Raw genomic sequence first — 70,317 nt, 5'->3', positions numbered from 1 at the left:
CCTTCAGGTGTTCAGTTGCTGTGTGTGACTGATTAGGGCCTATTGGATAAGAGAGACTGTGTGTGTGTGTGTGTGTGTGTGTGTGTTTGGTGCTGGGCATCAAGCTGGGAGTACTGAACAACTCTACCTCTAAGCTACGGCTACAGCCTCAGCCTTTTCATTCTTGTGGGTTCCTAAGAAGGCCAGGGAAGAAATCATTTGCTTTTATTTCATTTTTTTTTTAAAGATTTACTAAAAATTTTTTGCTTATTTTATTTTATTTTATTTTATTTTATGTCTGTCTGTCTGAATGTATGTCTGTGTACCATGTGCATGAGGTTCTTGGGGTCCAAAAAGGACACTGGCTCCCCTAGAAGTAGAGTTTCAGGTGGCTTGTACTGCCTAATGTGGATGCTGAGACTCGAACCCTGACGCTCTGCAAAAGCAGCAAGTGCTGTTAACAGCTGAGCCAGCTTTTTAGCCCCTGGGACATCACCTTAGTGGGTATCTTTTTAAAATCACATTTCTTTGTTTGTGTGTGTGTGTGTGTGTGTGTGTGTGGTGTGCAGATGGAGAATCAAGGAAAACTTTCAGGTCAGATCTCCCCTTCCACCTTGTGGGTCTCAGGGCTCAAACTCAGGTCTTCAGTCTTGTCCACAAGTACCTTTATGTGCTGAGCCATCTTGCCAGCCCAGAATATCACTTACATGTAGTCATTTTTCCATGCTTTCCCCCAGCTGAAATGTCCATCCATTATGAAATCCCTGGTGCGTGACTGTATGCTACAGGAACAGGGCATTCTGAGGGGCACGGCTCTTAGTGACAATACTTAGGACTTATTAATGCTGCACCACCTCTTGACCTTCCTCCAGTCTTGAGGATGGTATCATCTAAAAAAAAAAAAAAAAAAAAAAAAAAAAAAAGACAGGAGCTTACTCTGTATTCAGGCTGGCCTAGAACTCACACCTCATACTTCAGCTCAAGCTGGCGTTTATATCTTCTTACCAGTCCTCCTGCCTCAGTCTCCCCTGTGCCGAGATTACCATGACACTTTCACTAACAGAATTACCACCCCCAGTTTAAGACGGAGCAACTGGACTGGGATCCAAGACAAAATATGGCAGGAGCTAGGATGGAAGGAAACACTGGCTGAGCCAGCCAGACCTGCTGAGTCCACCCCTCCGTAACTGCAAAACAGGTTTATACCAAAGCTTTTGACCCACTGGCTGCAGCTGTTGCATAAGCCAGGCTGTCATGAAGGTCTGATTTATGCGGCAAGACATCTTGTTGTCTTGCCTGTGGACACTCACTAAAACGGAAGTCGACCTTCTTTTTTTAAAATTTCCTGTCCCCACAGGTCACAGAAGTTCTATGAAGATCTAGCAGTTCTACTTTTTAATCTCTCGAGATCTGGCCCTTCTTTCCGTAGCTCCAACTCCCTCCTCGCCGTTCCCCTCCTACCCAGAAATCTACCTCCAGGCTCTGAGAGCTAGTGGTACAGGCCCACACATTTCCCCGCTCCTAACCGTCTCATTGTCTCACTAGATTGTAAGAAAGGCTCACGGGGCCCACAAGAGCCTCTTCTGTTCCAGGTTTTTCTCCAGCCTCACTGGGCCTCTGCTTGGAGTCAACAAGTCCTTTCTGTCTCTGTGTCTTTGGACTTTTAGATCCGCCTCCTGCCTCTGCCTCCCAAGTGCTGAGATTAAAGGCATGTGCCACCACTGCCTGGCTACTTCCTCTCCTTTCAATCTCCCTCTTCTTTTTTTTTCTTTTTCTTCTTTCACTCCCTCCCTCCCTCCCTCCCTCCCTTCCTTCCTCTCTCCCCTCCTTCCTTTTTTTTTTTCTTCCCTCCTTCCTTTTGAGACAAGGTTTCACAAAGTACTTCAGGCTGGCCTCGAACTTGCTCCTCCTACCTCTGATTCCTAAGTGTGTGTTCTCACAGATGACACCTTCCCCGGTGACTTTCCACACTCCATCTTCTGCGCAGTCTTCACCGAGCCTGCAGACAGATCCATCGGAGATGCCCCGAACAGAAGGCGTTGGTCACCGCACTTCCTGCACATGATGCTGGTGGGTCTGTTTCTCTCAGTAAACTGTGAGGTCTCACAGGCAAGGCAACTGTGTGACTCATCTCTCACCCCCGAGTGACAGCACAAGTCCTTACTCATAACCAGCACTCACTGCTCGCCAGGCAGACTAGCTGACATCCCCACCCTCCTCAGCTTCTGCTGTGGTTCCGAGGAATGACTGCAAGGGTCCCTTGGGCTCCTCAGCAGGGTCATGCTCCTGGGAGCTCACCCACTGGCAAAGGCGGATGGCCCTGGAGGTTGAGGGTGTGGGCAAAAGCGAGAGTTCTGCAGCTGTCCTGCTGAAAGCTTCTCTGTCTGTGGCTCGGACTCCAGCGTCCCTTGTGCCGCCCAGCACAGCCGGTTCCTTGTTTTTCATTCAACACTGGACTCCTTAAAGAATGCTCTCGAAGAAAACCATTCGTGGCTAACTCGGGGTGGGGGGTGGGGGCGGACTGGTGACGATGGTTTTTGTGTATAGTAAGAGTGTGCCCGGCTAAAAAAATGTGAGGGCTGTTAGCAACGCTGTTGGATGTAGCTAGCGTCTAGCTACGCAGTTAGATCCACCTCAAACTCATGGCCCTCCTGCCTCTGATCCCTAGTGTTAGGATTACATGTGTGAACCCCCATGTCTGGCTCCATGCGCTCTCCTGTACCTTGATGGTCACCAGCCTGATTGCCTCATGCCTTTAACCCCAGCAACCTGGGGGCTGAGGCAGGCAGATGTAGCCTGGCTGTCCTGGGATTCTCTAGGTAGACCAGGGTGGCCTTGAACTCTCGGTGATCCGCCTGCTTCTGCCTCCTAAGCACTGGGATGCTAGCTTTGTGCCACTCCACCTAGCTTCAGGATGACTATAAAGATATTACTAATGTCCTGAAAGGGAAAGTGACTGGCCGACCTGTAGCCACACACATTAAAAGAAAAGGCCTGTAGGATTAAAATCACTCCTCCAGGCCATGAGGCAGCAATCAGACTCATAATACATGGGGTTCTGCAGTTTTCTTTATTTGGAGATAGGGGTATAGTTAAGGAAGAGAGGATTTTGGACTGGCACTAATGTAGCCCAGGATGGCCTCAAATTTATCCTGTAGCCAAGGCCTGATCCTCCCACCTTTACGTCTCAAACGCTGGGATTCTAGATATATGTAAGCACTCCTGGCTTAGGGGTTTCTTAAAAGCAAAAACCAAAAAAACCCAACACACCCTGCTTAAAATAGGAACCCTTTTGTATCTTCTTTTCTTTCTTTTGTTTTTGTTTTTCCGAGACAGAGTTTCTCTGTGTAGCCTTAGCCATTCAGAGACTCTGTCAGGCTGGCCTCAAACTCAGAGATCCACCTGCCTCTGCCCCCTCTGCACCTCCAGTTCGAGGATTAAAGTATGCTACCACCGAGCAGCAAGAACCCTTTTTAAATGACCTGTGTCTGCAGAGGGACTTCAGTTATCTCTTGGAAAACTTGGTTGGATGACATGAAATATTGCTCTCTCAATGTCTTGATTTATTTTGAGATGGCGCCTAACTGTGTTGTTCAGGCAGCTTTGAACTCTGGATACTCAAATCTTAACCTCCTAAGTAGATGGGATTAAACGTTTCATAAATTTAGCATATACGGTCTCTCGATTTTATTTCACTCTAGAAATGATGTGTTCTAAGGGGATTTCCAGAACAACAAGTACTGCATCTGCCTGGTTTTTCAAAGAGTGAAGACTATACTGTTTCAGCCACCCACTTACCAACCTATGCTTCCCTTTCTGGCTCTCTACCACACGGCCTCCTACCTGATCAATCTTTGCTTCCTCTACCTGTGGCGACCAGGATTTACAGCCAAACAGATTTCCTCACGACACAAGACACAGAAGTGTCAGCAGCCATGGCTGAGATTTTAATTTAACTCCTACTGAGAATTCAATCCCTTCTTAGCTGGCATGGTGGTTCAGGTCTGTAACCACAGCGCTCCGTACTCAAGAGGTGGGGGCAAGAATATTGAATTAAGGAAGGTTTCACTCCATCCCCTAGAGATGGCTAAGTCCTTCAGGGTGCCATCTTGGGGAGTAGATAGGAGAAGGAGGTAATTAGGTTTTTGCTGTTGTTGTTGTTTTTCCCCCCACTGGCAGGACCGGCCATTGAACCTATAAGGTAGTCAAGCAATCCACCACAGAGCTGCAGCCAAACCAATAGGTAATTTTTTGTTTGGTTAGTTGTTTTTGAGACAAAAATCTTGGCTCATGCCAATCCTCCTGCCTCTGTCTTTGAAGTCCTTAGATTCACCTTAGATTCAGGTTATGCCATTATGTCTAGCTTGGGAAGGGAGTTGTTTTTGGTTTTGATAGGGGATATACGGTCTCATGAAGGCCAGGCTGGTCTTGAGTTTGCTGTGTTGTGGGAGAACGACCTTGAATTTCTGATCCTCTTGCTCCTGTCTCCTGCATGCTGGAATCACTGGTGTGCATGTACCACCACAGCGGGGTTTATTTGGTACTGGGGATCAAGCCCAAGGTCTTGTGCACGCTAGGCATGCTCTCTACAAGCTGAAGCACATCCCCAGGCCTTGTTTCTGCTTGTTTTGTTTTTAACGTGTTTGTGAATGTATGCCACATTTGTGTAGGTGCCTGTGTAGTCCAGAAGAGAATGTGGCATTCCCTGGAGGTCATTGGGAGCCACCTGTTACAGGTAGTGGGAACTGGAAGAGCGGGAAGAATCCTTTGCAGCTAAACCAATCCTCAATCCTTGTCTTTTGAGGCAGGTCTCATGTAGCCCAAGCTGGTTTTGAACTCACTACGAGGCCCAAAGTGACTTTGAACTCCTGACCTTCTCTCCCCTACCTCTTAAGTACTAAGCGCTGTGGTTGCAGACTTGTACCACCATGCCAGCTAAGAAGGGAGGTATTTGCTTTTTCTTTGGATGCAAAGTTCAAAGTTCAAGGTTTCACTTTATAGTTCAGTCTAGACTGAAATTTACTGTGTAGGCCAGGCTGTCGCAGAACTCATTATGTAATCCAGGTTGGCCTGGGACTCATAGTAATCTTCCTGTCTCAGCTTCCCTTGAGCTGGGATTACAGGCATGAGCTGTCTATCATGTCTGACAAGAACAGAGTTTTGGTATGTCAGATATGTACAATGTGTCCTAGAAGGGCAGTCTGCATTAGCTAGTTGAATTAAGTTATTTAAGATATTTACCCTGGGCATGGTGGTATACACTTGTAATCATAACATTTGGGAGACTGAGACAGGAGCATTAGAAGTTCAAGATCATTCATAAAAATATTATTATTATTATTATATATTAAGTTCAAGGTCAACCTGAGCTACATGAAACCTGTCCATCTATCTATCTATCTATCTATAATTTATTATCTTGGTTTTTGAGACAGGGTTTCTCTGTATTGCCTTGGCTGTCTTGGAATTCACTCTGTAGACCAGGCTGGCCTCTAACTCAGAGATCTGCCTGTTTCTGCCTCCTGAACACTGGAATAAAAGGCATGTACCATCACCAACCAGCAGAAACTGTCCTTTAAAAAAAAAGAAGGTTTTTTTTTTTCTATGTATATGTATTTGTGCCAGGTTGCTCATATATACTGTATGTGTGCAGGTGCCCGCAGAGGGCAACAGGCATCAGAATGGCAGCTGTGATGTACCTGATTTGGGCATCTTGGGAACTAAAACAGGTAGAAAGTGCTCTTAACCATTCAACTATCTCTCCAGCCCAAAACCTGACTTAAATCAAATAGACAAAAATGTTTTAGCTAGTTGTGGTGGAGCATGCCTTTAATCCCAGAATTTGAGAGGTAGGGGCAAGTTCAAGACCATCCTTGACTACACAATGAGTTCTAGGCCAGCTGGGGCTTCAGGAGATAGTGTCTCAAGTGAAAAACAAATAAACAAAACTGCTTGCTAGACTCCTGCCAGCTCCCCAGTATGAGGATAGTACATTGTACATGAGTCCCAACTGAGCCAGAACAGAAGTTAAGAGCATCTCAGTGACATAGACACCGTACCCATATGCGGATTCCAGAGTCCAGGTTCTGGCCAGGCATAATGGTGCATGCTTATAGTCCCAGCACTTGGGAGGATTTTGAGTTCAAGACCAGCCTGGGCAACACAGAGTTTTCCAGGCCAGCCTGGGCTATACAGAATTCCAAACGAGCCTTGGCTGCACAGAGGTCCAGGTAAGCCTGGGCTACATAATGAGATCCTGTCTCAAGAAAAAAGAAAAAGAAAAACAAAAACAAACAAACAAACAAAAAAACGGAAAGCCCACAAGATGGCTCAGCAGGTAAAGGCACTTGCCACCAAGCCTGACAGATGCCCCAGATCTGATCACTGGGACTCACAGGAAAAGGAAAAGAAACCAGCTCCTGAAAGTTGTCCTCTGACCCTCCCTTGTACATCATGGCAGGTGTGTGGGCCCCTGCGAATAAGTACATGTAATTAAAAATATGGGAGAGAAGAAAAGGAAGGGAGAAGGAAGAGAAGGAAGAAAGGCGAGGTGAAGCCCAAGCTCTATTTACTGCACCACATTTTTTTCTTGTGGTAGCTGCCCCTGTTCCTGTTCCCCAAGAAGAGAGATGCATAGCCCACACCGTTAAAGAGGAAGGCTGTGTGCTCTATGCCACGTATGCCATCCAGCATCTGTTTTGACAGAAAGCTTTTCAGAGAGAGAAAGTGTGCCTCGCACTAGCAGTTCCTAGCAGTCTTTGAGAATGGCTATTCTGCCTGGGTTTGTTTTAATTTCTCTCTTGATTATCAAGGACATTCTGACATTCAGACACGAGAGCATGGAGGGCTGTCCCAGCGAGATGACTCAGTGGGTAAGGGTTCTGCCACCAAGGCTGACAACTGAGCGTGACTCCCAGGACACACATGGTGGAGGAGAGAACTGGCTTGTGCGGGCTGTCCTTTGACCTCCACGGGCGTGCTGTGGCACATGTGTGTTCTTCCCCTGGCACACACACAAAATAAAAATAAACATAATGAAAGGAGCATGATTCTTGGCCAGGTGTATTGATTCACACTTGTAATCCAGTTGAAGTGGGAGGGAGGGTTGCCACAAAATTTCGGCCACTGTGGATTACATTACATAGTGTGAAGCCAGCCTGAGCTGCAAGGCAAGATCCTATTTTCGTAAGAGAGAAAGAGAGAGACACAGAGAGACAGAGAGAGATACACAGAGAGATGGAGTGTGCTCTGTTGCTGTGGGACCCTCCTTAGAGCCTGTGTAGAGTCTGTGGGATGCGGGACTTTGCTCTGTAGCTTCCACACCAAGGTCTACCAAGACTGAGCGCGGCTGGCCTCTCTATTTCTTCTTTTACTTTTTTAAGTCAGGGCCTCCTGTCACTCAGACTGGCCTGGAACTCGATAGGTAGACAAAGATGACTTAGAATTCCTGATCCTCTTTCACCCGGAATGCTGATTATGGCGTGCACAACCCCCACCCACCCCCTGGTTAACGTACTGGGGAAGGAATCCAGGCTTCTTCCAACTGAGCTACACCCCCAATCCCACTCTGGACTCTCCAGAATGAGACAGAGTGATAACTACAAAGGGCAACAATTCAGAACACAGAGAAGCACAGCCTCACCTTGAGGGTTCCCAGGGTACCTGCAGATAAAAACAGACCAGAGCAGACAAGGTCCTGAACACCCTCTGTGAAAGGTGCTTACAGTTGCTTAGGAGCGTGTAGGGCAAGAAAGACCTGCTTCTGGAGTCATTCCTCCCCACCCCCACCTAGCTAAAAATACAACCCAAGTGTCACTGGATAATAACAAAGCACATAGGAAAAACCCTAACATTTGTTGAGCAGAATGCAATAGACTGTCAATTAGCTAAGTGTTTGGTATGCAAACACTCTCAGCGTTTAACTCACCCAGAGGAGAACGGAGGGAAGAGGAAACAGGATGTCAGAGAACCAGGAAATAGACTGGTTCCCTCCAAGGAAAGTGACGGAGCCAGAGCTCAGGACCCAGCAGACCAGTCAGAACCACACAATTACCATCCATGCCCACCAGAGCCACCAGTGCCGGATTGGTTCCCACAGTGTGTGTGTGTGTGAGTGTGTGTGTGTGTGTGTGTATAATCCCTGGATCCTCCAGCAGTCACCAGAGTTGGAATGTCTCCTTTGGGTCTGCAGTAGGTAATTAAAACTCTAAACTCCAGCTTCAGGGGACAAAATGTGCTAGAAGCAGTGGTAAAATTTCCAAATGGATGGGGCTAGACAGCAGGTTAGGTTCTAGCACACATTCTCTGCAGGGAAGCTAAAATTCCAGGGGTGAAAAAGTGAAAAAAAAAAAACAAAAAAACAAAAACAGAACTAGACAGTTGAGCATCCAATGATGAACCTCAGAGATCAGATGATTGGGTAACAATGGTGGGTTGAGTCCTTCGCTCTAATTCTTTTCTGTTTGTTTTGTTTTGAGACAGGGTTTCTCTGTGTAGCTTTAGCTGTCCTGGACTTCGTAGACGAGGCTGGCCTAGAACTCACAGTGATCCACTTGCCTTTGTGTCTCTGAGTTGATATTAAAGGCAATTGTCAACATGCCGGCTATTCGCTCTAATTCTTTGACGTATAAGGCAGCCCAACAAAAGACAGTTAGTTTGGTTTCAAAACAGATTTGTACTTAATTTCCAAGTCCTAGGACAGTAGGTCAGCAGTTGGGTATAGCGGGTGGTGCCTGTAAATCCCTCATGTGGAAGGCTAAGGTGGGAAAGTCTTCAGATGGTGGCTGGCTGGAACTGTATAAAGGAGACCCTCCCTCATCAAAAACCAAATAAGCTGCCCCCAAAACAAAATAAAAACAAAAAACCCCAAATAAGCAAATAAATAAAAATAGAAAATCTGTATTGCGCAGTGGGGATTGACCTTGGGGCTTCACACATGCTGTTGAGCTACATCCACAACTCTCTTTGTTTATTGTTGTATTCTTTTTAAATCTATTTATTTTGCAAAATAGCAGGAAAACATTGCTCAAAAGCAAAGTGATAACACAGATCAGGAATACAGGGCAAGGGAGGAGCCACCTGAATAAGAAAATATTCTAGTCCTTTTAAATCTATCTATTTATTTATTGATATAAGGTCTCACTGGAGAGTCCTGGCTAACCTGGAATTGCTATGGAGATCAGGCAGGCTGCCAACTTGTCTCCCTCCCAGGTACTGAGGTTGCCATCATCTGATACCACATCCAGTGGTCTCTGGACTTTTTGTAGCCTTGGCTGTCCTTGAACTTGCTCTATAGACCAGGCTAGCCTCAAACTTGCAGAGATCTGCTTGCCTCTGCCTTCTGAGTGCTGGGCTTGAAGGCATGCACTTGCTATGCCCAGCTTCTTTTGATACAGGGTTTCTCTGTATAGCCTTGGCTGTCCTGGACTCACTTTGTAGACCAGGCTGGCCTTGAACTCACGAGGTTCTGCCTCTGCCTCCCTGAGTGCTGGGGCTAAAGGCGTGTACCACCACGACTGGCTGCTTCTTTTGATTTTTAAGACAAGAATTTATGAAAGCCAGGTTGGCCTCAAATTGACTGTGTAGCAGATGAGAAAGCTTTTATTTTGAGGTGAGTATGAACTTAAATGTGTTTTGGAAGAACTGTAATTTGTCACACCACCGGCCTGTGGTTTCACAGATGACGCTCCTAGTAGTAACCGTGAAATAAAATTTTCATTTTAAACACTTACAACAAACTGAGCTTATTAAAGGACAAATAAGTAGTAACACAGGAGAAACAAAGACAGAATGTTAACAACCTGACAATCGTAGAGCTGCCTCACCTGGCCAGGGGACAAGGTGGAGCTCACAACGCCAAACAGGCAGTTCCAGCTGCCACTGAGCCTAGAATACACTGGCCTCTGGGCTTCTAGTTCCTTTTCTATGAAATGCGGAGATTCTCTTCTTAGCTTTGTGATTCGGTGCTTCGAGAGCATCTGACGCTACTGAGATCATGAATCATACAGCAGGAGCCCACACAGGAAGGCCACCCTTGTGCCAGGTATTGTGTTGGAAGCTGTCCACAAATCACTATTTTTAATCCTTGTAAGAGGCCTGAAAGATAGGTGCCCCAGTGCCCATATGGGAGCTGACACTGGAGGACTTTAAGCAACTTACCCAGCATCTTGAAGAATCTGATTTAGATGGACTGAGATGCTTGTGTTGGGTCCTCTAATCACTGCTGCATTGAAGTATTTCATTCTTGTTCACTCTCCAAGACCATGCTCACCTCTTTTTAATTTTTTAAAAAAAGTTTTATTTATTTTATATGTGTGAGTATTCTGTCTTCATGTATATATGTTTACTACCTGCATGGCCACAGAGATCAGAGAGAATGTTGGCTCTGCGGAAACTGGGATTATGTATGGCAATGAGCCGCCATGTGGGTGCTGGGAACTAGACTTTGGAAACCGGACTCAGGTCCTCTGCAAGAAGAGCAAGTGGTGCTAACTGCTGAGTGTTCTCTCCAGCCCCCTTGCTCATCTTTTACTTTAAGGTTTTGTTTGGTCCTGATGCTGCTGAGGCTTGAACACAAGCCCTTGCATTTGCCAGGTGTTTTCTCTACCATTAGCTGCTCCCAAGCCCCTTCCCTTAGTTTTATCTTTTTTTTCTGTTCCTGGCCCCAGGTCTCACTGTGCAGCCCTGAATTGCCTAGAACTCTATATAGAGACCAGGCTGGCCTTGAACTCACAGAGCCCCACCTGCCTCTGCCCCACAAGTGCTGGGACTAAAGGTGTGCTCCTCTTTTAGTTTTCTGGTTTCGGGTTTTTGTTTGTTTATTGTTTTGTTTGTTTGAGACACGGTTTCTGGGTAGCCTTGGCTGTCCTGGACTCACTTTGTAGACCAGGCTGCCGCAAACTCACAGAGCTCTGCCTGCCTCTGCTTTTCCAGTGCTGGGATTACAGGTATGTGCCACCGCACCCGGCTTATGTTCAGGTTTTTAGAGGTGAAAAAGTTGCTTTTGTGTACCCAGCAGCTTGCATAGTTCTAGGCACAGAGTAGCCAACAAATGAATGGAGAAAGGGTGACTGTAAAGGAGGAAAAGCCGACAAAAGGAGACGAGGAAGAAAAAGATGTTGCTACCTCATTGTATTGAACACCAGGGAGGAAAGCAGGGTAGGTAAGGACAGGCCAGCCTCGCAGTCCCAGCTGCCTGTCTCTGTCTGGGGATATTGTCCTAGTTAGCGTTACCTCTCAACACAACAGCCTAGACACCACTCAGCCCACTGTGGGCAGCACTGTTCTTTGGACAAGTGGACCTGGACTGTATAAGAAAGCTCGCTATGCATGAGTCTTCATGGTCCAGTGACCTCCACTGCCCCAGGGTCTCTGCTGCACCTCCTTGGCTGTGTATGAGGCAGAACCGCATGGAGCAGCAAGCTCGCCTGGCTTCAAGTCCCCACCCTGCCGTCTTCAATGACGGACTGTAACTTATTAGCTAAAGTCAGTCCTCTCCTAAGTTGCTTTTGGTCAGAGTGTTTTCTCACGGCAACGAGTGAAATGTGAGGAGGTGTGATGTCAGACATGGGTACTTCCTGTGTCCTCCTCTGTAGAACAGGGACCTCTGTAGTACTTCCCTTGAAGGATGTTTCAAGAGTTTTCATCACCCATGAAGTTTGTAGGACAGTGCTTAGGATATAGCAAGCAAAAGCTTAATAAGTAGTAGTTATTACTATTATTTCTGTGAAATAAAGTGAAGACTGTATCAAACAGAGCCCTGTCACCCTTCCAGCAGCAGTTGGGACACTGAATTCAAGGCCAACCTGTGCTACGTGGAAAGGTCTGGTGATCAACAAACAAAGATGGACGGCAGAAATGTATTCAATATTTGGTTAATGACTAGAGCACAGCAGATGTATTTATATATGAAAAATTAAAAACAAATATGTGCTAACAAGTGATACTGTGGCTCTGAAAAGAGAGATCCTCCTAGACAGGAAAAGGCAGTAGAGCTGCAGGATCACACAGCCTCCGTGTTGAGCCTTAGCTCTGTCTCTTTTGAAGTTACGTGATGTAGGGCTGTAACTTAAACTCTTGAAACTGTAGTTTCCTACCAGTGAAGTAGGAATAATATGGGTTGGCAAATCTGAGATGAGTCAGGTAAATGTTGGGTACCTACTATGACTTCACAGAGTGGCCAGTGCCTCATCTGGTCAGCGTCGCCACCAAGGGGTTTGTGATGGAGTCACTTTGCTGCCTGGAAAGCTGGGCACAGGGAAGAATACTGGGTAACCAAAGATACTGGGCATGCTGGGAAGACTCAAGGAGATATAGGGAGGGCAAGTGGTGCTGTTGGACTGGAATGGGAGAGAACATTGGGAAGCTGACCTTACCTTCTGGACCAAGGTTAGTCTTCATTCCACAGGCATGCTGGGACTCCATAGGACTCCAAGCGGGGTGGGCTCAGTGCCAGCAATAGGAGAAATGTTCTTGCTTTTTGTACAGAGTGGGCCGGGAGAATGAGCTGAGATAGTAGGGAACAAACCTCTTCTGAGGTTTCTCCCATACTTCTAACAAAGGGGTGGAAAACGTGGAGGCCTGAGGAGAAACAAGAATGATAGGAGTTTACAGGACTGTGTAAGAAGCTAGTAGCCAGGCCTGGTGGCACACACCTTTAATGCCAGCGCTCAGCAGCCTGCCTCCTCTCCAAAGGAGCTCCAGGTAAGGCAAGGCTATTCAGAGTGAGATCCTGTATGAAAAAGAGAAGAAGGAGGGGGAAAAGGAAAAGCCAGGCCTCGTGGCGCAGCCTATAATCCCAGATCCCAGATATTTAGGAGGCTGAGTCAAGTAGGTTGCAAATATAAGGTATACTTGGCTATGAAGTAAATTCAAGGCTAGCTTGGGCAATGTACTGAAAAACCTGTCTCAAAATAAAAGTCTTAGAAACAACGAAAAATAACTCCTACCATTTAAAAAAAAAAAGGGACTTGGGGTGTAGCTCAGGAGTAGGGTGCTTGCCTAACAGGTGCAAGGCCCTGTGTTCAAGCTCCAATACCACAAAGAAGGTATTTCCTGTTCACCCCCCAAGTAATATCAAGCTCACATCTCTTAAGAAGGCGTTTTGACTGTTTCCCTTTATCTTGTTTAGACACCTGTCTCCTGTGTTCCCTTGGTATTATTTTCTTTTTTGAGAGGGAACCTCTTATAGCCCAGGCTAGCTTTGGACTCACACAATGTAGCCACGGCTGGCTTTGAACTTCTGGTCCTCCTGATCCTGGGATTATAGGTGTGCAATACCACACCTGTTTTGTACAGTGCTGGGTATTAAACTCAAGGTGTCGTGCAGGCTAGGCAAGCACTGTATCAACGGTGCACATCCCTGCCCAGCTGCACTGAAGTTTCAGCACCGTGCCATCTCTTGGCAGTAAGGAATGATCACCAGGGAATACTTGACAATGAGATCTCTATGCTTACTCACCTTGGTACCACTGCATAGCTGTAACAGCGGAGAGTAGATAGTTGGCTCAGCCGTCTAAGATGAGAGTATAAAGTCAAGAGGAACTGGGGGCTTGTCCTTCGTCAATGCCACCCACGTCAAGGGGGAGTGAGAGAGCAGCCTGTGAGGAGGAGAGAGTGGAGACGACATCTCAGGGAAACCACCGTCTATCAGCCAGTTTCAAGGAGGAAGTGCTCCACGTGAGCTGGCTGAAGACAGCTCAGCAGAAGCTGAACAGGGACTACTAGGTTTTGCCGTTAGGAACTCTGATTAAGCAGGGTGGTCCATGCCTTTAACCCCAGCACTCGAAGGCAGAGGCAGGCAGAGCTTGGGGGGTACAGCCTGATCTACAGAGTGAGTTCCAGGACAACAGGGCTACACAGAGAGACCCTGTCTTGGAAAAACGACAACAAAAAGCAAACAACAACAACAACACTCTTACGTCTTAGGTTGAAGGAAAAGCCGGACTGCAAGTTCCTGGGAATGAACTGTAGTGGGAGGCCTTGCTGTTCATTGTTTTTGTGGCAGGGCTGGGTGCTAAACTCAGCGCCTCATTGGGCACGTGCTCTGCCGCTCACCCCATCACGTGGTGTGGGTAGAGGAGGATCTGAGAATGCATTATTAGGTCCATTGTTCGGGGACAAATAGAGGTCAGGTGGTGGCTTAAGGTGGAAGCAGACGAGTCTTTCCCAGGTGAGTATCCACTCCCTACTGTCTACTCACCGATGCCTAGCTGAGATATTATTAACTGCTTTAATATTTGTGCATATACACATTAGAGTACATAATACAATATAGCGTCATGCTTAAAGTTAAATGTAAACGTGTCTGCCTTGTCTGCTTTTAAGATAATAGTGGCTAGATGGAAGCCAGGCTTCGGCCACTTCTACGCTAACGCTGTAGAAAACACTATCTGTGTGCTCAGGGCAGCATCTGTGTGAGCAGAGACAGTACTCATTATCATATGACTGCACACTGGGAGGGAAAACAGCCAACAAAGCCCGCCCTTTCTTTGAGGAACAACCGGAAGCTTCAGAAAGTATTTCGTCAAGAAAGGAGGAGAGCAGCTGGTGTGGTGCTGCTCACCTTTGACCCCAGCACTCAGGTGTTAGAAACAGGTGGATTTCTGTGAGCTGGAGGCCAGCCTGGTCTACACAGTAAGGCTCCTCCCTTGACCCCTCCACCCAGTGTGTTTTAGGAAGAGCCCCAGGTGCCTCACTGGAGCTCTTCAGTCATGCAATTGATGCTGCCCAGATGTGTGGGCCTCACATCTGCACGCAGTTTCTCATTTCCTAATGTGGTCTCCCTAATCCTCACAGACTCCACCTGGCTTTTCTGTCTTACAGAAAAAGAAACCGAGGAATGTAAAGAATTAGGTGACTATAACCAAATTACCCTGTGAGGGAAACGGCACAGCCCATGCCCTTTGCCCTCTCTTGTGACTTCAAACCCTGCTCTCTTGTGTGGCCTTCGCAACGCCACAGTCTAGCTGAGGAGTGGTGACTCAAAGTGGGCCAAGGCTCTCAAGCCCCTGCTCCAAGGGCCCTGAAATTCTGTCAGCGATGCAGCCCGTAATTCTAGACACTTGGGAGGCTGGCCAGGAGGACTGAAAGTTCAGGTCTAGGGATGGTGAGATGGCTCAGTGGGTAATGGCACTCACTGCCAAGCCCGGCCCTGAGTACAGTCCCTGGAATACATGTGGTGTAGGGAGTCAAAGTACACAGAGGCTCACGCTCACACACATCCTCAGATCCACACAGCCTCGCACTCACACATTCAAATGAATAAAAATTTTAGAGAAAGAACAATAACAAAAACCTGTCTAGCTTAAAATGCTACTATCATTTTTTTCCTTTTTCTTTTCTTTCTTTCCTTCCTTCCTTTCTTCCTTTTTTCTTTCTTTTTTTCTCTTTCTTCCTTTTTTGAGACAGGGTTGCAAAAACCCTGCATAGCCTTGGCTGTCCTGGACTCACTTTGTAGACTAGGCTGGTCTCGAACTCACAGAGATCTGCCTGCCTCTGCCTCCCTGAGTGCTGGGAATTCAGGCATGCCCACCGTGAACAGCTGCTACTATTCTTTTCTGATCAGCTTTGCTGTTGACTAAACTGGGTCTGCTACACGGTTCAGCTGTTTTTCTGTGCGCTCTTAGCAGCTCCTCCAGCTAGGGGTTCTTAGCTGTGTGCCTCCTCCCCTCTCATGCTTCCATCTGGGCCTCTGCATGAACCAGCCAACACCTCTCTCCTCCGCTCCGGGTGGCCACATAAGAGAACCATCCCCTCTCTTGATACCTACCTAGCTTTGTATAGTTCAAAAAGGGAGGCTGAAGGCCCAGGTTTCAAGCTCAAACTGTCAGTCTGGGCCTATGACCTTAGTTATACCAATGTCCTCATGGAGTTTCTTGATTTGAGGACAGTAAAGAGCTGTGTTGTAAAGATGCGGCAAGGACCCAATGAAATGCTAAATGAGGCCCTGTGTTAGGTTAATTGTTTCCATCATCTTGAAAAAAATCTTAATGACGGTCAAAGGAAGAGACCTGGGTTTCCATTTTGCCCTAGGCCTCAGCAAATTTTGGATCTGGTCTAACCTGTATGTGTACAGCCAAATCTATATTTAACCTCCCTGGGTGTCACAGTCTGCAATGAACTGAACTGAACTGTTAGGAAAGAAATTGTTAGGGAAATCTTCAAGCCTTCCTTTACTTCACACCAGCACAATCTGACAAGAAGTTTAAAGGAGATGTGAGTTCTCTTCAGCTAAACAACCTTCCATCTGGCTTCCTGCACATCCCGCTTTTCTGGTTTTCTGCCCCTTGGCTGTTCCCGTGGCCCTGCTCTCCCTCTGGGGCAGCACTTTCAAACTAAAGTGTTCATCTTCCCCACAAAAGTCTTCCCTTGGTACTGACAACTCCATCCTTCCAGCCGTTCAGACCCAACTCTTATAAATCTTTTTTTTTTTTTTTTTTTTGTGGTTTCGAGACAGGGTTTCTCTGTGTAGCTTGGCTGTCCTGGACTCGCTTTGTAGACCAGGCTGGCCTCGAATTCACAGAGCTCTGTCTGCCTCTGTCTCTGGGGTGCTGGGATCACAGCTGTGGGCCACTGTGCCTGGCTCAGATCCCAACAATGCCTTTGGCTTTTTCAACCTGAATCCCGTAAATTAACACAGACCACCTGTGTTATTTTCATCATCACCACTGATGTCCAAACGGTGGTTGCCTCTCACTTGGATCACTGCAATGGCCTTCTGACTGGTCTCCCTGTTTCCCCTCCTTCCGAACCCACACAGTAGCCAGAACCATCCTTTAAAGACAGGAGTCAAACTGTGTTAGTCCTCTGATCAGACCTTCCATGGCTGTCTATCCCACTAGGTGCCCTCAGAGCCCACCTCCTTATCTCTCCTTTTCCTCAGGTCCTCAAGGCCTCTAGGCTGTCAGCACCTGGCCCTTCTTCTATTTTGTTAGCCTGCCCAAGTCAAGCCTCCCACATTCCTTAGAGACACCATTGACTGTCCCTCTATTCTTAGTCTATCATTCCTGGCTATTACTGTCTTTGGATGTACTTATATTACTTGGTTTCTCTGTCTCTGTCTCTCTCTCTTTCTTGAGATGGGGTTTCTCTGATAACAGCCCTGGCTGGCTATCCTGGAACTCATGTGTACCACCACACACAGCTTCTGTCCCCCCCGCTTTTTTTTAAATCTATTTTGCTTTTTGGTTTTTGAGACAAGGTTTTTGTAGCCCTGGCTGTCCTTGAACTCACAGAGATCCATCTCCTACTGCCTCATGAGGGCTGGAATTATAGGGGTGCGCCACCCTCCTTTTAAAAACTGTAAACTACATAAACAGGTCTCACTAGGAGCTCAGGCTCGCCTTACACTCTTCACCCTCCTACCTCAGCTTTCTGAGAGCTGGGCATTGATGAATGACAATAAAAAGATTCTAAGAGCCACTGGTGGCACAGTTTTAGGTAAACCACAGCAGCCCAACATACCTCATCCCAGGAAGCTGTCCTCACACATAGCGTGAGGGCACTTACGAAGACGACTGGGGCCAAGCCTCCTTGAAGATCATGCTATGGGGTCAAACGGGCGGCTCACGATTGGTACCTGCCCATCCTGCCAAGAGACTGTGGCTTAGAGGAGGGAAAACACACATATGCACATCAGCTCTAGAATAGTCAGCTTCTGTTAGACACATCTGGCCTGATAGGTAGAATGCTTAGCCTCTCACATTCTGGTAATAGAGCTAGACAGAGAGGGGCTGTAAGTTAGGGCTTGCCAAGTAGTAGCATGGCTATTTCTGTCCCCAGTTCCCGTTCTTGGCTGCTTATCACACCAGAGACACCTTGTCTGGCTTCCAATCTAGACCCTCCACAGTGTCTCCACTGGTCCCCTCCACCCATCATCACCCTCAATTTGTTTTTGACTTGAGACTCCACCCTTCATAGTGTCTCTTTACACTGCTTCTAGATACAAGGAAAGTGGGGCGGCAGCAGAGAATGGCCTTGGGGACTTGTCACAGGGCACAAAGGATGGAGGTTCTAGTTCCTTCCAATAAAGATTTGTGTCAATATGACTGGTGCTGTGACTCAATAGAGTACTTGTCTGGCATTCATGAAGTCCTGGTTTCTGTCCTTAGCACCACATGAGGTGGGCATGGTGGTGGCATTGGAAGAGAAGGCAGAAGGATCAGACATTAAAAACTCAACAACAGCTACATAGTGAGTCCAAGACCAACCTGGGGTACAAGAGACCCTGATTTTAACCAAGTCCTTTTTGAGGACGGAGAGCTCAGGGACTATACTGCTCAGCTCAGAAGCCTGACAATTTTGCTCAGAAAGTAGCACAGACTGAAAATCCTGTTTGGTGTGCTACAGCCCTGAGCAGATGTCAAGAGCTCTGGGGAAATCTGATTTAGGAGTAGTTCTGCCGTCCTCTGAAGGTGTTCTCATAATGATTCTATAACACTTTTTATTGAACTATTACCCAGCTATTAAGAATTAAAACATTCTAGGGCTGACACAGTGGCACATTACTTTAATCTCAGCACTTAGAAGGCAGAGGCAAGTGGAACTCTGTGAGTTGAAGGCCAGCCTGGTCTACATAATGAGATCCAGGATAGTCAGGACTATGTAGAGAGACCCTGTCTCAAAAAACAAAACAAACAAACCAAAAAACCCAAAACAAAAAACCCACCCCATAACAGAAGTATCCAAAACAATGAAACAACAATAAACCCAAAATAAAAAAACCAAGAAACACACAAAAAGCTCTCAACACTTAAAATGCTGGTCTAGATTATAAAACATATAGTTTTCAAAATTATATTGAAGTCTTTAATCCATATATGAAAGCCCCCCAAAATTTAAGAGGTGGATTAGAAAGTCCCTGCTATATTCTCCAGGAGGTCCCTCTGACTGGCACTGCCCTTGGAGTTGACCTGAATTTTCAGCAGTTTACTTGCAAGAAAGGTCGAGGGGCTAAGAAACAGAATGAGGAATAAGTCTTGCTCGTTTACAACACAGATACATTTTAATGGCAGGGACTTGGGTGTTTGCTATGTCATTCTCAACGCTCTTCAGAATGTTTGAAAACTTACTACTCAGCTACCATGGTGATACACATACACAATCTTAGCAGTCAGGACGTTGAGGCAGGGGGATGGTGAATTGAGGTCTGCCTGGGCTGTGTAAAAAGATCCTGTCTCAAGGCAAACAAGAAGAATCAGAAAGGGAACTAGAGTTTGGCAGGTGAAGTCAGTTTAACTTCGCTCTGAAGCTCATGCACCACCACCCTCAGCTGAGTGTGTTTTATGTGTATTACGTAATTTATGACACATGCCTACGACCTAGAGAAAGACATATAGTACATGTATACATAAAGAGAAGGTGGCAGGACAGGGAGAGATTCTTGGGTAGCCCAGGCAGGCCCCTAACTCCATATGTAGCTGAGGATGACCTTGAACTTCTGACCCTTCTGCCTGTACCTCCTAAGTGCCAGGATGACAGTGTGTGTCGCTGTGCTGGCCCCATATTGTTATTAGCACTAACAAATCAGCTGACATTATTGAGGTGCCGGGTGTTAGAGGCCCATGGTCCCACCTGTCAGTGTGCCCGGCATATGAAAGGTGTCTTACGGGGCCGAGAAGATAAGGTCCTCCCTGGGAATGCACAGTCAGTCCTCCTGTCTCCACGCTCCAGGTCTGCACTGGCTCTGGGCTAATGTGGACTAGGGTGGCTCTGGAGCGTAAACCTTTTTTCTCTCAGTCTGGCTCCAGAATACAATGGGCCCCGTGTCTCCTGACCTTGGCCTTCGGGTTCCCTCCTTGGCTGAGCCATGGTCCCCTGTGCCTACTCTCTTCATCAGTCTGCTTATCCACTGGAGATAGAACAGTTCCTTTGACTTCAGCTTCGTTTCTGGAACATACCATGTTATTTTTTCACACAGAGAGCTTTTTCCAGCTCCCCAACCCCTGCATTGGGAGAGTTAACAGTGGGTTTCACTAGTTAGTTTGACTGGTGAACACAGTGTATGTGTTTGAACGCGTCTAGTGTTTTGTGTCTATTTATTGTCTGTTCTAGGGTCATAACAGCAAAGCTTAATGATATTTTGCAACATGTTAGGGTGAAAAGAGCCACACCTAGGAAGATTAACCAATAGCTAACTCCGTAATCTTCACTTTCATAAGCAATGTATGAAATAGGCACAAGTGACTGCGTACTCATTTTGCAAATAGAAGCACAGGAAAGGGATGTGGGTTGCTCTGGGCTACTGAGTTGGTCAGAACCTAAACCCAGGGTTCTTCCTGTACTCAGTCACCTCCATTCATGAAAAAGCCATCACTTCAGCCACAGCCTCAAATGGCACGGCCTCCAGCCATTTCCTGTCCTAAAAAGGAATCCAGGCACATGCTGGCACATAGAACCACATGGCTGCGGGGCAGAAGGGGCTGCACATGCCAGAATGTCCTACAGGGGTTCGGTATATAAATAGCGAGCTTGCAGGATGACAGGACCAGAGCCAGCTGTTTCCCCCTTCACACCTGTGCAGTGTGATAAAGAACGTGGAATTTGCCCGCAGCTGTGGTCTAACCAGATAAAACTTTTAGGCGGGAAGTGACAAGCCAACTTGATATATTTTTTTTAAGTGTTAGTTTTGATATTTTCAAAAGGCTTTTAGGCTGCTTGTGAAGTCAGAGCAAATACCAAGAAGGTGTTGTGGGGAGATGGATGAGGGGAAGGACCAATCTCATGGGACGTTCTACCAGACCTCTGAACCTCATCAAGGCAAGTCCCGAGCTCCAGGTAATAACAGACCTTCAGAGTGGTGGCTGTTGGGGACACATTACCTCTCTCTCTCTCTCTCTCTCTAACTGATTGGGTACAGGCTGGATGAAAATTGGCAATGGGATCCATCCATGGGAAGATGGATTTTGACCCACTGAGCCACATTTTGGTGCTAAGAATGTAACAGTCTAGAGAAACTCATGGTGCAATGAACAGACTGTTCGTAAGAAATTCTCCTAAATGGGAGATAGTGAGAATGCCCAGTGCTGGGCAGTTGTGGTAAGAGGACTACACTCCTCCTGCTCCTTAGCAGAGCAAGTTGGCAGGACATTTGGAAGGATGTGCAGCAGGAACTCCACTAGGCCTGGCCTGTCTGAATGCTAACTCTTTTGGCTTCTAATTTATCTTAGGTCTGCTCTAAAGCAGAGTTTCTCAAACTGTTTTGTGGAACCCTGGGAGCTGGGACACCCTAGGACACAGTTTGAAAAACTTTTAGCTTCTGATGAACCTATAGACCCTTCCTCGGAATAAAAAATAAATAAATAAATACAATTGAATAGATGGGATTACAAATGCCATCATTGTATTAAGATAGTTATCAACGTTATTAAAATTGTGGTAAAGAGACATGTGTGCTTATCTATGGAGGCACTGAGTCATAACACACATTAGTGTGTCTAATAAACATAGCATCAGGTCCAAAGGATCCATATTCGCAAGTGACCACTGAAGCTATGTACATGAATTGTAGTGTCATACAGGAAAAAAATTTCTGTGATGTCTTTGAGTGATAAAGTGCTGCACTGCTAAAACCGCTGTGGCTTTTACTCATATTCATACTTTGAAGGAGATTGAAATTCAATTAAAAGTTGGTAAAAATAAAAATTTTTCCCATCAAGAATCCCTGGGCTGAGCTTGGTGGCGCACTCCTATAATCCTAGTACTCCAGGAGGTAGAGGCAGGTGGATCTTGTGAGTTTGAGGCCAGCCTGGTCTACAAACTGAGGCCAGGACAGCCAAGGCTACACAGAGAAACACTGTCTCAAAAAACTAAAAATAAAAAAAAATCCCTGGGCTGGGAACACAGGTAGCATAATGCTTACTTAGCATGTGTAAAGGCCGAGGTTTAATTCTCAGCACTACCAGAAAAAGAAGGAAGGAAAGAAAGAAAGAAAGAGAGAAAGAAAGAAAATCCTAAGAACAAAAGGAATCCTACTCCAAGCACACACACACACACACACACACACACACACACACACACACACACCCCTGTAGCTCAGAGGGTGACCTCAGCTATCTCTTTCCCTCTTCATTCTCTACCTTATATATTGAGTTAGAGTCTCACACCTGAACCCAGAACTTGCCTCTTTGACGAGTCCACCTAGCCAGTTTGCTCTGGGCACCCCATCTCAGGCCCTGAGAGCTAGGACTGCATGCTGACCACTGGGCCCACTCACCCCATCTGCATAGGCCCTGCGGATATGAATCCCAGACAAGTGCTTTATCTGCCGAGCTATCATCCCAGCCCAGAATCTGCTTTTCATGGTACCCTCCAAATAATTTTTAAAAACACAATCCCAAGGGCAAAATATAATAATAAAAACATAGGTTGAGCAGGCTGTGGTGGTACAAGTCTCTAATCCCAGCTTTGAATAATGACACTCTAGAAGCTTAGGAGATGGAATTTAAGGCCAGCCAGGGATGTACCAGAGGGAAGGAAACCCTGTCGACCACTCCTCCCTCCAAAAGAAAAAACCAGGTATATGAATGTTTATTTCAGTTGGGTATTATTATTATTGTTGTTGTTATTTTCTGAGACAGGATTTCTCTGAGGAGCCCTGGCTGTCCTAAAACTCACTCTGTAGACCTGGCTGGCCTCAAACTCAGCGATATTCCTGCCTCTGCCTCCTGAGTGCTGAAATTAAAGGCGTGTGCCCCCGTGCTCAGCTATTAGGTGAATATTATTACTATTTGACATATAAGGAAAAAGGATAGGTGACATGCTGCTTGCTTCTTGTGAGTGAAGTAACTGGCTAGAGAATGTATCACCCTAGCTTAAGCACCACATCACCAGAAAATTATAGTTTCAAAGGAGTTATTTTTGATCTAATGTTAGTTAATAAAAGACAAAACCATGGTATGCTATCATCACTGCTTTGCATAATATATGGGCTGGATAAAAACAGAGAATGAAATGAAAACAGGTTATTATATCAAAGATGCCAGACCATGGCTTGTTTTTAAAATTACTCATACAAATATAAATTAATTTTGAATAAGTCAATAGCTTTATAGCACACTGATGAACAAATGCCATCTGGTAGGTCCCTAAGCTTTTCACACTGAAATGCTCATTAAATGTCTGCTCCATCAGGGCAGTGGTGACGCACACCTATGATCCCAGCACTTGGGAGGCAGAGGCAGGTGGATCTCTTGAGTCTGAGGCGGGCCTGGTCTACAAAGTGAGTTCCAGGACAGCAAGACTACACAGAGAAACCCTGTCTCAAAAAAACAAAACAAAGAAACAAGTCTGTTCCACTGGGTGTGTTGCTACATGCCTCTAACCCCAGCACTCCAGATGCAGGAACAGCTGGCTCTCTGTGAGTAAGAGGCCAGCCTTCACAGAAAGTTTCAGGCCAGGGCTACATAGTGAGACCCCTAGCTAAAAAAAGAATTCCTTCACATTTTTTTTTAATATAGAAAAGGTATAAGGATAACAAAGACATGGTCCTTGACCTAAAATATCCACAGTAAAACCCAGGAAAGGGCTTCTAAAATTCTGCAGGGTGCTGGAGAGGTGGCTTAGCAGTTAGGAGCACTGGCTGCTCTTCCAGAGGTCTGGGGTTCAATTCCCAGAAACCACATGGTGGCTTTTAACTGTCTCTACCTCCTGATCCAGGTTTCTGATGCCCTCTTCTGGCCTCCTTAGGCACCAGACACTCACGTGGTACACAGACACAGGCAAAACACCTGCACATGTGAAATAATACAATTTAAGAATAAGTAAATACAAAGCTAAAAATAATACTGCAGCTATGGTCCTCAATGTTCACCTAATTGTCTTAAGAAAGACCTGTGTCACACAAAAACTGTCATGTGCATACTTATTCAAGATTTATTCACAAACACAAAACATTGGAAACCTCCAAGGTTTATCTGAGTAGTTGAATAAAGTGTGGTATAACTGGTTAAAAAATAAGTAAATAATAACTAAATAAACAAACTTCTGGGGTAGGATACTGGCTTGGGCACACCAGGGGTTACGAGCACACTCCCAGTAACTTTCCTGTTCATCCGGCAGAAATCACTGGAACTTGGAACTTGAGAAACAGAGAGCATCTCAGGAAGAGGAGAGCTGAAGCGCAGGAGAAGCAGTCACAATGGCTCCTCGGGTATGTTCCTGCCCTGGGAGAGGGATGAGCGTGGATGCCACACACCCATGCTCCTGCTCACACCATCCTCCCAGCACCCCTCTACGTCATTTGGCATTGTGCCTGTAGTGTTTGTTTATTTGTTTGTTTTAAAAGTAGGGTCCAATGGGTTAACCCCTGTCTAACATCATAGCAGTAGAGCCACGACAGCAGAAATGTCCCTGCTTTCTTTCTGTTTCCACCAGTCCCCAAAGCAGGCTCCAGCCATTGAAGGATGCCTTCCCGGACCATCTGGTCTAACTCTTGCTACCCTTTATTGGTTTTGCTGGTGTTAAAAAGGTTCACAAGGCCTGACTTGGGAGTGCATACAAATAATGCCAGCACTCAAGAGAGTGGTGTTGGAAGATTGTGAATTTCATGCCTTAGTGAGAATGCATATTGAAACAGAAAAACTGTGACTCTATTGCCTGCTTTTTGGGACCCTTTTCCTCCTACTGGATTGCCTTGTCCCGCCTTGATATGAGGGTGTGAGTATAGTCTTATTATAGCTTGTTATCCTTTGTTCGGTTGGGAGACCTGTTCTCTTCTGAAGGGAAACAGGAGGAGTGGATGTGGAGAAGAGGGGAGCTGGGGGAGGATCTGGGAGGAGTGATGGGAGGGAAACCGTGGTCTGGATGGCTCAACAGTCAAGAGCACTGCTCCCAGCATCCACGTTACACAGACGCTCACGCAAACAAAATGATCATGACATTAAACTTAGAGCAGGGGGACCTGGCTGATAAGCAAAAATGACTAGACCAGCCTGATGTCCCCAAATTCCTAGTCACTGTCCTTGGGAATTTTACTGAACATCTTAGTGACCCTCAATTTTGTGCTCTGCAAAATGGAGATGATACCATCCACCTCATGGTCTGAGGTAACAGAAGTAAATCAGAACAGTGCAGAGACATAGGAAGGACTGGAGATGCCTCCTACAGTAATACCGCAGTTCTAATGTGCACTGTGCTTGTGATTCGTTTACCTAAGTTGTATGTAGTTCCTTCAGCCACCACACAAAATTGGAAGGTATTATTTATCTCCTTTTACCTATAACGCAGCCAGGAAACGGAGAGGTTGAATGAGTTGACCCAGTCACAAAGGAGCATGGACTAAACGTTAGGCCACTCGGATACTTTGGTATCTTTAAAACAAATTTAAAATTTTATTTTGTGTGTATGAGTGTTTTGTTTGTATGTGCAGACATATTCTTAACCACTGAACCACATCTCTGGTCTTGATTATCATTAATTAGAGAGAGAAAGAATTACAGCATGCATGGGTGAGGACCAGAGTGCAGCTTTCAGTCGTCGCTTCTTTACTTCCATCATGTGGGTCCCGTGATGAATCAGGCTTGGAGCAAGCTCCTTTCCCCACTTAGCCATCTCACTGGCTCTGTTTTGTTTCGTTACTATTGATTTTTAAAGTGTGTGTGTGTGTGTGTGTGTGTGTGTGTGTGTGTGTGTGTGTGTGTGAGGCAGAGATGCACAGGATCCCTCTGGAGCTGGAGTTAGAGGCAGTTGCAAGTTGTCCCGTTGGTGTTGGGAACCAGATTTGCATCTCTGGCAAAAGCAGTATGTACTTTTTAACTATTAAGTTATCTCTCCAGGGGGCTGGAGAGATGGCTCAGAGGTTAAGAGCGCTGGCTGTTCTTCCCAAGGTCCTGAGTTCAATTCCCAGCAACCACATGGTGACTCACAACCATCTATAATGAGAACTGGTGCCCTCTCCTGGCCTGCAGGCAAACATGCAGGCAGAGTGCTGTATAAATAATAAATAAATCTTTAAAAAAAAAAAAAGTTATCTCTCCAGCCTCACAGGGTTTTATTCTATAGCCTAACCTGGCCTGGAGTGCACAGCAATCCTCCTGCCTCTGCTTCTCAAATTCTGTGACTTCAGGTGTGAGCCATCGTGCCTTGTATCATCTTCTCTTTAAGCAGGACACTTGGCAGGAAAGGAATATTTTATATCATGAATTGTGGCCAGCTAGGTGGCCCAGTTGATGAGAGTGCTTAGCCACAAATCTGATACCCTGAGTTTGAGCCTCAGAACCTACATGGTGGAAGGAGAGAGCCAGCTTCTGTAAACTGTACTCTGAACTACACACAAACTCACACACGCACGCACGCACTGCGGTACGTGTACTGCTCCCACCCATCACGTAAATAAATGCAAGGGGAAAAAAATAAGAATTATCACTCGACCAAGTTAGGCTCAGTGGTGCACATCTACAATCCAGCAGTGGGTGGGGACATGTGGGGCCTCCCACTGTAGCCCAGGCTAGCCTGGAACTCAAGGCAGTTTCCTCTTCAGTTTGTAGAACACTGTGCTTGCGGGTGTCACCACAGCCACAACCCAGGACATCTAGGGGAAGCGCTGTCCATTCATAAAGGGTATTTTCAGACAAACTCTGTTTTGTCTTTCTGAGACAGGGCTTCTCTGTACACAGAGAACAGCCCTGGCTGTCCTGGAACTTGCTCTATAGACCAGGCTGGCCTCAAACTCGGAGCTCTGCTGGCCTTTGCCTCCTGAATGCAGGGACTGAAGGTGTGTGCCACCACCGCCGGGGTTTTTAAACGTTATATTTTCAGTTAAATTTTCTTTGTTTCGTGTGTGACCATGTGGGAATATCCATGCGTGTGGAAGTCAGAGGACAACTTGTGGGAGTCGGTTCTCCCCTCCCACCATATGCATCCTGGGAATGAATTCAGGTCGTCAGGCTTGGCAGTAAGCGCTGAGCGACCTCCTTGGCCCTAATTAAAATTTTTTAATTAGCTTGCCAAGCAGCAGGTTTCCACAGGCCTTTTCATAATCCTTAGTTTGGGTTAACACACTCCCTCCCTCTTATAAAGTGTGTGTGTGTGTGTGTGTGTGTGTGAGAGAGAGAGAGAGAGAGAGAGAGAGAGAGAGAGAGAGAGAGAGAGTGTGTGTGTGTGTGTGTGTGTGTGAGTGTAAGCCAGCCAGAAGACAACCTCAAGTGCCATCTTTAGGAACACCAGCCACCTCCTTTGAGACAGGATCTCTCATTGACCTGGAGTTCATCAATTAGGTTCAACTAGCTGGCCGAGAAGGCCCAGGGGTCTCTGCCTCCCAGCTCTGAGATTACAAACTCATGGTGCCACACACTCCATATTGTTACGTGGGTGCTGGAGATACACAGAACTCAGTCAAGACCTTTACTAATGAGTTATATCCCCAATCTATCTCTCTTTCTTTCTTCCCCTTTTTCCATCATACACACACACTCTAGCTTTAAAACCATAAAGTCCAGCAGGTATGGTGGTGCATGCCTTTAATCCCAGTGCTCAGGGAGGCCTAGGCAGGCAGATCTCTGTGAGTTCAAGGTCTGCAAAGCCAGTACAGGACAGCCAAGGATACACAGAAAAACAGTCTTGAAACAAAACAAAACAAAACACAAAAACAAACAAACAAACAAACAAACCCATGAAGTCTCAAAGGAACACTTTTGTTAACAATTGAACACTGAGAATTGTTCATTTGTAAACATTGAAATGGACGTTCTGGGAAATTAAGGGCTTGTTTAAGGTCGTGTGGCAAGGCCACAAGGACAGGGGTGGATATTGGAAGCATTCATCTGGATCCTGTAGCCCTACTGCTGACATTAATTCTGATCTCTCTGCAGAGAACAGAAAAAACGCAAGTGCCAAAGAACAAGAAAAAGAAATGAAAGAGGCCAAAAGAGGCAAAGAAACGCAGAGCCAAAGGCGAAGCCTTCGCCACAAAGAGAAAAGGAAAGGGTGCAGGAAGTACCGGTACCTGCCGAAGCCGAAGAAGAAAGAGAGCACCCTGAAGCCCCTGTAAGTGAAGCCCTCCCCTTGGCACTCTCCACAAAAGCTGTGCTTGCGGAACACTGTTCTCCAGTACACCAAGAAAGCTTTCAGTGCCAGGAAGTATCAACATGGGACCATTCTCAAACATTCCAATGTGGGGCCAAACCTGAAGGCCACTCTCCTACCACGTGCCAAAACAGAGCAGAGCTTCAGTATTCTCCTAGAATGTGCCAAGACATGGCTGGACCTGAGGCAATGCTGCCTAAAATGTGCCAGCAAACAGCTGTGCCCGAAAGCCATTCTTCCATAGTACCCCAAGATATGGCTGGACCTGAGGTAATCCTGCCTAAAATGTGCCAGCAAACAGCTGTGTCCCCAAACCCCAAAGTACCCCAAGACATGTCTGGACCTCAGGTACTCTCTACTGTATGCCAGCAAACAGCTGTGCCCGGAAGCCATTCTTCCAAAGAACCTCAAGATATAGGTGGACATGAGGAGCTTACTCTTAAAATGTGCCAGGAACCAACTGTGCTTCAAGAACGTTCTTTGAAAATGTGCCAAGATGTAGCCCTACCTGAAGTCCTCTTCCCTAAAACACACCAAGGGATGGCTGTTCCCAACACCCTTCCCTGGACAACACCTGGAGATGCTGCTGGCCCAGAAGAATGCTCACCCAAAGCACTCCCCCAGTCAGGTGTGCCTGAAGGCTGTCCTCTTGACACCTGCCCCAAGTCAGTGAGACCAGAAAAAACCGCTTCCCACCCAGATCAGGGAATGGCTGCGACTGAAGACTTCTTGTCTGAGACCAATGAATGCAATGTGTCTGAAGACTTTTCTACGAAAACACACCAAGAAGCAGCCGAACCCGAATTCACTGCTCACGATACCCATAAAGAACCCAGTGCGCCTACAGTCTCTCCTAAAACAACACCTGGACCTGAAGAATGTTCACCGGAAACATGTGAACCACATGGGCTCGAGAACTATTCAGCCGAAACTTACCAGGAAGTATCTGGGCCTGAAGACCTCTCTAGCAAGACCTGTAACAACAGGGATGAACGAGTCCAGAAAGCAGATGGGGACCAAGGGCAGAACCCTGCTGCCCACGAGGGCAGCGAGGATGTCCGTACTTTCTCTCAGGGTAAGGGATTTGTACAGCAACAACTCCTTCATAACTGGTGACTTAAAACTGTCTTTGTCAATTTCTTTTTTTTTTTTAAGGATGTTCTTTTTTTAAAGATTTTATTTATTTATTTTATGCATTTATATTAGTGTTCTATCTGCATGTGCACCTGCATGCTAGAAGAGAGCAGTTGAGGGTATAGATGGTTGTAAGCCACTGTGTGGTTGTTGGGAATAGAACTCAGGACCTCTGGAAGAGCATACAGTGCTCTTAACCACTGAGCCATCTCTCCAGCCCCTTAAAACTGTCTTTGACAGTAGCCAGTTATCTCAATGGGAGCTATGAATATCTCTGGATCTTTTCAAGTAAAATGTTTTTTTCAGGTGGCCAGCATTTCCAAAAAATTTAAATAATTGAAAATTCTGGTTACCCAGTTTGAGAAACTATAGTAAGAGGAACAAACCTGCAGTGGGATTAATTGTGCAAAAGAAATGTTCTTTTTTGGTTTTGAGCTAGTACTCACTATGTAACTGTGCTGGTTCGTTTTCATGTTTGAAGCCAAATTCTGGTCCTCTGGAAGAGATGCAAGAGCCCTTAAGTACTCAGTCACTACCCAGCCTTAAAAAAGATCACACGCATACACACACACACACACACACACCTTTTGAAACAGAGTCCTGAGCTGAGGGTTGTGGCACACACCTTTAATCCTAGCACTGAGAAGGCAGAGGCAGGCAGATCTCTGTGAGTTCCAGATCAGCCTACATAGTGAGTTCCATCCGAGGGCTACATAATGAGACTGTCTCAAAAAAGCAAAGCAAACCAAACCCCAAACACCTTCAGCTGGTGGATCGAGGAGTCAGTGGTTAGAAGCGCATACTGTTCTTGTAGAGGACTCAAGTTTGGTTTCCAGCACCTATGTGGCGGTTTACAATTGCCTGTACTTCCAGTTGCCCTTCACTAGCGCCACAGGGCTCCTGAACACACCTGGTCCACATAAATGAGCACAGGCACACAAATACATATAATTACGAATCTCCAAAAAAGAGCACATACTGCTCATTAGAAAAGAATCCCAGGGCTGGAGAGATGGCTCAGAGGTCAAGAGCACTGGCCGCTCTTCGAGAGGTCCTGAGTTCAATTCTCCAGCAACCACATGGTGGCTGACAACCATCTATAATGAGAACTGGTGCCCTCTTCTGGCATGCAGGTGTACACGCAAACACAACTATTGCATACATAATAAATAAAGAAATAAATCTTTTAAAAAGGAAAAGAACCCCAAGATTATGAAAACACCATCATCTCTATGACAACGGCACTTTACTATTTAAGTATGTAATCCAGCTGAAACGTGTCTGCATGGTCTGGGCTCCCCTTCTCGGTGAGGAACCGGCTGGGCTAGTACTGTTTATTGAATCTATTCTTTTGTATTTTATTTGATTTTACAGAAATGAAGGAAAAGGCCAAAGCAGATCAAGATCCAGGAACTCCAGCAAGTCCACAGGGTCCTCAAGAGATCTGTCCAGAAAATGACATCTATAGCTATGCTCTATTTTAACAAGTGCTTGGTGAAGAAGCTGCAGTCCAATGAGGAAGCTGCAGTCTAACTGAATACACACACACATCTTCTCTAGTATCGTTTTTCTGAAACATTGAAGCAATCGCTACAATTTGCATTGCTATTTTAACTTGTGTTTTTTTTTTCCATTTGTAGATCATATCTGAGAGAATTAACTTGTTTTTGTTTTTTGAGACACAGTTTCTCTGTGTAGTCTTGGCAGTCCTGGACTGATTAGTAGACCTGGCTGGCTTCCAACTCACAGGGATCTGCCTGCCTCTGCCTCCCCGAGAAGAATTAACATTTAAAGGCTCTAATACATAGACAAAGTGTGTGTGTGTGTGTGTGTGTGTGTGTTTGTGTGTGTGTTTTTGGGTGCCCATGTGCTGGAGCACTTGTGAACAAAGATGTGTGTGTATATATATATATATGGGAAAGATAGTACAGGGAAGGGACAAACAAGAGCAGGGGAAGGGATGAGTAGTTGATTCTCTCCTCTAGGAAGAAACATATATTTGATAACTCTGAGGAGCAGATAGCTATTTAATATCAACACTTAATATTTTGAAAGTATATAAGTATGTAGTAATATATAACTATATTGTGAATTTTGTCAATTATTGATGTCATAACATCAGAATTTTATTTAAGCTTTATATGGCTCTCTGAGTTAATCTGAACAATTTCTTTGTTTGTTTTTCAAGACAGGGTTACTCTGTGTAGCCTTGACTGTCCTGGACTCACTTTGTAGACCAGGCTGGCCTCGAACTCACAGAGATCTACCTGCCACTGCCTCCCTGAGTGCTGGGATTACAGATGTGCGCTACCATGCCAGCTCTAAACAATTCTTATTCTGGGACTTCTTGCAAGTTATTTTGGAATTGATAAATGCCATTTACTTCTGTGTGTGAACCTGAACCTTCTATTTTTTATTTTTAAACTGTATTTGTAAAAAAAAAAAAAAAAGTATATTAAATCATTTCTATGGGCTTTGCTGTTACCAAGAGCTGTGTGAGTATATGCTGGGTTGGCGTGATGAAACACCTACATGGCACACTGTCCTTGCTCACTAAGCTTTTAACCTGGTCTCACGAGGGAATAACACAGAAAACAAGTCATTACAAAAGAAAGCAGCGAGCGCAGCAGCTTCCTCTCTGAGAAGCCCACACTCTGGCTCCCCGACGTTTTCCTTTCTCTGAGAGCACCCTTCTTTCTCTTCACCCCCATCCTTAAAATCTGTATTAAAGTTTCATTAATAACCCCCCACCCAAGGAAATAGTGTTGGTGCCATACAATTAGAACATGCAACAGGAGGAGTGGTTACCTATCCTTGAGCAACGGGTCTACACGGCAGACCCAGCGCAGTACAGTTCAAGGTCAAGAGAGCTGCATGCCAAATGTGTCAGGTCCATAAGGCAGCTAATCCACTATTGGAGTGCAGAGACCCACCGGACCTGGAGTTACAGGAGGTTGTGAGATACCAGACATGGGTACTGGGAACGAAACCTGCTGGGTCCTCTTAGAGAGCAGTGGGTTTTGTTTTGTTTTGTGTTTGTTTTTTGAGACAAGGTTTCACTGTATAGCTCCAAACTGACCTGGAACCAGCCATGTACTTGACTATGCTGGCTTCAAATTCATAGCCTTCTGTCTGCCTCTGTCTCCTGAGATCTGGGATCCAAGCACACTGGACCATAGAAAGGAGTCTTAAAAGCTTAGCCATGTCTCTAGCCTTGGTGTAGACTTGTAGACTTAAATGACTTACTGATTTATTAGGTAACCAAGGAGTAAGGCTTTTCAACAATGAAGTTGAGGGTTTTGTATTTCAGAATTCATCTGGTGAAAAGGTCACAGTGAACTGAAAATGACAGGAGACTACTGGCAGGAACACACATGATTGTGACTGTGAAAATATTTGAAAGTATTCCCTGGTATTTTGTTGGTCTGGATCTTCCTTGGGCTATTATAGGAGATTGAAAATAAGACTTTGGCAAATAAAAGCTCATTCAGCAAGACCATGTGCTAAGTTCTGAGGCTGTAACAGAAAGACAAGCCCAGCCCGCATAGAGGGGAGGTAGAGTAGTTGTTCTCATGGTCCCTGAGAGCCAGAAGGGAGTCTTCAAGCATACAGGTGCCCAGGACTCTTCCCTAGGCTTCTATGTAGATTTGAGGTGCCATCTAGGTATAGATACATTTGATTTTGAATGGCTTTATGCTATAAGGTTTTAAATTTTTTTTATATTATATTTTATTAACTCTGTATCCCAGCTTCAGGTTTTAAATTAAAAAAAAAATATTTTATGTGCATGAGGGTTTTCTCCATGTACATCTGTGCACTACATGTGTGTCTGGTGCCCAGAGAAGTCAGAAGACAGCATCAGATACCCTGGAATTGCAGTTATGGAAAGTTCTATCTGTCCATGTGGGTGCTGGGAATTGAACCCAGGGCCCCTGCAAGAGCAACAGGTATTCTTAACCACTCAGGTTTTTCTTTTCCTCGTTGTTTGTCTTTTTGAAGACAGTGTCTTATATACCCCAGGCTGGTCTGAGACTCATCATGTGAGCATGCATCACATCTGGCTTTATGCAGTGCTAGGGCTTGAACCAAGGACTTTGTACACCCTACCAACTGAGCTACATCCCCAGCTTTTTTTTTTTTTTTTTTTTAACTGTGTGGGTGCCCTCAGGTACTGGTGAAAGTGTATGGGTTCATGGGCGTCCATGTGTGCACATGCCTGTCTTCCTCAGTTGCTCTCCATCTTATACATTCAGGCAGGGTGTCTTGCTTGAATCCCAGACTCTAGGACTTGGGCTGGTCTAGGTAGCCAGCTTGTTCCAGGCAGGGATTACCTGTCTCTACTCCTGCAGGCCACAACCTCCACCCAGCGTTTCCACGGTGCTGGCCACCCAAACTCCATTCCCCTCACTTGCATGGCAAGTGCTTTACCCACTGAGCCATCTCCACACATCCCTGGTCCTGTTTCTCCCTGATGCTCCCTTATAGATTCATTGCTTTTTTATTCATAGCCACACACTAGTGTGAATCAAATTCTTGTCTTCTTGTTGGTTTAGAACTTTGAGGTAATGCATTGGCGTTAGAATCAGAATCTCCAAGAATCCACCTTCGATCAACCTTTGCGCTGCCCTCTTACTGTGGCAGGAAGGGGGCTAGGCATGCCTGGGTTACATCTGAAGACTTAAAAAAAAAACACAACCAAAAACAAAACCAACAACAAAAAAACCTGTGTGTGTGGCTCTAGCTGGCCTTCAACTCACAGAGACCAGCCTGCCTCTGCCTCCCCAGTGCTGGGACTAAAGGCATGAGCTACCATGCTCAACTTTTAATTGTGTGTGTGGAGGACGGAGAAGGAATAAGATCTCCGGGAGGCACAACAAAATACCAGTTGTGCGCTGCGCTGCGGGATCCCCTTGGGAAAGCTGCTGGTGCTACTTTGAACCTAAGAGCCGCTGCCACAGCTTCGCTTAGTACGTCTAGTGTTTCGAAGTCTACTTTTTTGAGTTTCAGTAGCTGGCACAGCTGGTAATTATACACTTTTGGTGGATTGTCAAGCGACTGACCAGCTTGTCTTTCTGGAGGACACACTTTTTAGTTTTTAAGTTTCGACTATCGTATTAACAGCGCCGACTAGTGGCAATTGCAGCTTAGCCCGTTTTTACAGCGGGTAGAAGTCGCCCAGTGGTACTCAAAAACTTGTTTCTCCAGCTATACAAGAGTAGAAGTATCCTCTAAAAGAAAAAAAGGAGCCTGTTGCAAAATTCATGTACAAAACTCCTGATAAAGGGGGTACGGTATACGCTTTAACTTAAAAACAACCCACAATTCTCTCAAAATACTATTTCCTACTAGTCGGTAACAACGACCACTTAGAAACTGCTTTTCACGGTTAAGTCTTTAATTTGTGCACTTGAATACTTTTAATATTTTATATTACAGGTAATGAGCTGGATCTCCCCTTCTTCCCAAACCAACAAGATTTTGAAATCCCCAAACAATCATGTATGCAATGTTTGAGTGAGAGAGTAAGTAGTTAAAAAGCAGACAATAGGTGCACGGAGGGACAGCTGGATATTGCATGAGATTAAGATGCGATTCTTCCTAGTCCTTAACTTTCCAATGTACGTGCTGGCCCTTCGCTCTCATTTCGGCTCCGGTGGTTTGGAGCACAAGAAACGTCCTCGTTTATTTTAACTCCAGCCTACCTTGGTTGTAACATACACCACTCTTGATTTACTTGGCTTTCTCCGACAAATAGTTACTACTGAAAACGGAGCAGAGAGAGAAACAACCCGTAAGTCCTCGCCTAAGGAGAATTTTAAACATTCAGCTTCCAGTTCTTGGGCCGCTAGATTCTCAGCGGGTAAAGGAAGCCGCTAACGCTCACGACCTGTATTTGGTCCTCGGAGCTACCCGGTGAAAGGAGAGAACCAGCTAATGCATTTTATCATCTGACTTCCACACGCTCCCGCGCACACATAAATGTAAAAAAAAAAACAAAAAACAAAAAACAAAAAAAAAAACAAAAAAAAAAAACCACAAAGGCCCCAAACTCCAGGTTTTTGCTATGTGATCAGAGAAAACGTTCACATCCTTTCCCTTTTGGTCATGGAGGCGGCTTATACTTCAAGGGTATCTTTGCGTGTGCATCTTTATCCACGTGTCCCACCTTCGGAGGCACGCTGCTGCAGGCTGCCCCGAGAGCGCCACAGCCACAGAACGCGTGAGAAGTGGGCTGCACAGCGTCTCTGCGCCGAGCCTCCACGCGGCAGCTGGGCCGCCATGGCGCGAGCTCGCCAAGACCCGGCGCCAACCGACTCCTGCGCAGGCGCCAGACCCTAAAGGACGGAAGCGGAAGCAGGAAGCTGCGCAGGGCGCAGGGAGGATTCGGAGGACTGTAACCATGCGCGGCTTGGAGAAGCACGGTTCCCGTGCCGCAGCGGCCCCGTGTGGTTGCGCTCAGCCCGCCCTGGAGACAGGTAACTTCTAGGAAACGGGCGGCGGCGTGCCCTGAGCGGCCTCAGGCTAAGCGGCGGAAAGAAAACGAACTGCCTGACGTGCTTTGCTGTCCTTGCCGCCAAAGTAAGGGTCACGTGTCCCCGCGACCACGTGACATGACAAGGCCAACGGGAGTGACACGTGACGTTGTTGGCACACGGGATGTGGCCTGGGCTTTCTCTCTGTATTGTAGCTGCGTCTGCCATGTGTGTTGTACGGTCTTTCTCTTTAGGGAGTTACAGGGAGCTAGGCTGTCTGTGGCTGATGCTGTCATTTGGCCCCAGTTTCTTCATCTTTAATCATCTTCCACAAGAGCATGGCTGAGGATTTAAAAACAACATAAAACCCAAACAAAAATATTGTAAATACTCTTAGACAAAGCTTGTAAGTTGTCAGAAGCATACACGATATAGACGGACAGAGAAAGCCAGTTTTAAGAAGATAATTTACAGTGTGGTGTCTGCTTCTATAGCATTGAAAGTATTATTTATGCTCGAAAGTACACATAAGATCATAATTTTGAAAGGAAATAAGTGATGCTAAAGGCTTTTTGCAGATTTCAGCTCCTGGAAGCAGTCTATAGAGATGCAGGTAGTTAGGTGACACTGTGGTCTTTGGTGTGGCTGGTTGGTATATTATGCTTTAACTTACATACATAATGTTCTCCATGTTTAAGTAATGGAGTGTTCGAATCTACCCCACCCAGTTGGATTTCCTTCTGGACTCACTCTGTAGACCAGGCTGGCCTTGAACTCAGAGATCTGCCTGCCTCTGCCTCCCGAGTGCTGGGATTAACAGCGTGTGTCACTACTGACAGGCAGTAAAAAGTTTTTGTAGGTAAAAAGTAAGGAAACGTTCTGTGAGATACAGTCCCAGGTCTTCCTGGTTGTGCTAATAACATGTAATAAGACAGATTTGATGCAAATGAAGTAAAATGGAGACCTGGAGTGTCTCTTCAAAGAACATAAAGAAAAAATTATAAATATAAATTATGATTTCTACCCCATATAATCAACACATTTGTCATACAAATATAATTTATGTATTTATAGAACGGTAAGTAAAACCTGAGGTGGGTATGCTGGTGCACAGCTGTGGTCCCAGCAGTAGGGGTTCAGGCTGATGCTACAGGTTCATGAGTTTGAGGCTGGCCTGAGCTGCATAGCAGGACTTCGTATTAAAACACGTTTTTAATAGTTGTGTTGCACCTAGATTTTAGAATTATGAAATCAGTACATGAGAGGAAGACCTCTTTTCTTACATCTTTGACTTTTGGAGTAATGATTCTTACCCAGTTTTCTCCCATAGGGAATCTTTTAACTGAGCCAATAGGCTATTTGGAATCATGTTTCTCAGCCAAGATTGGTACGCCAAGGCAGCCATCCATTTGTAGTAACTCCAGAGCCTGTTTGAAGATCAGAAAGAGCATCTTTAATAACCCTGAGCATTCCTTGATGGGCCTAGAACAGTTTTCCCATGTTTGGTAAGTTGCTTTCTAGTTCGAGGTGGTAGCTTGCGCTGTGAGAAAGTATACCAGTTGAGGGCAGCTCTGGAGCCTGCCATCTATACCACCCTTCTCTGCATGATGATGGACTATGTATGGATTCACATTCTCAGTTTGTGCATTTGATTGTTTGCATACAATCAAAGGATACACAGAGGAAACATGTTTTAATTACTGCTGTTCTAATTATGATGGCTGTCTTCTGTTCAGCTGAAACCATAGACCTCCTAAGAGTCAACCTTGGGACCACATCCACAGCTTACTTTTGTACATTTATGGGGTCAAAGCCATGTGCACTTTGTAGCGTGATTGGAAGCTGCTTATGCCGTATGCATGGGCGTGTTGCCTGTGGCATGCCTGCTGGTTCATGTTGTGTGTGGCTACCACTGTGAAACTCTGCTCCAGTAGCAGAATAATTGAAACAGTAACTGGTTAGCCTCAAATCCTAAAATATTTACCATCTGACCTTTTACACAAGTTGTTTGTGGGCCCTGTTGTAAGCCCTTGAAGACTTCAGTGTACTCTCCCTAAAAGACAAACAGCCTTAAAAATTTGGATTCTGCTTGCTCTCATTAGGAATTCTGTTTCTCTCCATGTTTACTTTATCCAACAGGGAAATGCAGTGTTAGGTTTTGGTTTATCCTCTTTTTTTTTTTTTAAGATGGGGTTTCTCGGTGTGACCTTGGCTGTCCTAGACTTGCTTTGTAGACCAGGCTGACCTTAAGCTAACAGAGATCCACCAGCCTCTGCCTCCTGGAGTGCTAGGATCACAGGCGCGCATTATCATGCCTGGCTTTAGTTTATCCTCTTAGTTATTATGGAGGCCCATGTTAGCTATTTTATGGTTCCTGTAGAAGTTCCACGTTCTTGCTCTTTGCTTTGAGTCCTTTGAGTTGAGTTCTTTAATGTTAGTAATTTATGTAAGGATGACTTATATATTGCAAATATTGGCTAACCCACTGTGATTAGCAAACATCTCATAGACCTGAGTGGAATGATTCAGTGAATGCAGACCTGCTGTCTTCTCTCACGGGTTCTGGCTTTCGTACTCCATTTGGGAAGGCCTTATCAAGGTGGACTCTCCTGAACTTCAGTTTCATCACTGTCAGGGTGAGGGCTAACTTATACTCTCCAGGATTGTTGTAGTACAAAATACTATGGAAATGTCTTGCATACTACATGGCAGACGTCAGGCACCTAGAAGTAGTGTCCCTACTTCTGTTAAGTCCCGACTGTATGCCAGTCACTGTGTTGGGTTCGAAGGATGTGGAGATGATACTCTTCTTGCACGGAAGGAGGATGGGCTTATTTTCTTATGACTGATAAATAGAACTATTCTTCCTGTCAGTTAGTGGGAAATTGCATTTCCTCCTCAAATCATTATACTAAAATAATTTGTCCCCTTAAAACAAGTGTTCTGGTTTATTTTCAATAGGGTTTTGTTTGTTTTTCATAAAAATGGCCATTTGAACTACAAGGCAAAAGTGCAGCCCCCCAGGCTGAACGGGGCAAAGACTGGAGTGTTCTCTACAAGGAGCCCACATCGCCCTAATGCAATCGGACTGACGCTGGCCAAGCTGGAGAAGGTGGAAGGTAACTTATCCATTTGCTTTACTGACGATGGCAAGCTGTGAAAGGTGGTAGCTCGCTCACTCACATCCACCTTACTGATGCTGGCGAGCTGGGCAAGGGGAAGGTAGTTCGTTCACTCTACTCTGACCTATCTTGTCTTACTCCTGAAAGTCTTATAAAATCAGCTTAGCATTCACTGCTTGCTGCTAACTTCATGCCAACACTAATGGTATCAATTTTGAGAGCCCTCAGACAGCTAGGGATGTGTGATGATAGAAGGGGTGTTAGCATTGGAAATACTGCAAAACAAGCTCTTGGAAGATGCTCAGAGACTGTTTTTATCATTCTATTATAAAAAAAAGAAGTGCTATTTTTTTAAAAGATTTATTTACTTATTACATATACAGTGTTCTGCCTGAACGCCAGAAGAGGGCACCAGATCTCATTATAAATGAGCCACCATGTGGTTGCTGGGAATTGAACTCAGGACCTCTGGAAAAGCAGCCAGCGCTCTTAACCTCGGAGCCATCTCTCCAGGCCCAGAAGCACTATTTTTAAAAGCTCACAAGTTTTGTAATCATTCGATTAGTAATAAGGTTGTTTAAGACTTGGGGTGTAGGAAATACAAGCTGATTCAGTGTCCTGGGTGTTTTCAGCTATGATGCATAGTGTGTAGCAGCTCATGCATCTCTGGAAAGCAGGAGAGTGTTGTCATTTCTTCTTTGCAGCCTGAAGGAAGGAGACATTTGGGCTACAGTGCAGGCCGTCCACTGTACTATGTGTTTGTGGCCTGGGATTATTACATTACAGGCTCTAGCATATGTCAACTGCAGAAGCACCACAATAGAAAACGGGATTGTGTTTCAGAGAGCTTCTGGTTTTTGTTTGTTTATTGTTTTTGATACAGTCTCATGAATCCAGGTTGACCTTGAAGTCCATATAGAGCTGAAGATGACCTTAAGGCTTCTAATCTCCTGCCTCTACCTCCTGAGTGATATGATTACAAGAGGACATCACAGCACTCAGTTTATGTGGGGACCGGACCCAGGGCTTTGCGCATAGTAGGCAAGCATTCTACCAACTGAGTTCCACCCTAGCTCATAGAGCTTCTCGCTCTTGCATAACAGACTAAGTTTTTGATAGAGAGGCAGAAGACAGCAGCATGTGGGTGGGAGTAGAGAGCTCATTCCAGGTTGTGTCTTGATTGCCTGTTCCTGAAGCCGGCAGAAGCATGGGGCCTACCTCTCTGACTCTTCAGAGCTTTTGTTGCTGAGGATCTGAGGAATTTTTTTTTAATGGTTTTTCAAGACAGAGTTTCTCTGAGTAATCTGCTTATCCTGGAACTTTGGAATTCACTTTGTAGACCAGGCTGGCGTCACACTCAGAGATCCATCTGCCTCTGCCTCTGGGATTAAAGGTGTGTGCCACCACCACTGAGCTGTTGCTGGGGATCTTTTGTTGCTGTTTCCTCCCTGCCCCCCACCCCCTCCCCCGAGACAGAATTTCTGTGTGTAGCCTTAGCTGTCCTGGACTTTGTAGACCAGGCTGGCCTTGAACTCAAATCAATCTGCCTGCCTCTGCCTCCCAGAGTTCTGGGAGGCATGCACCACCACACCCGCCTTGTTGTTGGGGGTCTAATACAACAGGTTTTCAGTGCTCTTCAGGACACTGGACTAAATAGACAAGAAGCTATTTTGTTCTTTTTGGGACCTGAACTCTGCTGAATTGTGCACAGTGTTTGGTATTTTCCCAGCAAATTCATCTGCCTGGTTTTGTTAAGAAGGCTTACCAAATTAGACAACAGCACTAGCACAATTTCTGCTCATTCATGCAAACTCCACGTTATGGTTACTTTTCTATTGCTGTGATAAGAGATGACGAAGGCAGCTTAAAAAAGAAAGTGTTTGTTCAAGGCTTACAGTTTCAGAAGATTACAGTTCATGACTATCATGATGGCTGTGCTTTGGTTCTTATTCAGTCAGTGTTCTGAGAGTCAGGATAGGTGGCTCTGCACCAGGAGCAGAATGTGGACAACAGCAATCCAGTGGGACAGCCGGAGACTTAATATTTAGCTATAGGGTCTTTTGCCCTGCTAACATTTTTTGACTCTTCATGGCCATATTTCTAGTTCTGTGTAACAAAATGATCCAGAGTATATCTATTTAGACAGCACTCCTTGGTGATGTATTTAAGACATTGTTATTTTCCAGGGTCAGCAGGATGGGCTCATCTTTGCTGGTCCCCTGAAGTGAGGTTGTTTGTCACGAGAGTTAATTTCCTCATAGGTGTAGGATCGAGGGCTCCAGCTTTGTGCTGGAACTGGCCGGAGGCACCATCAGGTCCTAAAGGCTTCCCACATTTCTAGGGCATCTATGGCTGCCTGCCACCTGGGCTCCCAGCGTGGCTGTGCACTTCATTAGGCTTCAGGAAGAGCTCATTGGGTTGAGTCAGCAAGGTTGTCCTATATGGGAATCATCATCAGAGGCTAACAGAGCTCTTTGCCATATTCATTTGTTTTTGTTTTTGTTTTTTTAAAGAAAACTTAATACGCACTGATGTTTTACCTGCATGTATATATCTGTGTGAAGGTGCCGAATCCTTTGGAACTGGAGTGACTGACAGTTGTGGGCTGCCATGTGGGTGTTGGGAATTGAACCCGGGTCTTTTGGAAGAGTAGCCAGTGCTCTTAACCACTGAGCCATCTCTCCAGCCTCCTCTTTTGCCATATTCTATGGCTTAGATGTAAGCTGAACTTAGGGAAGGGGTTACACAGGACACGAGCACCAAGTCATGGAGCATGTCAGGCCTTCTAAAGTCTGCTTGCCACCTTGGAAATACACGTCGGTCTTGGTGACGCATGGAGGACTGTGTGTGCGACTGCGTGGCCTGGCAGTGAAGCAACGTGTTCTGGGGGCCTGGCACTCACCGACAAGGCACAGAGGTGTCAGGAAGCCATTGCCGTTCTGTATGAAAAGGCTTGCTTGGAGGTTTGTACTTGTGTCTCTGTGGGATCCAGAAGAAAGAACCAGGAAGGTTTGTAAACGACTTGTTCTGTGAGAGCCCTGAGGAGTGGGAGTTGGGCAGATGAAGATATGGGATTCTAGGCAGAACAGTGTAAGAGGGCTCAGTGAGGTGCAGGCAGGTATTTGAGAGAGACCTGGGGGGATAGTCTTTCCTCCGCTTGCCTGTACCATTGCCTACTCTAAACACATAAAAGGATCTTTATCCCTTTCAGGTGGGGCTGTATACCTCTCTGGAATCGACATGATAAACGGCACACCTGTGCTAGACATAAAGCCCTACATCGCTGACTATGACTCACCACAGAACCTGGAGCCTTTGGAGGACTTCAGTGTCCACAATAACCACCAGAGGCCAAGGGCTGAATCCCAGTCCGATGGCACAACTGACAGTCATGACCAGCGGCTGCTCTCAGAGAAAACACAGCCCTGCTGTAGTGCTGAGGAAAAACCAAAAGGCCTTGAAGACAGAACCTCACAGGAAAACTCACAGAAGTCCAAAGATAATGCAGAAACCCAGCACACTTCACCAGCGGACAGAGAGAGGACAGTGGATTTGACACTGGAATCAAGCAGAGGGGTCAGCACGGGTCTGGTGGGAGAGCAGCTTGGCCCACAGGATCTGAAGGGCTTTCTGGAAGAAGACACAGCTAGGCCAAGGAATGTGGAAGGTGCCTTGGTCCTGCAGGGGCACAGTGCAGAGACACAGTGGGATGCTTCTTGCCATGCCAGGACAGCTGACAGAGCACCCTGCAGCGTCGTGCCCAGCTGGGTGAAGGAGGCCCCCGTAGCCCCTTTACGAGTGCGCTTTACTCCTCATGCAGAGATGGACCTGAGGACGCTCAGTTCAGGAGGTGAGCTTGGGCATCCTGGGTCTGAGAGAGAGAGAGAGATGAGCTTACGTCCTTTTGCTTTGTTTTATTTCTTATTGTGCTGGTATCAGGACCTGTGCACATTAGCTACAGACCCAGTCAAACAATGAGCCTGTCTTTAATGAAAAGTAGCTAGGTTGATCCTTCTGAAAGCAGTATGTGAACTTTGTCAGTTTGACTGGGTTTTTAAGGAGCAGGGTTATAAACTGGGTGCACTATCACATGGCACTTCCTGATTGACAGCTGCTTAGTTGGTGGTTAGTCATAGTGCTCAGAAGGCATCCGTGGAGTATTACAATTGTTTTTTTTATAACTGTGTTTATTTCTCTTTATCCCTGTCAACCCAGCTATCACAGAAATAATTGACTCTTTCATATTTGTTTATAATAAGCTTCACAGCACAGTAACTGAGCACATACTACTCTACGCTTAGCCCTCTAAGCTAATTCCCAGCATGTAACTGAGGGATACTTGCATTTTGTAGCTTTCCTGCTCCAGTTCCTCTCATCCTTACTGGACCTCCACCCATGACTGAGTTCCTTGGCTCAATCCCATACTTCATCTTCTAACTCATCCTCTCTGGTTGGCAGGAAGTCCAGCCCTATTCTCTCCCCTGCTCAGCTGCAAGCTGTTTTATTGACATATCAGGGGACCACTGGAGAGCGGAGTTTATACAACATTAGGACTGGAGATTCTCAGAACAAGGCTTGCAACCAGATTTGGGGGATACAGAAATCAGCATTTGTATTACACAGTAACCTTATGCCTACAGTTGGAGAGTGGCTGCAGCCTCAGCAGTTGCCCATGGCTTGGAGCCTTAGCCTTCATTTATTTAATATTTATTTCATTATTTTAATCGTGTCTATGCATGTGTATCCTTCTTGGGGTTAAAGGTCATGTAGGTGCTGGTGGAGGCCAGAGGAGGCTTGGACTCTCCTGGAGTGAGAGTTACAGGCACTTGTGAACTGCCCAACATGGGTACTAAAAACCAAATTCAAGTTGGTTTTGTATGAGCAGCAAGTGCTTTTAACTGATGAGTTCTGCTTGTTTTTTTGTGTTCTTTTTTCTAGCAGCTTTCAGACAGTGGATTGTGCTTGGTCTGTGCTTGGATACACTCTGTTTCTTATTTGCTTTCCTATCTGGTCAAAGAGTTATCTGTTTTATTGTCAGGGGACCCCAGGATTTCACAGGGAGAGGAGACGTTCCTGCCATAATGCTTTCCCTCACAGCACAAGCACTTCATGCCAAAGAAAGGCCACAGGGCCCTGTTTTGGAGTCCATGTAATACATGGTTTTTAGCATGTGTTGTTTGGTTTCCCCAGTCCTTAGCAGATAGAGAATGAAGGAAGCTGCTGGCTATTCAGAGGTGAAAATGAGGATGCTAGAAAGAAGTAGCTAGTTTTCAAGGAGATGACAGATATCCAAAGGGTTGAGAGCTGTTCTTGTCTTACTTTTCAGTAAAGAGCCAGCATGGCCATAGGAAGAGGAACATGCACTTGTTCCCTTAGCTTCTCCAGTACTGTGTGGCCTTTGAGAGAAGCGTCAGTAAGAAAAAGGCATCAGAAAACCTCTGCCTCCATGGAGCTTTCAGTCTAAGTGTAGAGAGACAGAAGCTCAAGGCACAGGAAGTGAGCACTGCTGGGCAAAGCACACAGAAACATACACTGTTAGAAGGTGACGGTGGCATAGGACAGAGCAAAGAGAAAGGTAGTGTTAGCAGGTTGCATTTGGAAATAGATGACCAGAGGAAGCCTTGCTGAGGAGACACATGAGAGCAGACAACAAGGAGATGGAGCGGGTCAGCTTGACCAGGAAAAGGGTGCACAGCTCCAAGAGGAGGTGTGTGTAGCTCCTAGAGAGGCCGTGTGGCAAAATGAACTGAGGAGGGTCCTAGAGGCTACAGCAAGGGCATGAGGCCACATGGAGTTTTAATGCTGTTGAAGTCCGGCGGCTTATGTCTTCTGATGAAGAAAGACCTACGCCCCTGAGCAGCCTTTACATCATAAAAATCAAGACACCAAGACCTAAGGCCCAGCTTAGGCCTTAGCTGGGCAGACTCAACTAGCTCATCTGAGTTAAGCTTTCCACTTTTCCTCATCCAGGCATGTGGTCACTTATCCTCCCAGGCCCACAAACACGTCTGTCTCCCTCCTTGTCTCCTATCAAAAAAGACCTTCTTTCCTCTTCCCAGAGTTCTTTTCTCTCTACCAGGAAGTTCTGCCCCCCCCATACTTTCCAGCTAATTGGCCAATCAGATTTTTATTGGCAGCCCTTCATCCATACAACACACAAGATATTCCTCGACAATATGCCATTTAAAAAATCTTTGGTCAGGCATGTTGACACACAACTTTCATCCTAGCACTGGGGAGTCAGCCTGATCTACCTAGCAAGTTCCAAGCAAGCCAGGGCTACATAGAGAGACCCTGTCTCAAACCAAAAATATCCCGGAATATACATTCTGTGTGTGTGTGTGTGTGTGTGTGTGTGTGTGTGTTGCACCTGAGCACACCATAGTACCTGTGTGGGTGTCAGAGAACAACTTGCAGGAGTCAGTTCTTCTTCCACCACTGGGTATTGAACTCAGGTTGTCAGGCCATCTCATCAGTCCCTTAAAAAAGTACATGCACACACACACACACATACTACTTTATGTGTGTGAGAGTTTTGCTCTTACATGCTAAGCTATCTCTCCAGACCCCATGTATACTACATTTAAAAACTGAAATATGTTAAAGAATGCATGCACATGGGAGGTTTCGTCACTTGGAGAGGTGAGGTCTCTTTACTGAAATACAAGATTGGGTGGCACAGTGTTTGGCCCTCTCTAAGGTGCTGAGCTTCTAATGGGTCTTTTGAAGTTTTGTTTTACACTCTCTGTCTGTGAGGAATGTGGCATTGCTTCCGGCAGTGGGGTTTGGATGCTTAGTTTTTGCCCCTTATTCCTTCACTCTCTCCCTCCCCTGTAAATGGCCTGGAGTTTACTGTATAGATCAGGCTGACCTTAAACTCCCAGAGATCTGCCTGCCTGCCTAACAAGTGCTGGGATTAAAAGTGTCAGGGGTGGGTAGTGGGCCGCTTTGAGAATACTGGGAATGCCACTTGTTTCCTTAACCATGGCTCTTCCACTGGGAAAATGACAAGAGTTAAGTTATAGAGTGAATATAGAAACTGGTATTTGGTGGACAAAAAAAAAAAAAAAAAGCTTGCTTCTCCTGTTTTGGAGACCTGTTAAAAGTACACCATTAGGATTTTGTTCAGTAAAAGAAAAAAATTTAGCGATGCACAGATTAACTCTAATTATAGTAAATACTTTATGAAGATAATAGTCTCTGAAATGACTAGGTTTCCAGACCCTGTTCATTTCGTGTGCCATGCGAAGCAACCGCATTTTATGCTGAAACTCACTGTTTGGAAGTTTAACCCGCACCGTGTAAGTACAAGCCTGTGTCTTTCTCGTTGCAGACGCTGGTCAGATGTCATTCAAATACTTTCGGTCCACAGAGGAAGCGAAATGTGCCATTGAGGCTGTGCTGTCTGCTGATCCTCGGTCTGTGTACCGCCGGAAGCTCTGTCAGGACCGCCTTTTCTTCTTCACTGTAGACATAGCACATGTCACATGCTGGTTTGGTGATGGCTTTGCAGAGGTTCTGAGGGTTAAACTGGCTTCCCAGCCTGTTCAGGTGACTGACCCTGAGGAATCCTTGGTGGCTCTGGGATCCTGAAGGCTCCTGTTGTGTTTTAGACAGCATTGTTGACCTCTGGATGTATCTGTTTTTGTCATCGGGCTGCTTTGGTTGACACTGTCTGAAATATTTATTGGAAAGAATTTTTTTGTTGTTGTTTTCTCCAGAGGTTTTTCTGTGTCGCCCTGGCTATTTTGGAACTTGCTTTGTAGACCAGGCTGGCCTCAAACTCACAGAGATCCACCTGCCTCTGCCTCCCAAGTGCTGGGATTAAAGGTGTGCTCCATTGTGCCTTTCGAAGGAAATGTATATTAATAAACTTACTGAGAACTGTGAAATACAGAGTACTTACCCTGTGCTTTGCTTCAATGCTGAAGAGTCCCAAAATGCTGCTGTGGGTGACTGCCTGAAAACACTCATCATTCTTAGTGCTTGATACAGTGAACATTCTATTTTATTTTACTAGGTTTTTGAGACAGGGTTTCTCTGTGTCGCCCTGGCTGTCCTGGAACTTTCTCTGTAGACCAGGCTAGCCTTGAACTCAGAGATGCTCCTGCCTGTATCTCCTTGAGCACTCAGAACAAAGGCTTGTGCCACCACTCCTGCTAACAGAGAATTCTAACAGGGCCTTACATAACAGTACACTGCTTTCCTCATGCAAGTGCCTGACCTCAGCCAGCTGTACTGGCTTACACTTTTAGTCCCAGCACTCTGCGGGTAGAAGCAGGCAGATCTCTGTGAGTTCGAGGCCAGCCTGCTCTACAAAGTGAGTTCCAGGACAGCCAGGGCTGTTACACAGAGAAACCCTGTCTCGAAAACCAAACCAAACCAACCAACCAACCAACCAACCAACCAACCAACCAACCAAATAAAAAAGCCTGAAGAGCCTGACCTCTCTATTCTGTTATAAATCACAGAGTTATAATGTCTTAGGTGACTAACAAGTAGAATCAAGTAACTGTAGAAACCTTTATGGATTAAATTCCTGCATTTGAGGGACTTTGTGACACACAAATAGAAACTCTGAGCTTCTTTGACTATCCTTGAGTCAGAAAACAAACCTCCTCCCTCAACCTCAAGAATGTTGTTACTGGTTTGTTCCTGACTTGCTCTGTGACTGAAGAAGCTGCCGAAACTCAGCTTTTGATGATTAATATAAGACAAACAAGATGTGGGACAGAGGTCACGGCAGACTCTCATGTAGCCCAGGCTAGCCTGCCGTTCTGATCCTGGGTCTGGGATTATAGGCGTGTAACACCACACCTGGCTCAAGATGCGTCTTGTGCCGCAAGTCATGGTTTGTGGAGGAAGTAGACATAAATAAGTCAGTGCTTACAGGTTGGTAAACTAATTAGCACCACACAGTCCTGGGCCATGTAGGAAGTGATTGTGGAAATGTATGGCCTGTAGGTGATTTTAATGAGATGATCTGAGATAACCGAGGCTTTATGATCAGTGTAACCAGATTAGACACCTGTCAACATGACGCTCTTTCCCAATCTCTGCTGCAGATCTCAGAGCTGATTGATCAAGGTTTGGAAAGGACCCCACAGCCTGTGCAAACTTGCCCAGCCATTGTGGCTGATGACATTCCACTCCTGCGCCAGACTGGTTTGTAGCTGTTTGTTACCTTTGACATTACTCACGATGTTTTGGGACAAGATCTAAAATCAATTTTCCTAAACCTTCTTTATTTTTAAAATATAGATTGTAGGAATTTGTAAAAATAGCTCAGAGGTCCCTTTTAGTCTTTACCTGGCTTCTTCCATTGGAAACATCTAGAAATATAGTTTAGTATCATAGCTAAGAAGTAGGCATTGGTAGGGTCTACTGCTTAGTCTGATTCCGATGCCTTTTTTGTATGTGTGTACTCATGTCGGTCTGTTGTATGGATATGTGCACGTGTGTGTGGGTGTGGAGGCCAGAAATGGTATCCAGTTAAAAAGACAATTATAACAAAACAAAACCTAACTCTTGGAGTCAGGTATGGTAGGCCTTTAATTCCAGCCCCCAGGAGGCAAAGCCAGGCAGATCTCTGGGTTTATAGGCCAGCCTGTTCTACAAAGAAAGTTCCAGAACAGCTAGGGCTACACATAGAAACCCTGTCTCAAAACACCCAAACCAAAAACAAACCAAAATATCTCTGAAAATAGAGTCCTTTTGTTTTTATTTTTTTGAGACAGGGTTTCTCTGTGTAGCCTTGATTGTCCTAGAAATTGCTCTGTAGACCAGGCTGCCCTTGAACTCAAGAGATCCATCAGCCTGTGCCTCCTGAGTGCTGGAAATTAAAGGGGAGGGCCACCATGCCCCTGGCATAGCTACTCTTTCATACATTTGTATTTATTTATTTATTTATTTATGTGTGTACATTTATGAGTACAGATACATCCCTATGAGGCTCAGAGAGAACTTTCTGGGGATGGGTTTTCTCCTCCTACTAAGTGGATCCTGGGGATTGAGCTTAGGTTATCAAGCCTGGTAGCAAGTGCCCTTACCCCCTAAGCCAACTCACTACCCCCCACAGCCCTGTTCTTTTTCTTGCTGAAGCTAAAATTGCTCTTTATATTGCCAGAGGAAGACTGTAATAAAAACTACTCAACCAACAAAACAAAATCCAAGAAACAACACATGATACAGATAGGCTCACAAAGCTAGAAATATTTGTTGATGGTCCTCTTCAGAAAGACTGCTGGCTATTGATCTAGAACATTGATTCTCCCAACTGGTATTTACAGTTCCAGAAAAGTTATTTGTGCATCAAGTTTTAATACTGTCACATACTTCTGAGATCTTCTTTGTGGTTTGAAGGGGTTTATATCACTGTTAGAAATTTTGTAGACTAAAAGTTAAATTATAGCTTATTTTTATATTTCCTATAGGTCTTAGAGTTTTATATTTCCTATCTGTCTTGCTACAGTGTAACACCATGACCAAAAAGACAGTTGGGGAAAGAACTTCCTTATGCTGTTCATTACTAAAGGAAGTCAGGACAGGAACTCAGGGCAGGAACCTGGAGGTAAGGGCTGATCTAGAGGCCATGGAGGGGTGCTGCTCACTGGCTTGCTCCTCAGGCTTGCTCAGCCTGCCTTCTTATGGAACCCAGGACCACCTACCCAGGGATGGCACCTCCTACAGAGGGCTGGGCCCTCCCCTATTGATCACTGACTAAGAAAATGCCTTACAGCTGGATCTTATAGAGACCTTTCCTCAACTGAGGCTCCTTCCTCTCCGATGACTCTAGCTTGTGTCAAGTTTGCACACAAAACCAGCCAGTACACTGTTCATATATAAAAAATGAGATCATACAAATCCATGCTTATACAATGTGTAGAAGGTTCTGGAAGGATGGACACACATACTGGTGAAGATTACTTATTTTCTTGGTGCTATGGGCTAAATAGTGTCCCCTGCCTCCTGGGCAAGTGCCCTGAGCCATAGCCCTAGCCCAATGGCATCTCTTCAGTGTTCTCTGGAACGCACTGGGAAAGGCATTATTTGCTATATTGCCTTCAGTCCACTGTGAGTTTTTTGACCAGGAGTGCATCTGATTTTTATATGTGGAACTTAGGAAAATGTCCTTTCCACTTGGAGTGGATGTTGGTTGTGTGTAACCTAATGAGTTAGATTTCTGTGTTTAAATTCACCACTGTATATCCTTCCTTCCATGGCCCCCGAAATAGGGTGCTTATAAAAAAGGACTTGCATTTCCTGCCGTGTCACCTGTGAATCACGGAGCCCAAACTGACATTGCACATGATGGGCTGTGGACCTTTATCATGCTTGAGTAGTAACTGGAGCTGAAGCCTTGTCCCTGGGGTGGCCAGCTGTTTCCTGCTTTCCCAGATCTTCAGGCACAGCCGTGTTCCTCAGAGGAATAGAGGGCTTCCTGCCGCATGGTGCTGCTGGCCGAGGTCCGAGCCAACAGCATTCCTTGGTCCAGAATGGCCAGAGCTGTTCATCCTGTCTGGACCAAGATGCTCCTGCTCATCGCCATCTACTGGTCCACTGTGTCCTTGTGCTGCAGAGCACTCAACTTACCACGTGACTGCAGAGGTTGCTCTCAGGAAGTCCCTAAGGCTGACTCTGGCCCACTGTCTGATAGGAGCCCTTTGGAGTCGTCAGCAATAAAAACCCACTTTGGAAACCAAGACTGGCTGTGTACAATAAGTGAGAGGCTATGCTGAGGTGTGTGTGTGTTGGTGGGGGGAGTGGCATGAGGAAGGCCAGGCTGTGGTGTTGGCAGGGCAGAGCCTATGTGTGGTGTGGAGTAGGACTGTCCATAGACTTGGAAGTGGGAGAGGAGTCTCTCTGAGAACTGGTAGAAGCAAGGAGGATACAATTCAGAAACACTTGGCACTAGGGAGACCAGATTATTTTCTTTCTGGGCATTTTCTTTTTTAAATGTACTCTCCTAACTTCCTATAATTTTATTGTATGTGATGAATGTTTTGCCTGCCTGACCCACATGTGTGTAGTACCCTCAGAGGCCAAAAGGGGGTGTCAGATCCTCTGGGATTGGAGCTACACACTCCTTAAGAACCATGTGGGTTCTGGGAGCTGAACCCAGGTCCTCTGCAAGTGCAGGAAGTTCTTGTAACAGCTGAGCCTTCTTCTGCTCCTCTTGCCAACATGCACCCTCAGGTACACTGAAGGGTACTTTAGAGCACAGGTGCGGGACTGGACATGACTCAACCATTAACACCTGCAGCTCAAGTGTGAGGAGCCAGTAAAAGCCAGGCATGGTCCGTAAGTGCCTGTAACCTTAGCACTGAGGGGCAGAGATGGGAGGATCACTGGGGCCTGCTGGTTGACAGTCTATTGATAAACAAGAGCCAAAAAAAAAAAAAAAAACAAAAAACAAAAAACCCAGAGTGGGACCCTGCCTCGGAGAATGGGTTCCTGGAAGCTCTGCTTAGGTTTCTATGCACAACGTGAGGTGGGAGGAGCCCGTGCATCAGGGCTGCAGATCAGCCTGCTTGGCTGGGATAGCTAGCTCTCCGTGGACATCAATCCAGTCACTAAATATGTGAGGGAGGCCATCTGACATCCACTTCTGAGCTGGCTGGCCTAGCTGCCCAAACATAGCTAAACACAAACAAAATGAGGCAGAGGCAGAGGCAGGAAGGAGAAGCAGAGGTGTTTACAGAGTGAGTTTTTGTTGCTGTTTTGTTTTCAGACAGGGTCTTTCTGTGTAGTTCCAGCTGGCCTCAAACTACTCTGTAGAGCAGCCTGATCTGGAACTCACAGAAATCACCTTCCTTTACCTCCCAAGTGCTAGAATCAAAGGCAACTGCCCAACCAGGTAAGGTGTTTATAGTTTTAAGCCACTAAATTTTGGAGTTGTTTAGTATTAAGAAAAAAAACAAGCAAACCTTGGCTGTGCCCTTTAGCTAGCACATTCTAGGATGTAGTGTAAGGCTGGAGTTTTACAGGAGTGATTAGCATGAAGAAAAGAACTCTTACATGGTGAATGAGGATAGGTTTCTGTGAAGAAGGTTGTGAAAGAGCAATAATACAAAATAGATAACATCTACTATTCCCTTTGGTTCAGCTGTGGAGCTAAACAAAATTTTGGTGACTAAATAAGGGACCTTTAATATGTACAACATAGCATCGTTGTTCCCTGTCAAAACAGGTAAAATCCTCAATCAGGCCTGGTACACATCTGTAATCTCAGCAATGGGAGGTAGGGCTGGGAGATCAGGAATTTTAGGCTATCGCGCCTTAAAAAAAAAAAAAAGCCCCCAAACAAAAAGAAAACCAAACAAACCAAAGAACCTGTCAAAAACCCAAACAAACCTCCTGTCTAACAGGGATGAAACTGGGAAGGTATTATGTGAAAGAAGCTAACCACAGAAAGACACGTGGAGGCTAAAAAGCTGACTGCACAGCAGCAGAGGCCGGTGAATATGAGGAAGGGCATGGGGCAGGTAGAGAAAGAGGGTTTGGATAAAGGACACGGACATACAGGCATGGATGAGGATCCTAGGAGAATCTACCACAGACTCAGCTTACTGTACAGTGAAATGCCCCTCCCAGCCAGGCCTTCCACCCGTAAGCCCTGACTCCAATATCGCCGACGAAGGGAGGTCACCACGTCCTTGGGGAAAGTGTTAGCCAGGCAAGGTGGTGTACAACTTCCGTCCCTGGGGAAGCTGAGCAGGAGGATCTTAAGCTCCAGTCAGCTTGGGCTCTTTAAGGAGATCCCGTTTCAAAGAAGAAGAAGAAAAAAAAAACAAAACACCCAAACCTGCTAAATAGTGATATTGTCAGAGGCACTGCACACTGGACCAAAAATTATGATAAAGCTCTGTTAAGTGCATGGTGTAAACCACATTGTCATTGTCCATATAATGGGGTCAGTAGAGAATACCCAAATGAGTAAGTGAAGATGGCGGACACCATCTTCCTTGAAAGAAGTCTCTAAGGAAATGGATGAACTTATTGAAGATAACACCCCAGGTTGTCCTCTGGCTCACACACACACGCACACCTACCCTACCCCCTAAAAAAAGCAGAGAATATAGGGCTAGAGAGATGGCTCAGTGGTTAAGAGCACCCACTGCTCTTCCAGGGGACCTGGGTTCTAGTCCCAGCCCCTATGTGGTGGCTCACAACCGTCTGTACTCCAGTTCAGGGGATCTGACACCCCCTTCTGGCTTTCTGGGATCAGTGCAGTCATTTAGCATGTATAAAATGCAGGCAAGACAGTCATACACACCAAATAAAAGGGGGAAATATCTTTAAATTTTTTTTAACTTTTATGCGCATTGGTGTTTTTCCTGCAAGTGTGTCTGTGTGAGAGCGCCAGATCTTGGAGTGACAGTTGTGAGCTGCCATGTGGGCACTGGGAATTGAATTCAGGTTCTCTGGAAGAACAACCAGCCAGAGCTCTTAACTGTTGAGCCATATCTTCAGTCCAGGGGAAAAAATTTTTAAAGTGGAGAATATGAATTGTGGAGACCAGCTGGTCACCCGGACCTAACATATGACTGATAAATGTAATAGCAATTAATCCAAGTGGCAGCTTCCCACAGGTGAAGCCTCTGCTCCTGGGGACAGGGGTGGGAGGGATTCAAGGTAGTCCAAAGGACACAAGCTCCGGCCACAAGAAGCTTTTAATGCAATTTTATTGAAAACAAAACAAAACAAAACAAAAAACCCTACTTTGGTACTAATTTGAAAAAATACCTTGCCAGTTTCTAAAAATGGGGCCAAAAGAAAACAGACGTGGCTGGGCATGGTGGCCCATGGGTTTAATCCCAGTACTTGGGAGGCAGAGGCAGGCTGATCTCTGAGTTGGAGGTCAGCCTGAGTTCCAGGACAGTCAAGGCTACAGTCTCAAAAAAAAAAAAAAAAAAAAAAAAAAAACACCAACAACAAACCAAACCAAACAAACAAAAAACCAAAACAAACAAACAAATGAAAAAGAAAAGAAAAGAAAAGAAAAAACCAGATCCCCATTTCCTTCTTGCAAGCCTGTCTCTCAAATCTTCCATTGCCCCAAGGGGCTGGTTTGGAAATCAGATCCACCCTGCTCTTTCTCAGAGCCCAGCGCAGCAGCACGGAGGGAGGGAGGGAAGCTTGAAGCGGCTTGCAGCGGATCTGTTCTCATCCGAGGCCGCTCATCCCTCCCACGTGTCCAGCCTAGTGGGTCTGTGCTGGAGCACGCACCGCTTCAGCCCTGAGACCCTGGCCGGGATCCAGCCAGTGGAGGCCTTGCAGGAAGGAGCCAGAGGAATGCCTGCGAGGCTGAGAGAGCATTCCGGGGCCGTGTGCAAATGGTGATGCAATTCCCGCAGCTTCCTTGGGAGGAGCCAGGCGCTGTCACCCCAAGCCGAGCACGAATGGGGGGGAGGGGGGTCAGGGATAGAGAAGCGTTTTCGTAGTCGTTGGCCTTTGACTACCCAGGGCACTACCACTGGAGTGAAAACAGCTTTTCCACTCCCTTTGACTTCCCGTGTGGTTGAGATTGGTTTTCCTGGATCCAACGGGTTGGAATGGGCTGCCGTGGGAAGTTGTAAATTCCCTGCCTGGGGTGAGGGATAGCTAATTGTCAGCAACATTGTGGAGGCGAAGAAGATGCTGTGAGTCTTTGGTGCCCATTGTCCCTAAGATGCTGCCAGAGAGAGGTACGCAACCTGCTGCAGATTTCACAACCGTCTGCCCAGGTCGGTGATGCAAGCTCCTTCAGGAGAAAGTCCTGGCTGCTGAGGTGGACCCTGGACTGTTGGGGCTGGGAATGCCTGACTCATGCTTCTCAGCCCATGCCAGCATTTCAGAGGGAAGCGATGCGATGCGTCTTCCCCCACCTCTTCCTCTGCGTGCCCCCTGAAGGCAAGCGTCTCCTCTCCAGTCCTCCTCCTCCTCCTCCCTGTGGCTGCCCATGAACTCTCTGGGAGAGCTCAGCCACAGCTCCGACTCCAGCGCTCACTCCTGTGTATCCCAGGCTGTTCCCAGCCTTGAGTTCTTGAGCCTTCCAGGAAGCCAGCATCCTCGTCTCCTTTTTTCCGCCTTCAAATTGGACACTGCTCTGGGCTCTAACTTTGTTTCTATGTGTGTCCGAGCCTCCACATACTTCCTCAAGGTGCAGCTCTTTGGCCTTTCTCATCCCAACTCCATCACCATCAATCCCATTGCCAGTGTGGGGATGCTACCTCCACCAGTTGGTCGTTCCCTTATGAACGAGTGCAAAGCATAAAAAAAGACAGGTACTACCAAGTGTGGGCAAAGACACAGGGCAACCCAAATCCTGGTGCAGGACCCAGCGGATGTGTGGAATGGCAAAACACCTCTGGAAAACTAGTAGCATCTGTTCAAGGGGGAAAGGCATGACCCACAAGCCAACACAGCTGCCGTGAGAACTGAGCCCAGCAAAACCACAGTCCCAAGGCAGTGGTTCTCCACCTGTGGGTTGCAACCGTCAGGTCACGCAGGGGTCATCAGAAAACACAGATCGCTAAGTTACAATTACTAGCAGTAGCAAAGTTACAGTTATGAAGTAGCAACGGGAATAGACTCACGGTTGGGGCTCACTGCTCGAGGAACTGTATGGAAGGGTCACCACCTTCGCAGGAAGGGTAGGAATCAGTGCACTGGAGCATCTCCCTGCAGAAAGGTGCCGTCCACAGACGGGGCATTACAGAGCAGTCAGGAAACCGGACGTGAGTGTCGCTGGGTTCCAGGGTCTTGGGAACATATGTTGAGTTAACTAAGTCACATGCACTGGTAAGACGGGGAGAGTCTGGCGTGGTCAGGATGCCGCTTTGTTTGTGCAGAATTCCTGAGAGGGGCCGCTCTGGCCTTCTGGAGTTGTAGCAATGTCTATCTTTTATAAATTATTGTTATTATTTTAAAGTTATGTATATGTGTGTGTGTGTGACTTGCACAGGAGATCAAGTGCCCTCTGAACCCAGAAGAGGGCCCCGGGTCCCCTGGAGCTGGAGTTACAGGTGACTGTGAGCTGCCTGACAGGGGTTCTGGGAACCGAACTCAGGTCCTCTCCAAGAGCAGCAAGTGCTGATTTCTCAGCTTCAACTGTATCTGTGTGTGTTTAAAATGATTATCTCCTGTGTATGGTCGTTTTGTCTGCATGTGTGTCCATGCACCATGTGTCTGGTGGTTGAAGAGGTCATAACAGGGCATCGGACCCCCTGGAATTTGAGTTACAGATGGTTGTGAACCGCCATGTAGGGGCTGGGAATGGAATCCAGGCCCTGCGGAAGATCAGTCAGTGCTCTGAACCCCTGAGCCATCTCTCTAGTCCCAGCATTTATCTCCCTTACTCTTTCCTCCCTCCCTGCCGCCCCGCTCTGCGTCTCTTCTTTCATTTCACGATGTCTCAATATGTAGCCCTGGCTGGCCTCCTGTCTCTGCCGCCCTGGGGTTCCAGAGGTGCCTCGTGATATTTTCCTTCCCTGGATGCTATTTCCATAGGTATGGTCGGTTTCTGAGAAGTTTTGCCATATATCAGCCATACTTCCATAGAAACTCACTAGGCCCGCCTCCCCCCATATGCACACGGGTAGAAAGCCCCCTCCCTGGTGTGCATGCCCAGGGGAGAATCCGGCAAGCAGGCAACACATGCAAGCTCCCCAGGATACCCACAGGCCTGCCAGGCTTCCTCCTTTCTACCCATGGCTTCTTTGTCCACTCTCTAGGCCAGTCCTGGTTCTGCTGGCCGGCCTCTGTCCTGGATGTTTTTTTTTTTTTTTTTTTTTTTTCTGTGTCTTCAGCTCGACCTGCCTCTTTCCACCTTCTCCGTGGGAGTTCTCCAACCTCCGTGGTGGAATAGCACCTCTATATGCTACCCCTCCCTGTCCCCAGCTCTGGCCTCTGCTCGCCTGTGTAATTCCCTTAAAGAAGGGAACTTTAGGGGCGATAGGAATGGTGTCTCTTTCACCTTTGTAAACCCCCTCGGGGCCAAACCTGTGCCTGGTACTGTGCCTCAGCTAATGAGTGTTTGACAAATGATCCCGTGTGCATTCACAGTTAAGCTGTCATCTGCCTTGCCAGAAAGCCGAGGCATCCAGCGTGAAGAAGAAGAAGAAGAAGAAAAAAAAAAAACACCTCTTGTACAGGGCCAAGCCCCTGGAGGAGTCAGCACATCCTGATGGCCCTTCATGGGCCGCTGACAGCCCCAGTAGAGGGAACTGGGTTCCGCAGCATTGTGGGCGTGTCCAATTAGACTCGGTGAGACCGAGCTGCCCTCCTAACATGAATAAGCCGTGCAAATATGTGGTTAATGACCATGTCGCTCCGTGTCAGTTCTTAATCCCAGATAATTAGCAGATAGATAATTGGTGGAAGAACTGCAGGTGCTGACAGACGACCCATCACTTGGGTGAAGTTAATGATCCTCTGTGGATTAAGACCCACCCTCTGGGAGTGTTGATGGCTGCTATTTGAAATGCTCCTTTTGAAAGGGCCTGCATCCAAAAAGAGGTGTCAAGAGCTCCAGCTCGGGGTGTGGCATCAGAACTAATTCCCTGAGCTGCTTCCGGGAAGGTGGGCGGAGAGAGGCAGGGCTGCCAGCCTGACAAGGTGGCTAGGGGTCCTGTGCTGACCCCACATGACTGAAGCCCCAGCTGGTCCTGCTTTTGTCATGTTTGCAAGGGTTCAGGGTGTGCTGTAGCATGAGAGTGTGTAGCTGACATTTCATTAGGTGGACTTTTTCAAAACAAAACATTTATTTATTTATTTATTTATTTTATGTATAAGAGTGCTCTATCTGCATGTACATCTGCATGCCAGAAGACACCAGATCACATTATAGATGGTTGTGAGCCACCATGTGGTTGCCGGGAATTGAACTCAGGACCTCTGGAAGGGCAGACAGTGCTTTTAACCACTGAGCCACTCTTCAGCCTAGCTGCACTTTTTGCTGCTGTCAGTTTGCTTGGGTAGTTTGACTGGCATGGATGACAGCACGTGTGGAAAGAACCTTTGGAGGATGAAAAGAGACATCTGAATCTGGGAGGTGGTGGCACACACCTCTAATCCCAGCACAATGGAGGCAGAGGCAGGTGGAGCTCTGTGAGTTCGAGGCTAGCCTGGTCTACAGAGCAAATTCCAGGATAGCCAGAGCGACACAGAGAAACTCTGACTTGAAAAAGAGAGGGGGGGACAGGGGATGGAGGGGGAGAGAGAGGATATGTGAGCTGGCAGGGCTTACAGTGACCTAATGCAGCTGTCCACCTGATGGGTTCACCAGGATCCGTGGTGTTCAGTCAACCCTGGGAGGTGAGGCTCAGGCTGGACTCTACTCCTGGGCTCACTGCCTGCTCCAGGGAGCGGGAGAGGTGGTTTTCTCAAAGTTGAGGGTGATGTAGGGGTGGGGGTTTCAGGTCTGGGCCTGGACCCCAGGACCAAACTGCCTTCTTCACCATCCTTTCTTGGATGTCATTTCCCTTTGCTACCTGAATTTCTGGGTGGTGGTGGTGGGGGAGAGGAGTGGGGGAAGCTAGAACCAAGTCACTGCACCTAAATCAGAGCAGAGGGACCCGGGCATCCATCACATGGGTGGTCCAGGAGTAGGCAATAAATCCCATTAAGTAAAAAATGTGAAATTCTCTTACAGTAGTTAGAGGTGCCTTGGCCGCCTGGCTAAGCAGGAAGTCAGCTTGTTTCTGTGGGGCTGATTCTGAGAACTAAAAAGGGAAATTCAATTACAGTTAAGAACTTTGAATACTGTGAGCTAAGGCATCAGGGTAAAGAAAAATACCTAGGCAGTGCTGAGACTGGCAACAGGTAGTCGGCCACAACACAAGAGAAATAACTTAGCAGACCAAGCAAGCAAGCAAAGTCCCCGAGACAGTTTTTTGTTTGCAGATCCTTGGTAAAATTTGGAAGGGTAAAACCCAGCCCAGGACAAGAGAGGAAGAAATGTATATGAGCGGGGTATTAGAGGGTGGTTTTGATTCCAAACTGTCCATACTATCTCACTCCATTCTGGGCTGAGACTTATGTCAATCCTCCTGCCTCAGCCTTCCAAATACCAGGGTTACAAACATGAATCAACATGACTGGCTAAAACTTTGCAGTTTTGAAGGAGATTTATTTTTATTTCATGTGTGTATGTGTGTGTGTGTGTGTGTGTGTGTGTAGGTCTTCAATATTATTCTACTTTATCTTTGAAATAGGGTCTCTCGTTGGCCTGGAGCTTGTCAACTAGTCTAGGCTGGCTGGCCAGAGAGGAGCCCCAGGAACTTGCCTGTCTTCACCTTCCCCGTGCTAGAATGACAAGTGTTTGTCTCTACACCCGGCTTCTTTTATGTGGGTCATTCAGGTTCTCACGCTGTGTACAAGCACATCACTGACTGAGCTTACTCTCTAGGCTCCAAATGTCTTTTGAGGCAGCCTATCATCTATATAATAGAGGCGATAGGAACTGGGCACAGTGGCACACGACTGTGGTACCAGCACTCAGGGGGGCAGAGACAGAGGCAGATCTCTGTGAGTTCGAGGCCAGCCTGCTCTGCAAAGTGAGTCCAGGACAGCCAGGACGGTCCTAAACAAAACAAACAAACAAACAAACAACTCCCCCCAAAAAAGAGAGAATAGACATGACATTCGTTCTCATCACCATGTAAACCAGAGAAAAAGCCTCACACAGTGAAGACTCGGCTTTGCCAATTGTCAAGTTAGAACATTACAGAGCCAGACATCTCTGGCCATCTTTAGTCCCACTAGTGGCCATTTAGCGCTCACCTCCTGTATCTGATCTGGTGTCCTTTCCACTCTCATGTAAAAACTTTGGGATGTATTAACCTAGCAGACACCAGCTTCCCTGACTCCAAAGATAAGACTGTCAACAAATAGCACCCATAGGCCGTAACAGAGACTCCTTTGCTCTGACCCACCTACCCGCTATCACCTCCAAGGCTCAGGGCCTCAGCTTATGACTTTATTTTGTTCTGTGGCTGTAAAAGGTTTTCAAACCAGTTCCACACCAGAACGTGTCATCCGGGACAACCTAATCTGTGTTCCTGGGCCATGGTCGCTTGTGTTTGGCGGAGAACAAACCATCTCATGTTCCCTTTGAGCATTACAGCTACATGCTGGCTAACAGCCACCATCCTAGGAGCCTTCTTTTTAAAGATTTGTTTATTTTATTTTATGTGTCTGGGTGGTTGCCTGCATGTATGTGTGTGTACTACATGAATGCAGTGCCTGTGGAAGCCAGAAGAGGGCACCCAATCACCTGAAGGTGGAGTTAAATGGGAGGTGCTATGAGGGTGCTGGGAACAGAGCCAGGGTCCTCAAGGGCTCTGAACTGCTGAGCCATCATCTCTCCACCCTCAAAGGAACCTTCTAGAACCCACCACTCAGCTTAAGGGATGACACCATAGGCTGGCTTCTTTGCTTTCCTTTCTCATATATATTTTTTAATTCCTCTGTGCCTGACACAAACACCAACTATTTGGGGGGACTAATCAGTTCTTTCTTTTAAAAAAATTATTTATTTTTATTTATTGATGTTTTGCCTGCACACATGTCTGGATCCTCGGGAACTGGAGTTACAGACAGTTGTGAGCTGCCACTTGGATGCTGAGAATTGAAGCTGGGACCTCTGGAAGAGCAGACAGTGCTCTCAACTGCCCTTTCTCCAGCCCCTCATCAGTTCTTTCTTTCTGGCTGTTGCCACCATCATCTTCTTCATTTTTTCTTCTTTCTTCTTCTCATTCCCCTCCCCCCCCCCATTATCTCATTATCATTACTTGCAGTGCTGGAGATTGAACCCAAGGCCTCCACAATTCTGGGAAAATGCTCCGCCCCTGAGCTGCATGACACCCGCTGCCATCTGTGTACTTTTTTAGAGTCACACCTCAGTGGTGCGGAGAACAGACGTTTTTCAGCTTCCCTGGCACAGTGCTGTCTGCAGCAGGCGCCTGCTCCGATTGCCTGGCGGCTTCGATGGAGCAGTGAGTAGAGCTTTCTAACATCACTCTCAGAGGCCTGAGCCCCACACAAGATTGGTGTCAGTTTATGTCACCCACTTTGCCGTTTTTACTAATAGAATCTAACCTTTTCATGTTCACTGTTCATCCTCAATATTTTCATGATTTATAAGGAGCAATGCACAGAGACCCTGTGTGTTCTTTACCCCAGACTTGCCTGGGGTGACATCTTACAGTATGACACCCTGCTCTAAGGAGGATGGTGACCCAGATAAGGCCATGGTCACCCTTTACATTTTTTTTTATTCATTTTTATTTCATGTGCATTGGTGTTTGGCCTGCACGTGTATCTGTGTGTGGATGTCGGATTCCTGAGAGCTGGAGTGACAGACAATCGTGAGCTGTGGGAATTGGAATGTGGGTGCTGGGAATTGAACCCTGGGTCGTTTGTAAGAGCACCCAGTGCTCTTGACTGCTGAGCCATCTCTCCAGTCCAGGTTACCATTTTCTATCCCCCTGCATCCATCCATTCCTAGCCCTTGGCAGTCAGTAAATTGTTCTCCATTGTTTGTTTTTTTTCTTTTTCTTTTTCTTTTTTATGACAGGGCTTCTCTGTGTAACAGCCATAGCTATTCTGGAACTCACTTTGTACATTAGGCTGGCCTTGAACTCACAGAGATCCACCTGCTTCTACCTCCTGAGTGCCAGGATTAAAGGCATGAGCCACCATTGCATTTTTTTCAATGCAAAAATGTTATGTAAGGGCTGGAGAGATGGCTCAGCAGTTATGGGCATGTACTAATTGTACAGAGGACCTGAGTTCGGGTCCCAGCACTCATGTTGGCTAGTTCACAATCCCCTATAACTTCAGCCCCAGGGGAATCTGACAACCTTTTTCTGACCTTCTATGTGTGCACACCTACAGTTACACACATAATGAAAAATAAAATAAAAATATGTTCTGTAAAGCCAGGTGTGGCACACACTTGTAATCTAGAACTTGGGGGGCTAAGACAGGGGAATTGGCAAGTCCAAGCCAGCCTGGGCTACATCTGGAGATAGTGCCTCAATAAACAGACAGACAGGAAGACATTGTGTAAACGTACTCATGAAGCATGTGATATATTGGAAATGGCCTTTAAAATCAACATTACTCTCAAGAAGTCACAGGCAATTATGTATCAATAATTCCTTTTTCTTGCGTTGTGTTTTCTTGCGTTGCGTTGTTTTCTTCAGTTGTGTTTCATGGTACAGGTGAGCTGTGGTTTATGTAGTCTGTTGAAGAACATGAGTGCCTTTCTTCCAGTTAAAATATTTATGTTTTTATTTATATGAGCACACATGTGTCTGCGTGAGCGCATGCATGAGTGTGCAGATGCCCAACGAGGCCCGAAAATGGCATCAGATCCACCGCAGCAGATGCTTTGGAGCCCGCCAACATGGGTTCCGGGCAGCACCCTGCAGCTCTCTGGAAGATTGGCCAGTGCTTTTCTTGAGACCAGACAGCACTGGCTGTCCTGGAATGCTCTGTAGAGCAGGCTGGCCTTGAACTCACAGAGATACACCTGCCTCCGTCTCCTGAGTGCTGGAACCAAAGGCTTGCGCCACCACCACCCGGGAACCATCTTGTTTCCTCGTTGTTGTTGTTATTTTGCTACCAGGAATAAAACAAGTGTAAACATTTACGGACTGCTTTCAGTGTGAACAAATCTCTCTCTCTCTCTTTTTTTTTTTTCTAGAGCGAATGCCCGGGAGTGTAAATGTTGAGTCATCTGGTGGTTCTGTGTTTGGCTTTGCAGGGAGCCGCCAAGCTGAGCTGCCTTCCCACTTGGAACTCCCACAGTCGTGTCTGAGTGAGCAGTGTCCGGCTCCTTGCCAGCATCTGTTGGCGTCACTGTTTTTTTATCTTAGCTATTCTGATAGGTGCGCTGTGGTTTCAGATGGCGCTGCCCCGGTGGCTGACAGTGCCACCCCTCTCTTCATGTGCCCCTTTGCTGTCCTCTCGATGAAGTCTGTCTGTCTTCTGCCTGTTCTCTAGTGGGATGTTTGTTTCCTTACTGCTGTGTTTTGATAATTTGCTTATTTTTATTTTGTGTGCATTGGTGTTTTGCTTGCATGTATGTCAGACCCCAGAGTTACAGACAGCTGTGATCTGCATGTGGGTGCTGGGAATTGAACCTGGGACCATCTGGAAGAGCAGCCAGTGCTCTTAACTGTTGAGCCATCTCTCCAGCCCCTCACTGCTTAGTTTTAGAGCTGTCTGTAGTTTCAAGAATTGTCAAATGTGTGGTTTTCAAATGTTTTTTCCCATTTTGTTGCTTTACTTTTCTCTTTTTTTAAAAGATTTATCTATTTATATTGTGTGTGTTTGCACAAATGCCTACACGAATGTCTGTCACATATGGAAGCCAGAAGAAGGTGTTAGATCCCCAGGAGCTGGAGCTGTGCTCCTCCACGTGGGTGCTGAGGGTGGATCTGGGTCCTCTGTAAGAGTGTAGCATGTTCTCTTAACCGCTGGGTCATTTCACCAGCGCCCCCCCCCCCCTTTCCCCTTGGTTTTCAAGACAGGGCTTCTCTGTGTAGCCCTTGATGTCCTGGAACTAGCTCTGTAGACCAGGCTGGCCTCAAATTCAGAGATCTGCCTGCCTCTGCCTCCTGAGTGCTGAGATCAAAGGCCTGAACTGCTACCACCGCCTGGCTGTCTCCAGCCCTCTTTTATTGTTCTCTTCTGAGACAGGCCATCATGTACCCCAGGTTGACCTTGAACTCTTGTCTCCCTTTCCGAAGTGCCAGAAAAACAGATGTACAACATTGAGCTGGGGCTAATTTGGAAATTTTCTATTTAGTTTAATGAATTTCTGTTTCAATGGCATTTTGGAAAGTTTCGTGTGTGTGTGTGTGTGTGTGTGTGTGTGTGTGTGTGTGTGTGCATGTATATGTGTGAGGCCAGAAGACCATAGGTGTCATTCTTAAGGTCTATCCATCTGATTTTTGGCCTGGCTCTCACTTAAGCTTGGATGGCTGGCCATTGGATCCCAGGGAACCGCATGTGTTGTGTCGCCTCCCACTGTTAGGATACATGCGTGTACCACCATGCCCAGGTTTTTAAGTTTTATTGTTGTTGTTTTTGTAATGGGGCTTCTGGCACAAGAGCCCAGGTCCTTCTGTTTATATAGCGTATAGCAAGGACTTTTTGATGGAGCATCTCTCCACGTTTCTTCTTCGTTCTTTTAAAGACAGTCCCGTTGCCTGTTTATTCACTGTAGAATCATCTTCCCAACAGAATATTTTAGTAGGATTTTGACAGAGATTATGTTCACCCTGTATATTAATCTGACTCTAAGTCACATCTTTATGTGTTGAGTTTTCCAAGCTGGAGCACAGTGTGTGTCTCCAATAATTTAGATTTCCTTTGTTAGCTCTGTGTGGTCCTCAGCGTGGGAGTCCTTATGTCCTCTGCTAGATTTATATATTTTACTTAAATTTTATTTTTATCATATTTTACTTTTTTTTTTTTTTTGAGGCAAGGTTTTTCTGTGTTGCCTTGCCATCCTGGAACTTACTCTGTGGACCAGAAAGGCCTTGAACACAGAGATCTGTCTCTGCCTCCTGAATGCTGGGATTAAAGGTGTGTGCCACTGCTGCCTGGCTTTAGATTCTATTTATTTATTTATTTATTTATTCATTTTGGTTTTTTGAGACAGGGTTTCTCTGTGTAGCCTTGGTAGATCAGGCTGTCCTCAAACTCACAGCAATCCTCTGCCTCTGCCTCAAAAGTGTTAGGATTAAAGGTGTGTGCCACTGTGCCCCACTAGATTTTATTTTTGCTATCTAGCCCAGGCTAGTTTTAAACTCCCTGTGTAGATGAGGTTAGGTTCAAACTTTTGGTGATCTTCCTGCTTTTGCCTCTCAGATATTGGCATTACAGGTATGTGCCACCACAACTGGGTAGTTATATATTGTAGAGGAATTTTAATTCAGAACGTGGCTGTTCTGGCAAGAGATCACATCCAAAGACCTTCTAGGTCTGTGTGATCTGGCTGGAACACAAACACATCTTTAATCCAGGAGACAGAGGCAAGCAGATCTGAATTCAAGGCCAGCCCAGTATAAAGCAAGTTTCAGGTAAAAAAAAAAAACAACAAAAAACTAAAACCAAAAAAACCTTAGGTCCAGGTGTGGTAGTACACATCTTTAATCCTAAACAATGATGGTAAAGTTAGTTTGTAGAAGGAAACACCCAAGTTAGTGATGAATCAGAGATACACTTGACAGAATAGGATATGCCTGACTCCCACAAGAAGATCAAGAAAAGGAAGATACTTAAGGGGCAAAGAGAGACAGAGAGAGAGGAGGCAGTTTTACCAGGACAGTCATAGAGAGAGAGGTTGCAGAGAGAGAATTCAGGTGAAGACTGAATGAGCTAGAGAATGAGAAGGAGCCAGGAGATCAGAGCAAATTGCTGTAGTTAGTTTGAGGCCAAGCAGAGCAACTCAGAGGCTGAGAGAAACACCAGATTGAATAAGTCAGCTGGGAGAGGTGTTAGAGCCAGAAGAGCTGAATTGAATGAGCCAGCCAGAGTTCAGGAAGGACAAGAAAAGGTGAGTTTATTCAACAGTAGCAGAGGGCAAAAACATTCTAGGCCTAGGTTAGATGGTGCAGAGGCTAGAAGCTTCCAGGCCCAGATTAGCAGAAGGAGGCAGTAAGCCTCAGAAATGACAACTGAAAGATGCAAATAAAAGTTCCTTTTATGATATTTTTAATTTTTATGTTTATTTTGTATCTTATATTTCTGGACTTAGTTATTAGTTCTCTCTCTGTGTGTGTGTATGTGTGTACTTCGCTTGTGTGGGTGTGCTCAGGTATGTGTGCAATTGTTAAAATCCTGGGGATCTGAACTCAGGTCCTCATGCTTATTCAGCAGGCATTTCGCTGACTGAGCCATCTCCCCAGCAATCACCTGTTAAAGGTGCTTACTTATGTTTGAGATAGGGTCTCTCTGTGTAGCTTAGAACTCTAGACTGACCTCAAACTCCCAATAATCCTCTTGATTTGGGCCCCTGGGTGCTGAGATTTCCAGCCTAAACCACCATGTCTGGCTTTAGGAGGCTTCAACACCAACTTTCTAATCTGGTTGAAATTTATTTTCCTTTTCACTGTTTCTGCTCTGACTAGATGGTTTAGCACTGTGTCAGAGAACAGTGGACATCTTTACCTTGAGACCTTGATGCTGAGAGAAAACTCCAGTCTTTCTTTGAAGAAATTGTTTCTATTTTATTGCATTGTGTTTTGTTCATATGTAGGTCTGTGGGAGGATGTCAGATCTTGGAGTTACAGACAGTTGTGAGCTGCCATGTCGGGGCTGGGCCATCTTTCTAGCCTCCAGTCTTTTACCTTGTAATACAGCTTTGCCTGTGCAGTTTCTGACTATTCTCTACCATTCTCAACTTGTAAGAGCTGGTTCTCTCCTTTGTCCACGTGGATCTGGAGAATCCAACTGAGGCGATCAGGCTTGGGAACAGGGATCTCCACCTGCCGAGTGATCTCATTGGTCCTTCTGTGCCAATGTGCCTTTATGGTCTTGGTGTCTGAGTCATTCTAGTTTCCCAAAATAAAACGGGATGTATTTCTTCTTCTCTTTTTGGAAATAAATGGTGTAATTGTTGTTAATTAGTTAATTCTTCAACCAGTTGAAAAATTAGTTAATTAGTTTAAAAAATTAGAAAAATCAGTCAATTCTTCAAACAGTCAGGAAAACTGTTCATTTGGGAATGAAAGACAACTGTGTGTGTACAGTTGTGTCTGTGTGTGTGCGTACATGTGTGGTGGTTATTCGTGTATGTACATGTGTGTACATGTGTGTTCATGTGTGGTGGCACAGATTCATCTGTGCACATGAACAGAGGCTGGAGGATGTCAGCTCTTCTCTTTCACTTGTGTTTGAACCGGGACTCACTCTTTTCCAGCAAGGCTGGCAGCCACTGAGCCGGGCCATCCTTCTGTCTCACCTCCATCATGGTGCTGGCGTTACGGGTGGGGGTCTGAGAAGGTAAACCCAGGCCTTCTGCTGGCAAAAGAGGCAGTCTTTCCCACTGACCCCTCTGTCCACCACGGGGTTTCTTTAAACTACAAATTTAAATACTTAGAGGGCCTCTCAGATTACTTTGTGTTGGGTGAACTGAGGTGGTTTCTGTTTTGAGAGATGGGTCCATCTTATAGATTGTCTCGTTTACATGATGGGTTGTTTGAAGAATCCCTTGTCAATTAGGGGTTGTCTCTGCTCTCTTACAGACTGTGGTAACTGTGTCCCCTCTTCTGTCACCCCTGGTTTATTTGGGTCAGTTTATCAAAAAATTTTTTCTTTTCGCCTTATTTATTCTCTTCAAATTTCTGAGTTATTTTTACTCTTTTCAGTGTCTCTGATTTCTGCTCATTGACACAATTTCCTTCTCTTTGATTCTGGTTTATTTTGTTCTTTTCCTCACTTAGGCAGCTCAAACTAATGGTTGGAGACTCTTCCTCTTTTCTAATGTATTTGACTAGCATGATAGGTCCCTCTCGGAGCAGATCAGCTGAAAAACCACAGATGTTTTAGTTTAACTTTTATTTGTGCTTGTGATATTTCTTTGGATGTCACTGATACTTTCTCTTTGGCCCATGAATTGTTATTATTGGCATGGTGCATGTTTCTCAGGTATTTGGAGATTCAAAAAAGGATTTGTTTATTTTTGTTGTATATGGACCATGTGAGTGCAGCTCCCAGAAGAGGGAGTCGGATGCTCTGGAACTGGACTTACAGACTCTTGTGAGCACCCGTGTGCATGCTGGGGCCCGAACTTGGGTCTTTTACAAAAACTGTCATCTGCCATCTCTCTAGCCCAGTTTTCAGAGATTTTAATTTCATTTGTCTCCGAGAAAGTCTGAGAATTTTTCAGACTTCACTCTGTTGAATCTCAGTTCTCTTGAGTTTCTTGGGGTTTGTTCCCTGGTGCAGTATAGGTGTACCACAGGCCTGTGTATTCTGTTCTTGTGGGGTGGAAGGCTCTAGTCATATTGACCGGACCCTTTTGCTGGTTTTATTGAATTCTGTATCCTTCCTGTTTTTCAGTTTAATTGTTCAACCAGTTGTTGAAAGATAAGTGATGAAATCTCTAACTCTGTCTCTCTCTTTTTCAGATATGGTCTCACCTGGCTAGCTTGGAACTCACTGTGTAGACCAGGCTGGCCTCAAACTCACAGATATTTCTGCCTCTGCCCCCTGGATGCTGAGACTAAAGGTGGGCAGCACCCACAGCCAGTCATTTTTCTTTTCTGAGGCAGTATCTATGCCCCAGGCTGACAGTGAACTCCCTGTGTAGCTGAGGATGACTTTGACTATCTGATGCTCTTGTTTCCACCTCTGGAAGGCTGGCATGTGTGTGCCACAGTCCTGACCATGTCTTCCTTTTTATGTAGCTACTTTTGTTTTTGAGACAAGGTGCCATATATAGTCCACCTGGCCTTTTACTTTCTATGCAGCCAAACAGCCTCAAACTCCTGATCCTCCTTGCTTCTGCCTCCCAAGCGCTGGGGCTTCTGGCCTGGCCCACAATGCCCAGCTCCAAGTCTCCACTTTTGCTTGTGAGCTTTCCTCTTCAGTGTCATCCTCTTCTGATTCTCCTAACTTGTCCTGATGTTGCATATTTAGGGTTGGTCTTGGTTGACCGACTTGTTCATTGTCACATAATATATTTTTTTTTGTTCCTAGTTATTTTCTCTGCTCTGAGGTTGGCCTTCCCTGATTTTAGTGCAACCCTCTTATTTTCCTGTGATCAGTGTTGTATGATATTGATTTTAGATTCTTCTACTTTCAACCACTTGTGGCACGATGTTTTAAGTGAGTTTCTAGAAGACAACTATGTTAATTTCTTAAAGCCAGCAAGCCACGTATTTGGCCACTTAAAACATGACATTTTGGAGGTCCTAGGGATTGATGTTAGGCAAGTACTCCATTTGAGCTATATCCCCACCCATTTTTACTCTTTATTTTGGACAGAATCTCACGAAGTTACCCACATTGGCTTTGAACTCTCCATTCTCCTGCTTTAGCCTCCACCAAGCCTGGAGAAGACGCATTTATTCAGACATTTCTGGAGGTCTGCAGTCCAAAATCGGTATCTGCAAGCTAAAAATCTAGTGATTAGTAAAGGCCTTGTGTCTGGGGTAGCTAGCTCTTCCTTTGCTGTGGCCACTTCTCCCTGAGCTCGTGGCTTCATCCTCACCTCTCCTTTCCTCAAATATCCTTCTGCTCCTTAGGAGGACATTTGTGATGACATGTCGGGCTCTCTGGATAACCCGGGACCACTGAATCCTGCCCACAGACTCCCTTTGCCTACAACAACTTGTTCAGTGTTTGTGGATCAGGACCTGGGTCTTTCTGGGTACCACCGTTCAGCCCACCCCGAGGCCACAGGGGTGGGTCTAGTCTCCGCACTGGCCTTGAACTGTGCTTGGGGCTGAGATTCTTCAGTTTGCCTGCTGGAGAGCAGAAGCGGCCTCCCCGCTTACTTGTTTAAGAACAATAGACTTTGGAGGGCTTTGTGGTTTGTATCCTGTGATGTTTTTGGGGTGATGCCATCTTTATCCAAATCTGAGTTATTTGGGGATATAATATATGTGTGTGTACGTGTGTGTGTGTGTGTGTGTGTGTATTTTTTCCACTCAGAATTCTGAGTGCTGGGGTGCCAGCAAAGACAACCCCTGCTTTGTGTGCCTTTCATAGGGTTAAGGGGCTCACTGCTGCCAGTGCAAGGTAAAGGCAGCGATAGGGTGGCGGAGAAACACCACTCCCAGACCAAGTGCCAGTCTCTCAGTCCTTCATTACGCCAGTACAGTCTTCTCCCTGGCTGTGAAACAGTCTCCTGTATCCCAGGCTGCCCTACCGTGAATGGAGGATGATTTCAAACCCCCGATCTTTCTGCTCCCCAGCTTCTTCAGCTCCTTTCTTCTGGCCTCCTCTTCCTGACTGCTCTGGGGAGGACCCTCTGCCCTTGGGTTCCGTTGTGAATGCTGGGTCTCCTGCTGGTCAGTGTAGCCTGCCCCCTGCTGGCCACGGTGGGTGTGAGTCTGTAGACATAGGACGAATAGCTTGGGCTTTGAGCTAAGTGACCTGCTACCACATACACACTGACAGTGGAACTCAGGGCTTCCTTCCCGGCTCCTGGCGTCTGCTATAGTTAGTAGGTCCATCCGTTAGCTCCAGGGCCTTGTTCTGTCCTGAATTTCAAATCCTTTTCCTGACTGTGGACCATTCCTTGCCTTCAGATACGTTCCTGCTATTGCTCAATTATTTCGGGTTGAGTTTTGTTGCTTGTAGCCAGAGTATCCTGACTGATGGTGTGGGAAAAGAGGTCCCTGTTAGAGGGGTGTGGATTCAAGAAATGTGTGTGCACTCTTTAGTGAGTGTGCGACATCCCAGAGGCTTGGGGCCGGAAAAGCCTTTAGAAATCCTGTGGGATTCCACCCACGGAGTGGGTTCTCTTACGACAGCTCCGCATTGCTCAGAGGCCCTTCCAGAAGCCACTGATTGCCCCAGGCAGGCAGCATCACCCTTGGCTGCCTCCAATCCTTCCTTTCTCTCTGTAGCCGGACTCTGAT

At 46.1% G+C, this 70,317-nt stretch overlaps 2 protein-coding genes and 1 long non-coding RNA gene across 5 annotated transcripts in view; 2 read left to right on the top strand and 1 right to left on the bottom strand.

Moving 5' to 3' along the window:
- LOC132653045 (uncharacterized) overlaps positions 1 to 3,050 on the bottom strand; it is a 12,599-nt gene extending 9,549 nt beyond the window's left edge. The window contains exons 1-2 of the long non-coding RNA XR_009590690.1: positions 1,893 to 3,050; positions 687 to 869 (exon numbers count right to left, since the gene is read on the bottom strand). This is a non-coding gene — a long non-coding RNA (uncharacterized LOC132653045). The remainder of the gene's footprint in view (positions 1 to 686; positions 870 to 1,892) is intronic.
- Positions 3,051 to 20,586: 17,536 nt separating this feature from the next.
- On the top strand, positions 20,587 to 31,623 carry Hemgn (hemogen). Its single transcript, XM_021641509.2, has 4 exons — positions 20,587 to 20,754; positions 24,037 to 24,127; positions 27,786 to 29,074; positions 30,508 to 31,623. The coding sequence occupies exons 1-4, from the start codon at positions 20,676 to 20,678 to the stop codon at positions 30,615 to 30,617; spliced, it is 1,569 nt and encodes a 522-aa protein (XP_021497184.1). The 5' UTR covers positions 20,587 to 20,675; the 3' UTR covers positions 30,618 to 31,623.
- Positions 31,624 to 35,482: 3,859 nt separating this feature from the next.
- On the top strand, positions 35,483 to 50,430 carry Trmo (tRNA methyltransferase O). 3 transcript variants are annotated; one of them, XM_021641505.2, is made up of 7 exons: positions 35,483 to 35,609; positions 36,937 to 37,111; positions 38,568 to 38,725; positions 41,940 to 42,578; positions 46,062 to 46,279; positions 47,794 to 47,893; positions 49,963 to 50,430. In XM_021641505.2, exons 1-7 carry the CDS (start codon positions 35,534 to 35,536, stop codon positions 49,971 to 49,973), a joined length of 1,377 nt encoding a protein of 458 aa, XP_021497180.1. In that variant the 5' UTR covers positions 35,483 to 35,533; the 3' UTR covers positions 49,974 to 50,430. The 3 variants fall into 3 exon arrangements, with proteins under 3 accessions (XP_021497180.1, XP_021497183.1, XP_060235858.1); XM_060379875.1 differs by having other exon boundaries at positions 35,489 to 35,609; positions 36,924 to 37,111; XM_021641508.2 differs by lacking the exons at positions 47,794 to 47,893; positions 49,963 to 50,430 and having other exon boundaries at positions 46,062 to 46,620.
- Positions 50,431 to 70,317: the final 19,887 nt, after the last annotated feature.

The sequence above is a fragment of the Meriones unguiculatus genome, chromosome 3 (genome assembly GCF_030254825.1).
Source record: "Meriones unguiculatus strain TT.TT164.6M chromosome 3, Bangor_MerUng_6.1, whole genome shotgun sequence".
Classification (NCBI taxonomy): Eukaryota; Metazoa; Chordata; class Mammalia; order Rodentia; family Muridae; genus Meriones; species Meriones unguiculatus.
The sequence above is the reverse complement of the archived record's forward strand: the minus strand, read 5'-3'. Positions and strand labels throughout refer to the sequence as shown.

What these genes read in the sequence shown, in the direction of transcription:
- Trmo (XM_021641505.2), top strand. Translation starts at nt 35,534, where the DNA reads ATGCGCGGCTTGGAGAAGCACGGTTCCCGTGCCGCAGCGGCCCCGTGT. An exon ending in GAACAGTTTTCCCATGTTTG is followed by an intron (nt 37,112 to 38,567) that starts GTAAGTTGCTTT and finishes TATTTTCAATAG; the next exon opens with GGTTTTGTTTGTTTTTCATA. An exon ending in GAGGACGCTCAGTTCAGGAG is followed by an intron (nt 42,579 to 46,061) that starts GTGAGCTTGGGC and finishes TTCTCGTTGCAG; the next exon opens with ACGCTGGTCAGATGTCATTC.
- Hemgn (XM_021641509.2), top strand. Translation starts at nt 20,676, where the DNA reads ATGGATGAGGGGAAGGACCAATCTCATGGGACGTTCTACCAGACCTCT. An exon ending in AGGCAAGTCCCGAGCTCCAG is followed by an intron (nt 20,755 to 24,036) that starts GTAATAACAGAC and finishes TTCATCCGGCAG; the next exon opens with AAATCACTGGAACTTGGAAC. An exon ending in TGTCCGTACTTTCTCTCAGG is followed by an intron (nt 29,075 to 30,507) that starts GTAAGGGATTTG and finishes TTGATTTTACAG; the next exon opens with AAATGAAGGAAAAGGCCAAA.